General features: G+C 38.0%; 2 protein-coding genes across 3 annotated transcripts in view; both read left to right on the forward strand.

Moving 5' to 3' along the window:
- The window catches only part of ythdf2 (YTH N6-methyladenosine RNA binding protein F2), an 18,182-nt gene extending 13,473 nt beyond the window's left edge, over window positions 1–4,709 (forward strand). Inside the window, exon 6 of the mRNA XM_056234097.1 lies at window positions 3,158–4,709. Within this exon, the coding sequence (XP_056090072.1) occupies window positions 3,158–3,181 (24 nt within the window). The 3' untranslated portion in view covers window positions 3,182–4,709. The remainder of the gene's footprint in view (window positions 1–3,157) is intronic.
- A 16,223-nt stretch (window positions 4,710–20,932) lies between these two features.
- Window positions 20,933–50,137, forward strand: msrab (methionine sulfoxide reductase Ab). 2 transcript variants are annotated; one of them, XM_056234100.1, is made up of 7 exons: window positions 21,158–21,173; window positions 25,571–25,736; window positions 28,282–28,350; window positions 30,102–30,221; window positions 32,809–32,913; window positions 43,371–43,477; window positions 49,805–50,133. In XM_056234100.1, exons 3-7 carry the CDS (start codon window positions 28,332–28,334, stop codon window positions 49,976–49,978), a joined length of 525 nt encoding a protein of 174 aa, XP_056090075.1. In that variant the 5' UTR covers window positions 21,158–21,173; window positions 25,571–25,736; window positions 28,282–28,331; the 3' UTR covers window positions 49,979–50,133. The 2 variants fall into 2 exon arrangements, with proteins under 2 accessions (XP_056090074.1, XP_056090075.1); XM_056234099.1 differs by lacking the exon at window positions 25,571–25,736 and having other exon boundaries at window positions 20,933–21,173; window positions 49,805–50,137.
- The last annotated feature ends 11,382 nt before the right edge of the window (window positions 50,138–61,519 follow it).

A 61,519-nucleotide genomic window follows, 5' to 3' on the forward strand; every position in this document is an offset into this window, starting at 1 on the left:
AGTTCTATGAATATGCAAGTTAGCCCTGTCCCCACTCACACAGCTCAGAGGTCAAATCCTTCACAATCACACGTTGACGTGATTGGTTACAAAGGTAGTGTGTGATGTCAGAAATGGCAGCGATTTCGAACCGCTTTTTTTTTTTTTTTTTACTTTGATTCACTGTAGCTTTAAAGGTGCAGTGTGTGATTTTTAGTGGTATCTAGCAGTTCTGTTGCGAGTTGCACTAAGGGCGCAGCCCACTGCTCACCCCTCCCTTTCGAAGAAGCTACGGTGGCAAAACGGGAAAAACATATCGTCGTCTGAGACAGCAGAGAATAGCCAGAGTAAGCCAAGAGTGTGTAACATTGTCACTGTTCCTGTACCACAGTCCATTTATAAACCACATCATGGATAAAGTTTACAAAGCCATAGTCAGGTGAGGATCAAGGGTCTTAATATATAATATAATAATAGTAATCAGCTGATTCTCACAAACGTAACCAGCACATTTCTCCCCACATAGCAAACCCATAATACAGCGAGGGAGAAGAACCACATGAAACTATGCAACTATATATTTTTTCTAACAGGGTAGTAAGAGTTTAGCTGGCTAATATGAGCTGTTACTGTGGCTGAGCTGGTTAAAGCGTAAAGCATTGTTTAAACCTTTTTACAGTCTATGGTGTAAACTCGACGCGTCCGCATGAGCGCAAAGCTCAACAGAGCTTGTAACGGCGCGCGCAGCCGCGCGCCTCCGCATCCCCTAGACACCATTTACTACACGCAATAGGCTTTTTTTTCTCTGATTTTGGAAAACTCGATCGACTTAAAATGCTTCCAAGATCGACTTGTCAACCGCGATCGACGGGTTGGTGATTCCTGTTACTGTTTTACGGTCAATGACAAGAGTACTAATCAGCTGTCTCACGAACGTAACCAGCACATTTATCCCCACATAGCAAAACCATAACACAGCGAGGGAGAAGAACTAAGTTACATGAAACAATCCAACTACATATTTACACCACTGACAAGGGAAAAGTCACTACTCACGGTGTCTATGGCTAGCTTCTTCTAGCTTTCTGCGGCTTCTCTTTCAAGGTAGTGACGAAACGCAGTCTGTAGCGCTGTTTGTTCGCTGTCGGCTATACGGTAGAAACATGAAGTCACAATATGTCGACCTTCATAGAAGGGGGTGCCCGCGGTTATATAGATATAAATGTCTCATTCTAAGGTAATAAAACCATTACGGTTTATTAAGTAAGTTCTTTATACACCACTGAAAACATAGTAATGGATGTCATATTGCATTTCTGTTAATAGATACTCAAAATTATTACACATTGCACCTTTAAAGAGAAAATACTAAGCAATGGTGTTGACTTATGAATTTGCACATGGTTTTTCTTAAAGCATATTAAAAACACCACATAGACATATTAACAACATTAAAAGAAAGCTTCATTTTCACCACAGGGGGACTTTCACTTTATTACAAAATTCAAAAAATATTCACCATTTTGGCACTCTTTAAAGGCTAACTCTAACAAAAAGAGCCTATGTTCAATTTTGGCAAATATACCCGAGTCAAACTTTCATGTAAAAGCATAATTTGAATGGAAACGCTACTTTTAAGATTGACCGTGTTTTCGTTTTGGGTCAAATTGCCTTTTGAATGGGAGTGCATTGGGCACTTCTATGATAGCATCAAAATCACTTTTTTTTTAAAAAACTAAGGCTCGACAACATAAAACTGTGCTCGAAGTATCACCAGGGGCTCTACACATAAACTTGAGCATTGACTACATTGTTTGTGTACACAAAGTTTACTAAAAAGAAAGGTTTTGAACAACTCACTGTAGCTAGCGTTCTTCCCGGCCGTCGACATTTTGTCAGTCAAAAATAGTCGATCTGTATCACTGAATCATTTCATTATTATTATGAGGATCCTTTTTCAAATACAAGGTCAATATTGTTTTTTACTAACGACAAAACAACAAATTATCCGTGAATAGCTTTAGAAGCTTTCCATTTTTACTTTCCTTCCTGTTACGTTGCATTCGGAGATCGACTATTTTTGACTGACAAAATGCCAGCGGCCGGAAACACTAACTGATAAAGTGAGTCGTACAAAACCTTTCTTTTTAGTAAACTTCGTATACACAATGCTCAAGTTCATGTGTAGAGCCCCTGGTGATACTTATAGCGATTTTGATGCTGTCATAGAAGTGCCCAATGCACTCCCATTCAAAAGGCAATTTGACCTAAACCGAAAATACGGTCAATCTGAAAAAAGTGCCGTTTCCATTCTAATTATGCTTTTGCACGAAAGATTGACTCGGGTAGATTTGCCAAAATTTAACCTAGACTCTTTTTGTTAGAGTTACCCTTTAATGTGCCGTGACAAACCGCTGTAGTGCTTCAGTTCAAGCAAAAAGTGCACATGAACGGATCATCTCTTCCATTTTACTACTAGTTACAGCATGAAATAAACATCAGAAGGTATGTTGAAAGATACAGTACAATTTACCCATATCCGTATCATGTCTCGTGTAATTGCTCAATCAGTGTTTCAACCGTGGAAAGGCGTCAATAAAGCTGCTTGTAAACAATGTCAGGTAATTTTATTTACCTCAGAAAAGCCATCCAATGTCTATAAACTCGATAGTCAGCTAGAAAAATGAACTCTAGAGGAGCTTTTTATTAAATATATGCACTATATTGCATATTGTATTTTTACCTAACCTGTATTATAAATCTTCAGTATTAAATGTTTGAATAAATCGTCATCTTTTTATAAATGTTTATTTAAAAAAAAAAGAAGAGTAGAATTATTAACTTTATCATTCGAAAAACTTCCTTGTGTGTAATTTAAATGCAAGTACCCTACATATTACTTTTAACATTTAATATTTTAGTAATATTCCAACTGGGGTTCCTTGTTTAGTTGAGTTTTTATTTTTTATTTTTTTCCTGGAGGAAATTTGCAATGTACTGTACCTGATAGGCCCCAATTAATCTATATCGAATTGAATAGCAAGCTTGTGAATCAAAGTTGTATCGTGACATGTGTCAATGCCCAGCCCTATAAGAGTTTAAAATGTAATCTTTATAGAATTTGCTGTCAGTGACCTCAGCATCCATTGTTCACAGTTGTGTTTATTCTCTCTTCCAGGATCGTCAAGGACGTGTGAAGTAACAGACACCGCTTTGGGCAAAAGACTGACAGGCCCTATTTTCTCTCCCCAATCTTACCAGATATTTTCAGAAATTATTTTGGGGAAGATTTAACCAAGGATTCAAAAAGAGGAAAAAAAGAAACTCAATGAAGACTCTGATTTCTGTTGACCTAAAAGACTTACTTTGAACTTGTAGTAAAAGAAAATGACACGATTATTCATAGGACTACAACTTAATTCTATAGGATTCTAATAGTGAACCCAGTACTTCCCACTTTTTTTTTTGTCCCATTTTTGTTCTGCTGCCTCTTTTCTCCCAAAAAATTTTTTCATTGTTTTTACAGTCCAAGCACATGGCTTTGCTTCTCTTACAATCTTGAGGGTTTTCTTTTTCTTTTTTAAACAAACGGAGTTCTAGTGTTCTATTATGTCATTTCTCTGTTAACTCCTTCTCGTTATCGGAGCTGAAACCATCCAGTCAGGACGTGCAATGATCGTCGCCTTCTCAGTGGATGTTCCATTGTTGGTTAATTGGCCACTAGTCCAGTACAAGTCTCATTACCTTCTGAGAAAAAAAAAAAAAAAGTTTACTAAGATTATAAAATGGAAAAGTGTAATTAAAAAAGAAAATCTAATGAATGTTCAGGAATGTCCTGTTTTTTGTTTGTTTTTTTTGTAATAGAGGGTGTTTGGTTGGCAGGGGACGGTAAATGGACTAGCCAATTTGTTGAGTTAAGGCTTTTGCTCATTGGATCAGTTTTATAGTGTACAAAAGGGGGCCGTGTTTGAGAGTTGTCAGCTTATTTTCCATTTACTCCTTTTCTTCTGCAAGTTAAAGAAAAATTTGTTGCTATGGGCTGCTCTCCTCCCGTCTTTTTTTTTTTTGTTCTCGTCTTTCTCTTCAGTTTCTTAAGTCTGCATTGAGGTGGGCCTTGCACCCTCTCTTTCTCATAATCAGTTCATTAAAAATAAATGTGGTATACTCGGCAGAACTTGTGTGTTGCATTTTCCCCTTGTTTGACTAAGTACATCATCATGCACTAACCTATGTCCCAAACAGCCTGGTCCGCCCTCCACCCAGCACCCACACTCCTCTCCTACACTTGCTGCCTGCGCACTTCACCCCTTCTACTTTGTTCATGTCAGTGCATTAAACAACTGCGGAACTGCTGGCATTTAGCAGTGTCAGAATAAAGATGCTGCACAAAACTTCAAGTCTGTTTGCTTTCTGAAGAATTGAATTGATAGTATGATCAGAATTTGGTGTAATGCTACCTTGTGATGGCACACTGTATCCATGGCCATCTGCCTAATTGTCATTTGTCAAACACATTGTGTTTCTTTTCAGGAAGCAATGGCGGACCTTGAGTGTTTGCCACCTTAATGAATCAATAGTTGGGTTAAGTATTGTGAACATACTTTTTAACTTCATTTAAATGAATTCACCAATAACCTCTTAACTTGGTGGTTAAGTCAGGTCGCAAAGAAGAAAATGCTTGATTTGCAATTAAAAAGCTTTGGAGATGAGATTTCTCACAAGAGCAGAAAGGGTTTTTTTCTGTGGGTTGACCAGCTTTTCTCTTGATGTAATGAGAAATAGGCTACGATTTTTTTTATTTGTACTAATTGTCATTATATAACGAGAGTGATTGTATGGTTTTATCTGCGGTATTGCTTTACCTGTTTAATAGATAGACGCACATTCTTAATTGGCCTTTCGATGGCGCTGTTTACACGTCCAACCTGAACGTGGATGTTGTGCCTCGAGTGTGTAAACAAAGCTTGTATGTTTTAAATAATCGCTAAATTCTTGAATAATCATTTTCTGAAAATAGAGTACTCTTATTTAAGTTGCATGTCTGTAACGGGATGCACTGGGTATCCTTTTATAGCGCTAAAGCTGATGGGATTTGTGGTTGTAGCATCTCGTTACATCTGTATCCTAAAATCACAGTAGGCAGACGGGTAAATCCTAAAATGGCGGCACCATGTATAATTGAACGCTTGTCCAACAGAGGGCGGTACAACTTCATTTTTCATGTGCATCCCTAAACTGGTCTGAACGACCCTTTGAATAATAAGAAGTCGCACTTATGACATTAATTGTTAATTTGATGTTTCAAATAATGTCTTTATTTTATTCCCTTAGTCTGTGACTAGATCTAGGCCTACTTCTTTCAACAAAACATAACCTATATCACTTAACTCTTTAAAAGCATACTTCATAAAAAAAAAAAAATCTTATTGTTTTACCCTCATGTTCCAAACCTGTTTGACACTTCTTTTTTTTTTTTCTTGTGTGGAATATAAAAATTTGAGAAATATATCAGCTTTTTGTCTAATGATGAATGTCAGAGGTAAACAAAACTGTTTGGTTACCAACATTCTTCAAAACATTTTTTTTTTATGTGTGTTCAACAGAAGAAAGAAAACCGGTTTGATATTATATGAGGGTAAGAATGATGACAGAATTTTCATTTTCGGGGGAACTGTCCCTTTAAAAATCCCCAGAGTTTCTGAACAAATTCACATTATCAGAACAGATACATTTAATATTACAGATGCATGTAAAGAAAGACGCAGCATGTTTGTTTCTGTATTAGCATTTATTTCTGTCTAATCTGACCTTACAATCATAAGTCAAAGAATATCACATTGGCCTAAACACACTCACAATCAGCCCATATTTTGAAGGCTTTGTGGTTTGTATTGAATTTCAGTGTGCAACATCACCAAACCTTTCACTTTGTTTTATGAGGTTAAATTACCAGAGACATTTCACACTCAGTATGAGACAATTTAACTGTCCCAACGGTTTTGAGCTTGGGTAATTTGTCAAAGGCTGCAGCGCAGTGTCGGTGTGGTCACAGCCATCAATCAATTAAACCTTTAATTCGTGACAGCGCAGTAGAGCTCTGCCTTTTTAAGTGCAAAAACCAAATGTTTAGAAGAAGCCTTATGTGGGTCTGAATCAGTTTGGATATAATGTGTATGTTTGAGTCTTTAGTGCATTAAAAATATTAGCCTGCCTATTTGGGTACTGTGTGTGGGGGGGGGGTTTGGCTTTACTTGTGAGGGCCAAGTGTCCTCACTTAAATAGGCCTATTAGCCTTTCTATTTTGGTATACTTTTGTGTGTGTGTGTGTGTGTGTGTGTGTGTGTGTGTGTGTGTGTGTGTGTGTGTGTGTACAGGTTTGGCTATACTTGTGAGGGCCAAATGTCCTCACCTATATAGTGAAATATTATGACAACCATCTAGTGAGGACATTTTACTGGTCGTCACTTTAAAAATGTTTATAAATTGGCCAAAATGTATTTTTATTCATATGTTTTGCATGATTCTGTGATGGGTAGTTTTAAAGAGGTAGGAGTTGGGTTAGGCAATAAAAATATAATTAACATAATATATAATCAGAGGAAGTCTATGCAATGTCCTCACTAATATAGTGAAACAAATGTGTGTGACTGTGCACGGATGATATTGGGGGTGTTTTATGTATGAGGGGGAATAAGATGCAGCACATGGCTCAACCTCCCGTCTGTCTATATCATGCCGCCTGAGGGGCCCTTCTCTGACCTCGGCCTCTCTCTCCCCAGGGACCCCAAAACCTCTTGGGATCCCCAGACAACATAAAGGTGGGGAGGGGGTGGCACGTGTCTCTGAGACCGTTGATGCGGTGTGTTTCTGCTTAAGACAGATGCAGTCTAGTCTGTCCCTGTGTCTAACGTTCTCTGAAAATAAAGTCTGCTTAGCTTCTAAGCAAATCAAATAGTGGTCATCCCTGCTGATGTTTACATTATGATCTAGGTTACATTTTGTGTAATAAAAACTGTGGTGGGGGGGGGGGGGGGGGGGGGTGCCTTTGGTTCGAAGAAAATCACAACCTCGAAAATAATTTATTGGGAAAATTCTTAAACTTGTGGACAAAAAAACCTAATGTATATGTTTATCTTGCATAGTTTTGGATCAATCGCTATAACAGAGCAGGCCACAGGAAAGTCTGCAGAGATTTTCAGGCTTTTCGATCAAATCCGTGTAGCCGCTGATAACAGGCTGCACCTGAATAACAAAGAGATGCAGGCCTGAAGACAATCAGTCTCGGTTTTAAGAGCAATAGATGTTGTGAATTTCCGATTTGGGTTCTTCTTGTATCCCAGACAGTATTATCGCTTTTTATCCTGCTCCCGTAGCCGTCCGGATTGTGTGCGGGGTGCGGGGTGAGGGGCGGGGAGAAGCGCGCGCTGCGTTTATCAGTGTGCTGACAGTCGAGCAGCCGCATGCGTTCAGCGCATTATCAAGAGCGCGCGCGTGTATTTTTGCCATTAGTAACGCCTGGCCATGTCTGCAAAAGATGCAATTTACATAATAAAATCATTTCTGTACTACACTGACGGACCGATTTATTTCAAACGAATATGTATATGGAGGCCGAACGAAAATATGAAAGGGGCCATTTAAATGTCCTTTCAATTGCATAAAATATATTTAACACAAGTTCAAAATAAAACAGATAAATAACACGATTTTAATTTTAAAAAGAAAAACAATCTGAATTTAGGATAATTATTATCCTATGCAAAGCCGTGCACATTTAAAGTTGTCTGTTTGTCTAGATTTAAATAAGCTAATAAATGATCTCATAAACATCGGTCATGTTCATATGTTTTTAAATGACAAAGAAATTATCCAAATTAATTAATTCAATATATTCATGATTTGTAATTTGCTCTTAATTTTTTCGAAATTACGTTAAAATAGCCTAATCTGACGTAGGCCATATTTGTCATCTAGGCCTATCTGTTTTTCCCCTGTAGAGGATTTTGAAAGAATAGGACTAAAAAAACGAATAATAAAAATATATAGGCCTATATTATTTAATAAATACATTTTTTTTATATCTTTGATTGTATCTTTGTGCAGAGACCGAATATTGGACATAGCCTACTGATGTAGCATTTTATCGAAACGTTTTAATTCAAATGCTTCTTATATCAGAATTTGGCTAAATTATTCTTTGATCCAAAATAAAATTATTTTATTTATTTTACTTAGCCTATTCGATGTGGTCGTTAAGGTTTGTGGAATTCAAGAGTGACAGCTAACCTCAACATGATTAAAGTGCAAGTTAACGTTCCAACTCTCAACCTACGTTCATAACTGCAATATTAAAATATTTATATGATTTTAAATAAGAACATTTTTTTATAGGCCACTGATTTGCAAAAGCGTCTTTGGTAGTGATCGGGCAATTGTTCTTTATTTTAAGTCGTCAAGAGGTGAATGTGAAGTGTGGAAAAAAAAAATAGTGCGTCTTAAAGGTTTGTAAGTAGTAGCTTACGAGCTAAAACAAAATACTCTGTGTAAATGTATAAAGGCGTAAAATACAACACCAGCAACGTCACGTGCGGTCTGAATGACTGTCAGAGTGATTAATATTTGCTTTTATTGTCTTCACAGTTGTGTGTTCTTTCGACAGAATTCTAGCCTGAGGGGCAGAGCGTCATCCCAGACCCTGTTTGCCTTTCTTTTGTGAGTAAAATTAATCATTAGTCATAAATAAATACGTAAACTTTGACCCCTCTAAACATCTGCGCCACGTGCCAAGTGATTTATTAGCTTGAAGGGACATTATTTGAATGGCAGAAGCTTGACGGTGGGCCTCATATGTTGGTGTTTGTGCTGTACTCCTGTTTAATATCTGCTGTAGCAGGTTGCAACAAACCCTAATAATATCTTACTAAGGCTTTTCTTAACTTAAAGGGTTTGTTGCAACGGGCCTGATCTTACTCTAAATTCACTGCGTCACAGATTTGGACAATGCTGTCAGAAATGACAGAATCGTGAAATATGCTAGTATTTAAAAAAACAAATTGCACAAAATATATGGTTAAATTTAAAAAGCCCTTAATCCCATGCTCACTACACTGCATTTGCATATTGCACTCCAGTGCTTGTAATGATTGCTTGTGTTGTGAAATGTAGGTCATAACGCAACCTTTGCAGTTTTTGCCTTCGAGCCTTTTTCAGAGCATTGTCACTAAATATAATTTAATGGTTTGGGAAAGATACAGCCATGCTTTTCGTAAATGATTATATGCGTATTAGGCCCTGTGTTCATGTGTGGGGTTTATTTTTTCAATGTGATGAATATCCGTTGGTCTACTTAAGTGTTTGCGATGTATAAGGGGAGCTGCCTTCATGATATTGCTGTGATTCAGGTAGGGGATGGCAGTGGGATGATGCAGTGTATTATTTTATTGTGTACATATGATGTCTAATATGAAACCACAGTTGTAGTGACTGTACACAACATGACTCGGTCACGTTGATCGGTCGCTCAGATGAGTGCTGCTGTTGGCTTCTCTCTTGGCATTCACCGCGTGCCTTAATTGTATTGAAATTAAATCAAGGTCCACTGTGAACACAAAGAGCAAAAACCCAAGTTTCCGAACGTCGTCCACTTTGTCTTTTCGTACAAACTCTCTCTGTTCCTCTTCATCCCTGCAGTCTGGTCTGTACTCACGGCTAACGGTTCGGTCGTGCACTTCAGCTTCCCTGGCGGTTCTCTCGTTGTCTGTATTTGGTCCCTATGCGGTCTGCACATCCTGTTCTTGTCCTTCAGGACAATACCACGTTTCTGTACTCATCTAAAATCTATTTCTTCTCACCTGTCCTCCTCCTCCTGCATCTGATGTGGGCTTTGCTGGTGTTAGTGCAGTCGAAACCAGAAGTCCTAATCTCGCACAATCACACACACACACACACTCACTCACACTCACAGACACTTACAAACGCACCATCGCACATCTTTCCGAAGATTCTCCCTGTTTGTGCAGTTTTAAATCGCATAATTCCCGTCTTCGATCGGCCTAGATGTGTGGTGAGAACAAAACATACATGACAATGCAACACAATGTTTCTCATGGTCATATTTTACACACATATGCACAAAAACATTCCAGTCAAATACATTCAGACCTCTTCTAGCTATGCTCTATACCGAATGCATGACCTGAGAAATTACAAGAGAGAGAGAGAGAGAGAGTGGAAGAGATAGAGGGGAGATAAAGAGGATCTACCTTTTGTTGTACCCATTCTGCATGAAGCCCTGGCACCTGCTTTCTGTTTCATTCCAGCAGACCTTTTTCCACTCTCGGCCAAACAAAGAGGACCAGCAAATCTGTGCGTGAGGGATGTGCGAAGATGCAAAGCTATGCACTGCTCTTCCTCTCGTCCATTCAGCACGTCCACCGCCATGATGAGACGGCTGCCAGCATCGCAATGTAAAGCTAGCGCTTCCCTATGACAGTCTGTTCTCTCCCTCTCTCCCCCCACCTCTCTCTCTCTCTCTGTCTTTTTATTTCTCTCACTCTCTCTCAGCATACGCGCACCTATACGGCAAGCAAAAACAAGTACGGTTAAAATCACATCACATACATGAGTTGAAGCTGACGATGACAGTTGAAATAAATGCATACATATGCATACAGAAGATGTAAATGTATTTAGGAAAATAACAATATTCCAAAACACATCAGTTACAGCCACAAGCATCAAATCACATACAAGAATTACCCAGAAGCACCGTCAATTGCTGCAAAACTACTGACATTAAGCAGCAAATTATCTTTAGATTGGTTCTTTCTCCTCGCATTCTCGCTCTAGCGGAGAAAACAGAAGCGTATATCCTGGTTTTTCCCGTTCTCATAGTTCCGTCAGTTCTCGCTATTCTCCATCCAAGGGTGAACAGGGGGTCCTGCCGAAGCTCTCTCCTTTTTCTGGGGGCTGGAGAGCAGGGTATCAAGGGGAGATGTTCTGGGGGGTGGGGTGGAGGGGGTTAGGGAAGAGGTAGGCAGGTAGGAAGGTTTTCACGCATGCAGGAAGGGAAAATCAGGTGCTGGGATGCCGCAGTTGTTTAAAAACCAAAAAGAAAAAAAAAGAAAAAGAGGAGTGTTCTCCCCCGTGCCATCAGCCTGAGAAAATCCAGCAGTGCGCGCCACTAAAAAAAACACGTATTTTTTATAAAAAGAAAAGAAAAGTTGAAAATGCGCATATACATATATAAGCACATCAAATATATGTATACAAATCCAGAGGAAGAGGGAAGGAGCAGGTATGCAAGGGATGAGCGGTTCACACACATGGACACACACACACTGCGCTGCGCACACGCTCTGGCTCCAATTTATGCTCTCCGTTTGACACCACCCCCACCTCCCTGGGCACATACATACGCGCACATACACACACACACACACACACGTGCGTGTTACGTCCCAGCTGATCGTGGTAGAGAGATTAGATTGTGGGGACAGCTGGCAGGGATTACACACGCAGGGGGTTGACTGAGCAAGGGAGGGGAGACCCTCTCTGACCAAGATATATACACACACACACACATACATCAACACACAATAAATTGCACATGAATGCAGGACAAAGTGTGCAGCATCATGTTTACCTAGAAATATACTGATATCACATAAATGGCTGCTATATTTGGAAATAGGTGAGCAGCACACACACACATAAACTGAATGCAAGGTGCACAAATAGCACGCATCTAGACGTTGAGGGTTAATGTATGGTAATACATACTGACTGCTAGGGGGTGGCGGGGTGACACAGTTGACCTTTGACCCTGGACCACTCCATCTTTTCAGGGTGATCAGCTGATTGCAAAAGGGGGGCCAAGGGGAGGCAACCCAATATGCTCCTCTGACACGCACACACACACACGCAGACGATACATCATGCATGATATAACACACGAGCAACTGCTTCGCTAATGCGCAGTATCACTGCGAAACAGCAGGACGAGAGCTTCAAATGCAAAATAAATTTTTCTTAGTTCGTCCAAATCACACATGGTGTTAAATCTGGAAGCGTTTCAAAGCGTGAAACCCCAGTGTACGAGTTGTACAGAGGAGATCAATACTGTTTAGTCTTGGATTTTGAGCAGCGTTTGAACTATATCTGACATTTAAATCAATTCTATGCTTCAGCATTTTCTGATCTAGAAAGCTGCAAAAACATTCTGTTCTTTGATAAATCATCATCTTAGAATTGTATGCAAAATATGCACGGCTATTTAACAGATAGTAATGTTCTTAATTCCCTATTTTTCTCTATTATCCTCTGATTTATTGTAATTAAAATATTTCATTTAAATATATACATATAAACCTATATATTTTTTATAATAATAAATATTTAAAGATCACCAAACAATGATAGACAGAATGTCTTTTTTTTAAAGGAGCTAAAACATAAAAGGGAATATTGTGGGCGCGTTAACATCCACAACGTCTTTAAAACTGTGTGTTTGCGTGTAGCACATGTCCTCGCTCTATTTCTGTCTTTGTCAATGCATGTATATTCCTGCAATGAGATCATTATTGTATATTTTTTGCATTTTATGTGTGTACGCCCCAGGCAAATCAAACAGAAATGAAGTGTATATGGAAGAGATTAGGACCAGTGTGTGTGTGTGTGTGTGTGTCAGCACTAGCCTAGCCTGCATTCCTCCTAGCAATAGCGTCCTCTGAGTGCACTTTAATCTGTAATCTGACAGATTAGCAAATAGGAGCGTTTGAGCTGGATTATCGCCTCATTACAAATGACGAGCATCCCAGGACCTGCTCCTTCTGTGTGTGTGTCGGCATATTCTGCATTTTTTGTGTTTTCTGTCTGTGTGTGAATGCTTTTGTGCGGTGAGAGCTTAATTTAAATACACTCCCATGATAGTGTGGGTGTCTCTTTAAAAGTGACTCCACATTTATTGCATCATGTTCAAATCTGAATGTTAAATGGTTAAAACAGAACAGAATTGTTTTTTTGTTTTTTTTGTAATATTAATATTTTTTCTGTCCTTCAAAAATGTCTAATTTTCAGCCTTCATTAAAGGATTTTTTTTTTTTACTTTAATCCCAGAGTTCATATCTTGTATGTCAGCATCAGATTAAAGTTTCCATCAAAAAATAAATAAACAAAAGCAAAGCAACCAGATGTTCTGTTGAAGCGGCCGGTCTTTGCGCTGCATCATTTTAAAGAGGTCACATAACAGATGGGGCGCTAAAACGTCCTCACCGATGAGCTGAAACGGGACATTTACAAGATTACAAAGACTAAAGCTAAATGAGTTTAAAACCTAAACCTGCAGTATTTAAGGGTGAAAGATCATTATTTTAAACTAATGCAAGCTACAGCATGCAAGTGGGGAAAAGGAGAGCAGTGCACGTTGAGTTGTGTGTATTGTGTTTCTTCGTTTTTGTGTGTCCCTGCTTTAAAGGTATGGTTATAATGCTGAGTTGGCCATTATATGTGTCTCAGGAGTGTGTGTGCCTATGGGCTATGCACAGATGTGTATGTGAGCGAGCACTGATGCATGCGTGTCTGTACAGAATGCTTGGTAGGACATTTGGTAAATCCGCCAGCTATTGTGTTCGCCTCTGCACTAAAATGCATGCACACACATAAAAAGAAAGCATGAAATGCACAGATGAATACAACAAAAAGTACAATTTGTTGTTAAATCAACACAATAAAGGGATAGCTCACCTGAAAATGAAAATCCTGTCGCCGTTTATTCACCCTAATGTTGTTCCAAACACTTTAGTTCTTCTGTTGATCACAAAAGAAGGTTTGTTGCAACTGTCTTGCAAAAGGGATTTTTCTAAATATCTGCAACAAAATGTACAATTTGTTGTTAAATCGACGCCTAAACAACACATTATAGGGATAGTTCACTTAAAAATAAAAATCCGGCTGCCATTTATTCACCCTCATGTTGTTCCAAACCTGTATGACTTTCGTTCTTCTGCAGTCCATAAAAGAGATATTTCTAAGAATGTTGCAACTGTTTTTCAAAATATCTTCTTATGTGTTCCACAGAAGAAAAAACGTTTTAGAACGACATGATGGTCCCGGAATTTTCATTTAATAGGTGAACTGTGCCTTTAACCCAATAGCTACGTATAGATCACAGTCAAGTGATGCTCAGTTATTTCTATAAAATATTATCCCACGGATGCAAAAGGGACATGCAGTTTTAATTTGTCATATAGTACATGAATGTAGCACTCAAGGTAAACCGTTGGCATACAGTACAGTATGTGATACTAGTTATGGCAGTGCGCAGTGCGGTCTCCAGTGTACAGCTGAAAGCGTGAGCTCTTGGTCATGAGCACTTCATTGTGGATGGATCGATGCCCTGCTCTCCCCCTGGGTCACTGGTGTCCTCCAGTGCCCTTAATATTAGTGGCAATTTCATTAGCTCTGACCATATCACTCTGATAGAGAGGGCGGCTGATTAAGTAGAAGTGCATAATTGTTTTTGTCCCATTGAAATGACATCCAATGGTGCTCTATTTAGCATTTCTTTCATACCTCAGATCATTATTAGTTCTCTTTGTAGTCAAAGCTCTGGAATACTGCATTTGGAATGGGATCTAGCGTCTTCGGTTGCTTCTTGAAATAATGATGCTCCTAGACCCTACAACATGACTTAAAAAAGAAAAGAAAGCAAGGATGGGAACTTCTCTTTCTGTCTCTTTCTCCCTCCCTCTTTTCTCAATACGCCCCAATAGTCAGCCCAGCAACAGCACACAGAAGCTCCCAAAAGCAACCCCCCTCTCACCGCCTCTGCATCCAAGTGACCCAGTTTCCACCCCCTCTCTAAAACAAATCACTCCATGACCCACTTCTTCATTTCGCACCACTTTAGCGTGCGCATGTGCTTGGCAAAATTATGCATCTGTCTTTGCTCTGAGGTTCAGAGGCATTTCATCTGTGCGTTTGGTTACAGAAAAATACGGCTGGCAGTATAAAATCCCCTACATTAATAATAAACGCACTGAAGACTGGAGATTTTTCTGCCTTCTCTATGTAGCATCAGTATGTTTGATTGTGTTAAAGACAGTCCTTCAAGGTCAGCATTGCCTCCTGTCCTGACCATCTCTAAACAGGATTTTTGCAATCACAATTATTTTAATCTGCAGCTTTTTGTGGTTCCTCGTTGGATAAGTGCGTGATTTGTAATTAAAGTACGCCATCAACGGCTGAATTCTTTTCTGATTAATGTATGTGATAATGCTCGTACTGCTGATAATAAGAACATGTCAGTGAGACTGTCAGAGGCAGCATCAGGAAGGAAAATCAATTTTGCGGCCTATTTAAGCAGAGAGACCAATGGTAATTTTTAATAATCAGCTACGCTCAGACGATAGGCCACACATACAAACAGGCTCAGTTTATAAGGATTAATAGGTAAACATTTGTAATATTTAATCGTAGTGTTTTTCTGTAATGACAGCTGCATACTGTCAGACTGTGGGGTAGAATTGATTCAGGTTTATTTTTAATGAGCAGCGGGCCACAGTCATCCATACAATCTCTGACTCAAAGGTGCATCATTTAGAAAAAACATGTGGAAAATGTGCATTATTAATTAATGCATCTGCGTAAGTGTGTGCGTGCCCTGCAGTAAATGAAAGGCAGTGGGTCAGATTGACCCTGACTGACTGGTGACAGGATCCACATAACAACAATTAATTGTCCTTAGTTAATTGTCCTCCACCCCTCTCTCTTTCTTTTTCTTCTGATTTCTTTGGCACTTCAGATATATATTTGCTGTACATCTGGCAACTAATGAGGGCCATGCAGGCATGTTTACTGCCTTAAAAATCAGTTTTTAAACATTTTCATGTTATTAGCTAAGCTGTTATAGCTACTATGTTAGAAGTTTTGATAAATAATATTTTATACCCAAATTATAAATGATCAAAATAAATGATGTTTATCCTATCCCATCACATCACAGACTTTGCACTGGAATCGGCCTTTCATGAGCTGATGGGTAAATCTCCCATGACACAATCACATTATGCACAGATGAGTCGAAAATACTGCATCTATTGTTTTGGCTTGGTTTATAATCTCTTTCTGAGCTCAATGCATTCATTCAGGAAGTTGCATGTGGATTCTGGGATTGAAGAAGGGTGGATTTGTTGTTGTTGGTATTTTCTGCATTTACATTATACAGTTTGTGTTTAATATTTGTATTATATTCAAAACATGTATGAATATAAAATACACACATTTTATAATATATTATATAATAGAATGTATTATAAAATGTCAAAAAAAATCATCACGGTTTCCACAAAAATATTAAGCAACACAACATTTTTCAACATTGATAACATTTGATTTCACCAAATCAGCATATCAGAATGATTTCTGAAGGATCATGTGACAGTAAAGGCTGTTGAAAATTCAGCTTTGCGATCACAGGAATAAATTACATTTGAAAATATATTAGAATAGAAGACAATAGTTATAGTTATAATATTTCACAAATATAATTGTTTTTACTGTATTTTTGATCAAATAAATGCAGCCTTTGTGATAAGATTAGTTTTGTACAATACACATACATGTATTCAATGGGAGAGTAGATCATAAAAAAACATGCCTGTGTGAATTTGGCTATATTTTTATAAATATTATTGCGTTTCATAGCACCCCCATAGTGCTTCCCCTTTTTTCCTAGTGAATTTAGCTTGAAGTAAAATGCCTAAAGAGACACTAAAAGCCTACAGCCACAGATTTCTGCACAAGAGCGGGGTGGAAAAGAATGACTGGAAGGGGGAGGGGGAGGGGGAGGGAGGCCAGTGGCACGTGTCCAGATTAAACATAATCCCAGCACAGGATGCCAAACAAGGCTTCAGGTGAGAGAGGAGCTCCAACGGGATGAGAGAAGGGTGGGAGGAAAGACAGGTGGCCAGGAAGACAAGACAAGAGAAAGAGAGGGGGAGCTGTGTGCGTGGATTTAACCTACAATATAATAATGCCCACTAGAATTGTTGTTACTTGGGAGTTAGAATCTGTATGTGTAATATTTACCTTCTTGGTAGTGCGTAATATGGGAAAGAATGGGCATGAAAAAATCAAATGAATAAACGAGGGGAAACAGAAGCTGTGTTCGAAGGTCCCTGCAGTGTTCACCATACACACACTGAGCTGCGGACATTTGTGGAACTTCACTTTATCAAGACAGACACTTGATTAGGGCTTTCGAGTGTGATTATTATATATTTATATAATAATTGTATATGATATATTTGTGTGAAGAAAATTTATATTATAATATTAGTATTAATTATAATATAGTGGTTGGGTCGGTAAGATTTTTAAAATATTTTAAAAGAAGTTTCTTATGCTCACCATGGCTGCATTTATTTGATCAAAAACACAGTAAAAACAGGAATATTGTAATTTATTAATATACAATATAATTTTAATATATTCATATAAATGTAATTTATTCCTGTGATGTCAAAGCTGAGTTTTCAGCAGCCATTACTCCAGTCTTAAGTGTTGCATGATCCTTTAGGAATCAATCTAATAGGCTGATTTGGTGCTCAAGAAACATTTAATAATATTATAACAGTTGTATTGCTTGAAACTTTTTGTGGAAACCATGGTTATTTTTTTCAGGATTCTTTGATAAATAGAAAGTTTAAAAGAACATTTCTTGTAAAAAAAAACAAAAATGTTTTTAAAGGTCTTTAATGCATTAAAAATATATTCTAGATTTAATATCATTAGTGATATTCCAGACCCCTAAATTTAATGATGACAATATTAAAATAAAAGTAAAATGATCTGGTTATTTTGTATGTTTTTTAAACTGCTCTTGATTATGGCTTTGTTATGGCTGCATCTCATGGACTTCATACCCACAAACACCTGCGTTAAAATTAAACTGAATGCTGGGCCATTTTTTATCACGTCTATTTGAGCTAAATGTTGTGTAGAACTGAAGCACAATGACTAAGGTAAGTTTCCCTGTCCACTTCCAGAGCCGTGATAAATTAGTGCACACTTGCGTGGTTTCCAATGCTGTTCTGAATATTCACACCACGCAAATTGAAACATCTCTTAATATGGTCGAAAAATCAAGCTTAGCGTTAGTGGCAGGTCACGTCAGTCAAGCTGGCATCAGCTGACTCTCAGCTGATCCACGTATAGGAATGCGACGCCTATCACAGCATTCAGTAAGTTCCATTCAGTATTAAAGCAGATTTATCACGTTGCTCAGGAGCTAATTACCCTCCACCATCCCCTGCTCCTCCTCTCGTCCAATCAGGACTTGGCCTCTGATATTCGATATTCCTCTTCTAATCAGACTCATTTTTCGAATTTTGTTGTACATTAAATTATGTAAATTACGCTGCTCTCCCTGCTCCTGTCCATAGGCTGCATGGATGGGCATGGAGTTATTGCCCAGAGCAGAACCATACCGCCAATTGGGTTTATTGTTGAGGATATCCCCTTGAGATGAAACATCACGTTTTCGAGGGGGCCCAATCCAAACTGTATGCTAACTGTCAATCATCCTTGACAATAGTGGTCCTGACAGAACCCTCTGTCTACTACATGGGACACTTTTGAGCGATGCAAGCGTATCTAGAAACAGAGAGAGAAAGAGATGCAGAGTCTGTGCATGCAGGATTATGGGGAAGCTGTAATCTGACCATCCCATGTGGGGTAAGAGTGTCTTACTCAAGGCTGCTCCGGGGTAAAAACAGCAAGGGTGGTGGGGGAGGGGAGGATGATATCTGATAACCAGTTAACGAGTTCACCAGCTAATCCTGAAGTGGGATTGGGTGGATGCGGGCGGCCCTGGATTGGACACAGTGGTTGCAGTGTGACCTTCACGGACACACTGACGATACGTTTTAAGTGAGTGAGGGGGCAAAGAAAAAAAGGATTTCTTTAGTGGTGACGCAGAAGCGTGATTTATTATTTTAATTAAGCATCTCAGTCGAGTGAGACCAGCAAAGCCACAATTATGCTAAAACACCCAACAGTAAACTGCCTCTTTTCTTTTTCATGTTAATCAGAAATAGATGTGTGTGTATGCCGTAAGCAGTCAAAGCTTAACAAAACTCTCAAACTGTGACGTAAATGCCTTCACAAAACAACTCAATGTTTAACACTAACCCATCAAACCTGCTGCCAAAAACACTATAGGCCAACCCCTTTAGAAATGGCCTAATCCTGTAAATCCATGTATCACTTGCGCTCACCTTTTCTCTCTTTGAATGTATATTTGAACTTTTCTATTACTTAACCTGTAATTCATCATTAACAAAATCCATATATTCAGCCCTCCTGCATCATATCAGACTCCTTGGATCTGAACCTCCAAGTGGTATGAGAAGCATCTGCAAAGAGCATAAATGCAAACGAACAGTGGTAAATGGCCCTCTAACGGTAAGAAGGAGAAGGCAAATAACTGCAAATTTACCCCCTCACTCCTTCTGAGAGACCTCTTTTTTCTTTTTTGCTCAATCCACGAGCCATCTACCTAACAACAGTTTTGTTGCCATTCAGAAACACCAGTTCAGCATTCCGCCACTCAGAATTTACAGACCTCAGGATAAGAATCACAACTATCAAAACCACAGAGAGAGAGAGAGAGATTTCTTGAAAAATAAAGTTGTAAAGTTTATTACAATCTATTTTGACAATATGTTGCACCAAAACTCCTCTACAGATAATGGAAACACAATTTATTGAATATATTAATATTTGAAAAACATAAACATAAAAAAAAAGATCTACATTACATAACAAAAGAGAGTGATAAGACTTCACTCAATCTGTATGGAAATCTGACCAGGAATCGTTTTCATTTCATGACTCTAGCTATTTAACTGTTTCACGGCTTCCATAAACCAGTGATTTCCTCCTCCGGTTTTATTTTAGCACTGCTGCTCTTGCCTGCCCGCATTTAGTAATTATATCTAATTTGCAAGGCGATTTCAAAACCTCTCTTTCTAACCTTAACACCTCTACAGGTGACACCAATACTGTTTTGCTTAGATAAGAGGCTTTAAGTGAGCATAAGCAAAAAATGCCCACGTTTGTCTTTGATTCATCCCTCCAGTTTGAGCATATATGATGAAGCCTAATGTTTATTTACTTTCAAAAACCTGAATAATTCCACATCTTTTACAAATGTTCTTGATGTAATGTTTACACTATGCATGTATGTAGGCCTATCTAATGTATCTATCAGTTAAAATATGGTTGAAACAACCCTGTCTGGAGTATTCAAACTCACAGAAAAGAAAGGCTACACTTGCAGACATTACAGCTACAAATCTTGAGCTTATGGGATTCTGTGGATCACTGGTGGTCTGTTAACCTTGTTCAATATTTTAAAGCAGGGAATATATTTGGATTGAAGGTTTAAGCACAGCATACATTCAGTGAATTAAAAGGTTAGACGATGACCTAAATTGACAATTTCGTGTTATACTGCTTTTTTATGGCACTGTCTTGAATTAAACGAGGAATTGAATGTTTAAGAAAGGCATAGCATCCTTTCTTTGACAGGCTAGGCAGTGCCTTTATTTTGACACTTGTACCTGAATAAAGCAACCACTGCAATGGATGGGATAATGCAAGTATTTACATGCACAGAAATAGCAATAATCATGATGAATGGATTCCAGATGCTAATTTTAATGTATGCAGCCGCGCTCCTCTACGACTACGACAGTAGCCTACACAGATGCTCAGTTTTGCTATGCTGGCAGTCAGACGTGTGACGCTCATTTGCATGCCGAACTGCTATCTTAATGTGGATATTTATTTTAATTCAATTTCTTACCCGCACATACCGCACGGGAGGCTTTTGTGGCAAAGTCACATTAACCTCTGGCTAGTTAATATTCATCTAGCGAAGTCACCCATCATTTGATGAATATTCATGAGGTGGGCGAGGCTGTCCCCTCACTCCTCCTTCAGCTCCATGGCGGCCGCGCGGACATGTTTATTTCTGCAAGCAGGAGCGCACACGGTCGTCATCCTCATCGTCATCGTCCTGCAGCTCGATTTCCGCGTGACAGTCGCTCAGCTCAATATGGCAAACAAGAGCGTTTTAACCGCCAAAGAGCGCTCACTGAAGGGCAGGGAGGAGAAAATGGTCGTGGCAGGTAAATTCTGTCTTTCGTGAAATTCGGCTGCCACGCTGCGGGTCATGTCACATGTGAAGGGACACTGATGTAAAAGCAGGTGGATGTGACACTCGAGCGTTTCTCATAGAATAATCTCTCCTGTGGCTGTGGCACATTACATCCGGGACATCAGGCCAGTTGTATAGACGACAACTTCCGCATTCAAACAAAAACCATAGTAACCGAAATTCCGAATAATGCCACAATTAAAGTTACGTCACAATAAATTAATATAAAATGTCCTTCATACAGTGTAGTGAAGAATTATTCCATGTTCTGTCATTTTGTGTAATATATTTTTTTCTGATGGAAGAGATAGCAAGTTACCACGTTTTTATTGTAATAGGGTAGCTAATGTCTTTTCATTTCCTTTTGGGTTTTGAAACTTGCATCTTTATTTTTTAATGTTTTATATTTTTTATATACCCTAATAGAATTAATCAACTAAAATGTAGGCTACTTCTTCACTTCTACACTTTTTTTTAATAATCGAGAGATAATGTGTCCTTCTATCTTATTTGATTCTACATTTTTTAGATAACTGTTATTTCATAAATTGTCTATATCTTTAAAGCTCCATACCATTAATGGGTAGACAAAACACCAAATTAACAGTAACATATGGTATTTAAAGTTATTAGAATAACATTTAAACAGATCTCACTTCATTTTACATGACTTTCATCACATTAATGCCATTGTCTTAAAATATATTGTTGGGAAGTAAACCAAGTAAAATCTGCGTACCACCTAAATCTATGTATCTATGTATTTATTTACAAGTATTTAGATTAACATAGAAAGATGGACAGTAACTCAAAACTACTTCACTGTTAGTATTAATATTGCAAATAACTAAAAAAATTTATTATTTAAATGGATAAAATTTTTTAGTTTAGTCCAAAAGTGTGCAATATAAAAAAGTCTTTATTCCTTTTAACCCATTAGAATTATAATCTATTGACATTTAATATTAGTAATGTCAATTTGTATTGAGGACATAAAAAGTAGTAAATTGTAGAAATGAACCAGAAACAATAGTTGACCTGTAGTAAATAAAATCAAAACTATGGTTACCATAGGGAAGATTAATAAGGCAAAAAAAACTAAATGTTTTTCTTTTGTCAGCAAAAGCATAGTGACTAAAAACTGAAAATGTCTCTTTTGGATATTTGATTGATTCTCAGTGACGTCAAACTCTCATTAGGCTGGGATGATTTGATGAGAAGCAGCATTAAAATGGTTCAGAACTAAACATTTAGTGTGCTAGTGAAGCCCACATTCACTTATTTTACATATCTGATACTCTGCTACGGTTAGATGAAAGGGGTCATACAAAATTAATCAGTTCTTGGCTTACTTGGCAGGACTGAGTTCTTGTCTTCTTAGAGTAAAACTCGGCACAGTTGACTACTAGGCACTCTCTGCCCTTATTCCAAAAATGGTTGTGGAGTTCCTCACTGTAAATAATCAACGAAACTATGTAATCACCAACAAACAATAAATCTGGTGACTGTGCCTTCAGATATAACCATGACAGTTTTGCTGGCCTGGTGCATCCTGGGAGTTCTGGTGCCCTAGCAGTGTCCAGGGGCCCATCTGTGCATTATGCGCATGAAAGCTCCGCCCCCGTCACGCGTTCCCGGCCCTTCTGTCGAAGCAGCTCGCTGTCACGGCATGGCGGAAGCTTCCGGGCCTCTGCATCCATGGGGGGTGGAACAGGGTTTTGGGGAGGATGATCAAACCTTACCTGCTGTTGCCATGCTGGCACAGCCTGAGAAAATGTACTGATGTCATCGCCACAGTCACGCCTCTCTATTTAAATGTCTTTATTAGCAGTGTGTTTAAATGTGACGTCAAAATATGCATTTCATTTGATGTCATCGAATGAAATCTCGGAATTTTTTTATTTATATATTGTAGTATGTAATCACTTTACTAGCATGACTTGTGATTCAAATAGGCCTTATTATTCTTTTATTGTGTGTAAATCCTTTGAAATAATGCGCATTCTACATCAGTGCCATTAAAGAGCAATTTCATGTGACCTTGGCAACAAAACTATTTCTGTAAAGAGTGTCTGGATGACTGCTATTGGTTTTCCATCACCCCCACATACTGTACATAGACGTATTAAGCACATGCTTTTTATCCAAAAGAACATAGAATACACAAATAGGAGGCTCGGTCCGTCGTGAACAGGTTGTACTTAAGAGCTTTGCTCAAGGGCACAGTGGTGAAAGGAGTAAAACTGAAATCAAAGTAGCTCTCCCGATCCTCAGCTTTCCCTTCCTGAGATTGAAACCGTAACCTTTCAGTTAGTGGCCGAGATTCCAAACCCTTAGTTTACAATACACTGACCTTTCAGTATAAATCATGAGCTTTCTGTCATTTAAAAAAAAAAAACATCTATAATATAGACTATTATTGGGGTCTTCATGCTGAGTAAAGCTATCAGTGCATCTGTGAACACTTTTATACAGGCATTACAATACTTCGATTTAGCATCATCAAGTCATTCAGAAAGTTGACGTTTGTTTGCTTAGGTTCTGAAAATATTGTCTTTTCTACAACTGTATTATGTTAGCTTATGTTTTGTCTCGGGCATCAGAATGCTGGAGGTGTTCCACAGATTAAGTGCACTATCTTGCAAACTGTAGTGATGAGGGGGGGGGCCATTCTTCACCATAGCAACCGGAAATGGTTGCTTGGATACAGGTTTGAATAGAAAGTATGGTATGAATGCATCAGCAGTCGCCTCCAGGGGACATACAGGCACTTGAACTTGTCGGTGACTCCAGTGTCTCAGCTGATTGAAGTTGACCCAGCATGAGGTGGTGTTGTTGCGTTCCAACAGAAATGGTCTTGAATATGCCATGTTTAACAAGAACGTGAAGACCAGTTGGTTAAGACACTTTTAGACTGATATTCCTTCGATTTTTTTCTTCAAATTCAGAGTCATAAACTCAGCAGGTAGGCCTCCACACACAATATAGACCTTTTCTCCACAATATATTTGTTTATATAGTCATACTTGAAGCAGGAGACATGTTTTACCATCAAGAAAATATGCTTGGACATGGAATCAGGCGAATCAATATTTCACCTAACTAGTTGCGTTTATAATAGGATTTAAGTGGGGTTTTTGCTTGAAAACCTAGATTCTATTGATTCTTTTGTGACTTTGAGTTGTCTGAATTTTGCAACCAAAATCTAATAATGTTTGCGTCATGTCTTGTATGTTAGTAACATTTGAGCGACTGAAAAGACTGAGGTGCCTCAAAGTAAACATGGAGTCCTAGATCAAACACCATATGCATCCAACCAATCACAATTCATCCATATGCCAATGTTACAGAGGACAAGTATTCCTTTCGAAAGCGTCGGCGGCACCGTTGACAACAGAAACGTGCTGTAATAGTCCAGATTAACATTAGGTCCTTGGGTCACGAGAAAGTTGTTGTGTGGAGGGATTGTGAAGGGTCATTCCAATGCCACGATGATGGATGGGCAGACTCTGCAGGAAAAACATGTAATACCCTGAGAAATAGTGTTGCGATTCTGCGCGATTTCTGATATTTGACAAGGCAATTGCTATTTCTTCTGTTTGCCGGAACACAATTCACCCCAAATTAGGTCCGTTCTAATAAAAGTTTTGGAGAAGAAAGGTCCTTTTTCCAATCTTGCCGCTCCAATAAAAAAGTCCTCTTCTGTTTTTTTTTGTCAGGCTCACCCGCCTTCCTTTGCCTCACTTTCTTTTTTCCTCTTTTTCCCTTTTGTTTTCGCTGTCCTTTTTTCGGCAGAGCGGTTGGTAAGGTGGTGTGGTGTTGGCGAAGGCGTCTTTTGGCACAGTCACGGGGCACTGTTAAAGGAGGCAGACTGGCACCTCCTGGAGCCATGCCAGAGCTCCTCGGGAGAAATACCCACTGCTGTGGTTGGTGTGTGAGTGTGTGAGAGAGAGATAGATAGAACAGGGAGAGAGAAAGAGAAAGGCATTATGGGAAGGTGAAGGGAGGAGGTTGGAGAATGGTAGAGAGAGAAAACACTAGGTTTGCGGTGCCAGAGCTTTTGTGGATGTTGGTTATGTTGGCGTGTTCTTGGCTAGGTTCACTTCATTCCAGTTTGTTTGTTACGTTATTTTTTTTCTTCACTGGATTGAGTGGCTGTGTGTTCATCTGCTGCCAAAAGGAACGAAGGAATGAAAGACAAAAAAACGTGTAGCTCCTTATTTCCGCTGCTCTAATCTGTTGCGCATCCCTCGCTTTTATTCCTCTGCCCATTCCTGTCTTCATCACTCACTCTGAAATTCATTTATCTTCCAATTCTCACCTTTTTTTATTTGGAAAATGTGTGTTTTTTTCCTCTTTTCTTTTCAGATCCTCCCTCGCAGAAATTAGAAATGGCATAATTGTACGCTTGGCTGGCAGGTCAGTGCCAGGTGGTCTGTTCGAACATAGTGAGATTTGGCAAATGTGACTGTAGAGGTGTGTAATGCACAAGTCCTCACTTCGACAAGAAGAAAAGAAAGCTTTGCTTGTCAAGGTGACAAAACAAGCAGCTCTTTTTATCTTGATTTGGTAGCATGGCCTTTGCCTGCCTGTCTTTGTCTCTCAGTTGTTTGCTTGTCATCTCATTTCCTTGTATGTTAAACAGCCTTCTTTGTTGTTAAATATGCTCATTGTGCAAAACAGGTTAAAGTTTTGCAAAAGAAACCAAATACACTTTGTGCTTTAATTGTGGGTCTTTATATGGGTTTATTTTATTTGTTATTATATTTTTAGTGGCAATGGTTTAATTAGCATGATCCCCCCCCCCCCCAAACCAGTTTGCCTCCCTGCAGCCAATTTTATTGGTTAAAAGGGATAGTTCACCCAAAATCAAGATTTCTGTCATCATTTACTCACCTTCAAATTGTTCTAAACCTGTATTAGTTTATTTCTTCTGTTGAACACAAAAGAAGATATTTTGAAGAATGCTGGTTGACTGCCATAGTATTTTTTTCCCATGCTATGGAAGTCAATGGCATCAACTGTGAGTAAATGATGACAGAATTTTCATTTTTGTGTGAACTATCCATGTAAGATTAGGGTGTAGGATGGGTATGGTTAGGGGTTAGTTGTTAGCATAGTGTTGGCAATCAGCACTGTGATTGACATGACCAGTGACATATTTAAAATCAGCTGTGGAGTAGAGTTTGCGTTAAACTGGTTTGGGAAAAAGATCACAATGTTTAATTAGCATGCTGTGCTTAAGCTGTTATCTGCACGGGAAAACCCTCTAAGGGAGTGTTTTGCTTCTTTTAAGTCCATTTAAAGCACTGGTGTAACAGACAGCAATATGTCTTTGGCCATTGCATCACGTCTTACAGTATTTTTGGGGGGATTTTCTTACATGGATTACGTATAGTTCGAATACTAGTCCCATGTTATGTGGATTATGTCAGATCAGGAAAGGAAGCGAATAAAACGGAAAAGGAACCTGCGATTTTAAATGCAATCCATGTGTTTTAGCACAAGGCAGCAAAGTTTGAATTGCTCGGTGGGCTATCTTACACAACACGTCCCACAATGATTACGTATTAGTTCAGTAGGCTAAGAGTAGTCTTTTGTTCAAAAGGGAACTAGCTCAAAACGTTTTAGACCCCGTTTACACTTGTCATCCACTTGTAATCGGATCAACGAAAATGCATTATACCAGGCGTAAACAGGGCCTGTGTCAAAATTAAAAACTTTTTTTAAAAATGAAAAAGTCTGTTACATTCCATTGCACTACATCTAGCTGTTTTTGAATCCAAAAGCCTATAAATAAAGTGCCTGATTGGGGTCAGAAAACCTAAAACCTTTAATTGTTCAGGGCTTCCGATTAGTTGACTAATCTTTCAGACAACCCCCCTACTAGTAGATTTTGAGAATATATAGGTTTGTACCTCTATAGATGTGAAACGTTATTGTTATTGTCCTTGCAAAATGTCATTGCTAGCTGGTTGCTTACTGCCCTAAATCAAAGGTACCCACCCCTAAGTCTCTATTATGTTCTGGTTTCTAGAAATGGCTTGGGTTCCTTCTTCAATGCACATCTACAAGGGTTTGTTTCACACATTTATTTCTGTCAGGAAAAAATCTGAAGTCTTAGAAAAGTAATAGCACACCTCTCCTTACCAAGCCACAAAAGTTGTGGCATCATTCATGTCCGCAGCCAAAGTTTAATACTTAGAGTTAGGGATTTAGAGCAATGCTACGCTAGGCTAACTTTCATACCGAGCTTTTGCCATCAGTAATGGACAGATTTTCAGTATTCAGGTCATTATCATATAAAGTCTAAACTTTAGGAAGATTAAAGGGGGAATGGGGTGCATGTTGCCCTAAATGCACTATTGTGTGTGTTTGTTTGTGGGGCCATGACACATCTCTTCATCCATATGCTAATATTAGTGCGCTGTGTGTAAACCACTATCCTTTGCTGCCTGGAGATTTAGGTGGTAAATCACTTCAGTCTTCTTAGCTCTAATCCTCCCCACATCTGTGCCCCTTTTTTCTTCCTCTTTACTGCTCTAATTCCAGTATGGCACAGTTGGCCTTATCCATCCAACTCAGGAAACATTTTGTTTGTCCACCCTCTTTTTTTTCTCCCTGTGGCCTAATCCACTGCAGGTCCTTCTGTAGGGCTTTCAGAGAGCTGGTGTTGCCTCCTTCCGATGCGTTCACGTCACTCATGGTTTGTGACCTTCTCTGGATGGTTTAGAGGTGTGTGTGTGTGTGTGTGTGTGTGTGTGTGTGTGTGTGTGTGTGTGTGTGTGTGTGTGTGTGTGTGTGTGTGTGTGTGTGTGTGTGTGTGTGTGTGTGTGTGTGTGTGTGTGTGTTGGGTGGGGGAGGTACAGCAGTGTAATCGGCTAAGTGTCTCCCACTGCAGAAACAGCAGCACTGATTCAGCTTAGCCTGAGCAGACCAGGCAAATCTGCAATAATCCTCACCACAGAAACCAGTCTGACAGTCCCACCATCTGGAACAGCGCCACCTTGTGCACACGTACACCCCATTGATAACGGAACATTTATATTGCTGTGTTTCTCTCGCCTATGTTTCTGCAGTAAAGCACACCGCCATTGGGAACCCCACAGTGGAACCATTTCCTGACAGCATGGAGATGATCATGTTTGGTGAGTTTGGAGAAGATCATATTCCAGTCATCCTTGGGTGCAGTTAATACATTGCTTCTTAAAGTACCACTTGTGTCAGAGTGGTGGCTCATGGGAAACCTGGGTTTGAGTCCAGGCTGGGTCATGTTCCTATCTAATTTCTCCCCCTCTCTCCTCTTGATTTCCCGAGCCAATAAAAATGTGGCTAAGAGCCAGTTTAAATGAACAGAATCAATTGATACAGAACAGTAGTTCTGTTCCAAGACCTAGTAAGCTGCCTACAAACAGCATCTAAGACAGCATTCTAACTGAAAAGGAACCGTATACACTACTGTTCAAAAGGAAATTCCTAAGTTATTACAATTTAAAACAACTGTTTTCTATTTTAATATAAAATGTAAATTAAATTTAATAAAATGTCATTTATTCTAGTGATGGCTAAGCTAACTAAGTCTTCAGTGTCATATGATCCTTCAGAAATCATTGTAATAGGCTGATTTGGTTCTGTTGCTGTTTAATATTTTTGTGGAAGAAGGTGATGCATGTTTTCAGGATTATTTGATAAATAGAAAGTTTAAAAGAACAGCATTTATTTGAAATGGAAATGTTTTGTAATATTTTAAGTGTCTTTGCTGTCACATCTGATCAATTTAATGCATTCTTGCTAAATAAAAGTATTATTTTATTCTTTCAAAATCTTAACTTTTGAACTGTAGTGTAAGTGCTGTACATGGGCCATAACTTTCTCAACGGTCACACACATGAAAAATTGCTTTTCACACAAAGCATCTAAAGCTTGCAGTTGATTCAAGTTGAGATTGATGTTAGCATGGGACTATGCTAAAAGGTTATACTATAATAAGCACAAAAATAAAATTAGTTAAAAAATTATATGAAAATAATATTTTAAAAAAGAATAAAATGCCATTTTGAGGTTTTATCTATCATTTTTTTTGGAGGTATCAACATTGACTACGTTTACAAGCTGTCAATATTTGGGTTATGGTCGGGTTAAGGTCACTATTCAGGTTTCTGAAACAATCGGAATAACCCGTTTACATGCGTGAGCAGAGAGAGTTACTCCTGTATACATGGAATTTGTTATCAATTGGCAATATCCCGATGTAAACGGCGACGCACGGTTAGCGTCTGGACGTACGGACAACCTTAAGACGCAATATGCGTCATTTCCGATTCTTCTTCCTGTATCCAAAGACAACAACAACAGCAGCAGCAACATTCATGGTTTTCACCACACTAATAAAGAAATTGGTTTCCTCCTCGCTCCAAAAGTATGGTGCTGTGCTGCGTCTCGCCATGTTTACCTCTACTTCTTGTTTACTTCCGGTATACTGCACGCGGGTTTCTGGCGCATACAAGAAGTTCCTCTACTCAAAAGACCAAGATTCCTTGCGAATAGAACATGCGCAGAACACAAATCAATGTTCCTTTTGATGGGGATATGCCGATACACGTTTACATGACCAAATATTCGGATTAGAAAAGGGGTAACCCAGGGATCATATTCCGGTTTTTAAAAACCGGAATATGAGCATATTCGGGTATTTGCCGGTGTTTACATGGCAGTGCGCGACCGGGTTATTGCTAATATTCCGGTTTTGAACGGGTTATTGGCTGAATTTGACTTTTGTTTGATGTCAAACAGCTGTAGTTAGAAAGGCTTTGTAGTGGAACCAAAAAGACAATTTTGTCTCTTTTTAAGTCAATCCTATAATTATTTGCCTTTTAATGTCTGTCCCATTTCTGTTCAGGTATGGGATGTTTTTGGGGAGCAGAGAGGCGCTTCTGGAGGATTCCTGGTGTGTTTTCTACACAAGTGGGCTACGCTGGGGGCTTCACACCTAACCCCACCTATCATGAGGTGTGTTCAGGTGAGTCTAACTGTTTGTTCACCTCCCATTTCAAAGAGGTTTCCCAACCGTAAGGCCAGCAGCAGCTTCACTGTACCAAAATTAATGCTTTGCTGCAGCCTTCGCCAAAACATTCCCTTCATCTGCAGTGAACTACCCAGAGTGCACTGCTCTCTCCTAGATCCGCAGCCCTTCCCCCTTCCTCTGTATGACCTACTTGTAGCCAGACAGTTCAGAAGAGATGAAATGGAGGGAGGGATGCAGCTGTGATGTTGCAGTTTCTCAACTGGTCCCAATGAGAAGGTTCTGACTCCAGCTCTGCAGAGGGTTGGCTTCACACACACATTCTCTTTGAGTGTGTAGTTTGGAGAAGACCTGCGAATGTCAGAACTGTGTTGGGTGTTAATATGTAGACAGGCTTTGTTATTTGTAAGAGTAGCAAACACATATGCAGAAACAGTTTTGCACAGTAAGTGCATGGTGTTTGAGTACCAGTCAAAAGTTTGGATTCATTTGACAGAATGGTTCTCATGATCTTAAAAACCTTTTAAAGGTTTATGCTTAAAAGCTTGAAAATATGGTTTTATTATTTTATGAAATTATAAAATTATCATTGTGCCTTTTTTGTGTGCCTAAAATTGTTCTTGAATTTGTTTACAAAACCATTTTAAAAGTTTAAGACTTTTTGAGATCTGCTTTAGTACAGTTTAACAGCATCCCAGGATTCACCTTATGAAGTTCATCGGTATCATAACCACAAGAAATACAATCAAATACACTTACTGTACCGTACCAAGTCAATAAATATTTAAAATGTTTTGAAAGAAGTCTCTTTTGTTCACCAAGACTGCATTTATAGTAATATTATCAAAAATAGTAATATTGAAATATGGAAGCCATGATAATTCTTTTCAGGATTCTACTTTATTTGAAATATAAATATGTGTATACATTTCTTTACTGTCACTTATGCTCAGTTTAAAGGGATAGTTCACCCAAAAATTAAATTATCCCATGATTTACTTACCCTCAAGCCATCCTAGGTGTATATGACATTCTTCTTTTAGACGAATACAATCGGAGTTATATTAAAAAATGTCCATCAAAGTGCATCCATCCATGATAAAAGTGCTCCATGCGGCCCTGGGGAGTTAATAAAGGCCTTCTGAACCGAAGCATGACGTAATGACGAACGCGGAAGCGCAGAGGATAGAGCAAAACAAAACACCAGTCACGAATTAAAAGTCTAAAACGAGAATTTTTAAAGAGAAATGCCGGAGGAGCTTGAGTTTGTTGCCCAGCCCTGTTTGTTTGAACCGCAAGAGGCGTCAAAGCTTACGCTACTCCTACATCATACATCGTTTCATACAAAGTGTTACTCTTTTAGCATAAGTCGAATTGCGTAGGCCGTCTGCCGGAAGCTAGTTATTTGAGCCGATAAAGTTTTAAATTTGGATATTTTTTTTACACGAACACATCACTTCGCTTTAGAAGGCCTTTATTTACCCGGAGCTGTGTGGAGCACTTTTATCATGGATGGATGCACTTTTATGGACTTCAAAACATAAACGGCCATTCACTGCCATATATAACGTTTTTATAACTCGGATTGTATTCGTCTGAAAGAAGAATGTCACATACATTTAGGATGGCTTGAGGATGTGTAAATCATGGGCTAATTTTCATTTTTGGGTGAACTATCCCTTTAATGAATCATTGCTAAATATATTTTTTTAAATGTCTTAATGTCTTTGTGAGATGAATGGTATTGTTTTTTTTGTGTATATTTGTTCAGTGGTTGTGTAATGTAGCTAAATATAATTTTCGATATTTTTTAGCTTTTTAATGATTTTCGATATGTCATTATTAATATACTTTTTTTTATCATGTGAATTAAATGAGCACACGGAAGAATATTTAATCATTTCATTTAAAGGTGACATATTATGCCGCTTTTCACAAGAGGTAATATAAATCTATGGTGTCCCCAGAATGTGTCTGAAATTTCAGCTCAAAATATTTATTTATTTATTTATTCCCCCCAGATTATTTATTATAGCTTTTCAAATTTGCCCCTTTTTGGGTCTGAGCAAATCAAATAGTGTCCTGTGCTTGTCTGTGCAGCCAACGAACAGTTTGCATGCTTTGCTCGAACTTTTGCCATTGCATTAGAACTGGTTACACTGTTGTCGCTTGCGAATTATGCGAAAAACCAAATGGCGGCGCCGTGGGTGGAAACTTGCAGATTAAGGGGCGGTAATATTATAATAAGATCCCCTTCCTACGTCCATCCCCACTACGACATATTTTGACATGCTTGCCGAGAAAGGCTTACCAAAAGGCTTACCAAAACAAAGTTGTCACTTTTCACGTTTTATGGGTTGGTGGATGCACCAGGGACCCGATTATAGCACTTAAACATGGAAAAAGTCAAGATTTTCATGATATGTCCCCTTTAAAATGTTCTGTAAAAAAAACAGACAATAAAAGAGTCAGTAAAATACTTAACATCCTTTTCTATAGCCAGAATTTAATATAGACTGCAAAATCACTCAACAATTGCGCAGTTCTATTTGTGTGTTACTTCTTTTTCCTGCCATTTCTTTAGGTCTAACGGGGCACACAGAAGTAGTGCGAGTGGTCTTCTCTCCTGAAGATATCAGCTTAGAGAAACTTCTCAAAGTCTTTTGGGAGAGCCATGACCCCACTCAAGGTAAACAAACACACCTATTCCCTCACATCTACAAACATTCACTCACACAGATGTCCATAGAAAGACCCCTGGGTGTGAGATGCAGTGGTCCAAAAGCAAACGGCCTCATGAGGTTAAAACATGGCTGCATCTGTCTGTTCACACTGCCCTGTGCATGTGTGTGTGTGTGTGTGTGCTGGATGGTCAGGATGATCTTGCGGGAATTGGAACAGCCTCAGACTGGCTATGTTAATGTGTCTGAGACCAATTCAGCCATGAGAGGAAAAGAGACATCGTGCATGTGTGCATTAGTGCAAGCGTCACCTATTCCTCCAATCCACTGGAAACAGACCCAATCCTGAACACACAGCTGATATTTGCCGCCTGTGTTGTCCTTCAGGTCTTCGTTTGAGCCTTGCTGTCTGTTTGAAATCCAGCGCAAAAGATGAGATCCCAAAACCCCAATATATAAATACACAAAAATGAATTCACTCCATTAAGTTAATTGGTTGAGTAGAGATTTGGTGTGTATCTGATCCCAAACAGACACATAAATAGATTTAAAGTTCATCTATCTATCTATCTATCTATCTATCTATCTATCTATCTATCTATCTATCTATCTATCTGTCTATCTGTCTATCTGTCTATCTGTCTATCTGTCTATCTGTCTGTCTGTCTGTCTGTCTGTCTGTCTGTCTGTCTGTCGTAACAGTGTGGCTGCAGCATGAAGCTGTTGTTTGGCGCTCTGTGTTCAGTCACCCTGAAACAGAAAGAGAAGAGAGGAAGAGACACTCTTCTGAAACATTCATAAAGCCTGACCCTGAGGACCTGAAGCACACACACATAACTCTTTGGCTCTCCTTCATCGCTGGACTGTGGGACTACAGTCTCTGCTTGAATAGTTTATATGACGTCTGTGGTTCGTTCAGTTAGAACCTGTAATAACTTTTCTTGTTTGTATTTTTTCTTCATGGAAGGTACACAAATTCCATTTGAAGATCAGTAATGCATGCCTATATATCTGCCATTTGAAGACACGCCCCTAAAAGTCAGGGTGTGGTTTTAAGGACCATGGAGTGGTTTTCTACTAAGAATGTTTCCTATGTCAAATCATCAGCTTGAGCCGACATGATTACCCTGTGTGTTCGGTTCTGTGCCAGCTCTCTAATTCACATCATGTTCTGAAGGTGTTTGAACTTTAAAAAGTCACTTGGAACACCGTCACCCTGTCAGCCAGAACGCCCCAGAAAGTAGAGCGCAGCAAATTACTCCTAGAAGTCAGGGTTAGTTGTCAGAAATGGCCTTCAAATGTAATTAAACATCTACCTTGCTCTGTTTTCCTTTACCTATGAGAATACAAGGGATGTGCAGATACATATTTTCAAAATCGATTAGTCTGTGGGTTGTCCAAGCAATTAAATGACTAGCTGGTCTTAAAGGGATAGTCCACCAAAAATGTAAATCTTTCATCATTTACTCACCCTCATATTGTTTCAAACCTGTATAGCTTTCTTGTGCAGAACACAAAATAATATATTTATAAGAACATTGAATACGAATATTTATAACATCCAAACAACATTGGATCCTACTGACTTTGTCCACACTTTCATTGTGTGGAAGAAAAAAAAATCATACAGATATGGATCCGATTTGGATGACAGACTTTTCATTTTTGAATGAACTATCCCTTTATGGATGTCTTGTATAATTAGACTGGCTTAGGAAGATGTCTACCCAACCCGATCTGATGTGTTTCTTAGGGGGTGTTTGCATAAGATCCATTCTTGCGTTAGAAAACAGGTAGACAGAGTGCAACAGAATAAAACGCTGAGAAGAGGTCTCAAGGTGCATTTCTTTTTAAAGCTGAACTGTTTTTAACTTGACACTTTGTCTTAAGGTGTTGTATACATAGAGATACATAGCATTTTAGAAAATAGTGTAGACCGAAAAAGAGAACTTGCTGCCTTTTATTCCAATTCCAAATTACAATTAAAACAATTAAATTCTATCATTCCAAAAGGGTTTATACTTGTACACCAAGGAATATACATGACTTTTATAGTCATTTGTGATTACAGGTTTTATAAAATATTTTCTCATGAATAGCAATTTCTACCCAATAAAAACTTTACAGCTTGACATGACTACAAAATGTATATTCATTATTCATTTCATTTCATTTTCATAGGCTAGACTAGTCAACCATCGTGACCCATCGGTAATGAACACACATATTCACAGTCATGTGAGAACATGTCTTCTGCTTGTATGAAACTTACTCACCTGGATTGACATTTAAATGTGCACTTTGTAAATATGATAATCTTCTAAAGCAGAACTTGTCGCTGTGTCCCATTTGGCATTTTTAGGCCGTGTTTCATGACCCTGCAGGAGTTTGGGTAGGGAAGCAGGGTGAAGAGCATGGCCCATGTGCGTGACAGAAGCATCAGATAGTGTTTTTTGGCGCAGGCCGCTGCACTGCAATTGGCTGTTGAGAATCGGGAACGTCTCTGTAGGCTGTTCATCCATGCATGCTTAACGCACACTCCATTTGTCCGTACCCGAACGCTCACATCATATCAACTATGAATCTGTGCTCGTGTGTGTGTGTGTGTGTTCGTCATTACTTTGAATCACAGATAGACATCTACGTATAGTGTGAAACTGCAAATGTGTGAGGTTTCATAGGATACATACATGCACGATTGTTCCCGTTGTGCACGAAGACCTGTGTATTCAGCTGCTGTCTCACAGTTCAAAGGGTTCTGCTTTCAGCAGCATGATTTGGAATCATCCAATCACGGCTGGGATAGCAACATCTACAGCCAATCAAACTCTCCCAGCACGCTCCTCTTCGTACCCCCATCTTATACCCAGCAACACTTGCTCTGGCAGAGTCTTTAGGTCATGGTATTGAAAATGTGTGGTGGCTTCCTTAAACCCTACGCTCATTTTCTAAAAATATAGGCTGTATTTCATGCCGTCATGCTACATCTCTGGCTGTGCTGACAAAGATAGTACAGGAAGCTGAGGGTGGGGTGAGGCGAGTCGGGAAAATTGGGTTCCTGGATGGATTTGACGAACAGGAAATGACTGAAGCCAGTGCAACAATTCTATCGCCTGTGGCAAACTATAGAACGGAGAAGTGCAGTGCGAACACACACATGAGAGAAACGCACAAATACACGCTTGATCGCCTCAGCAGTTTGTTACTTCCTTGTTTAAGAAAGACCCCCCCCCCCTCCCCCCCCATTCCCAGCGGACCCCAGGGCTCTCAGTATGTCTACAGGATAACAGCATCTTATCTTCACTCTTCTCCTCTCCTCTCCTCCCCCATCCCCAGCTCCTTCTCTCCTCCATCTTTCGCTCCCCCTCTCCATCATCCCATCAGCATTTCCGCAGTGACTCCTCATTCTTACCCTCCGCTTTTATCTCTTAGTCACTTTCTTCGTTCCGCCATCCCTCGTTCCGCTAACAGTGAAAGGCAAGAGGGCGGGTTTCTCTCCTTTGTCCTCGTTTTTCTGTCTTACCACTTTCATCTTTTATCGTGTCATGTTTTTTTTCTTGATTTGCAGTATTTATGTAGCTGCTGCGTCAGAGAGATGCGTTAATGCAGGCTTCAAGGGGTAGAGACAAGATGGCTGACGCAGGCGCTCAAATGTAAAGGCTGAGCTACAATCTTCCAGGCCTGTAAACGTTAAATCTTGTTTTCCACCTGCCTTCAGTGTGTAACCTGTGACTGACACGTTTGCTATGTATATTGAACCTTGAAGAGCAAAACATCAATACACAAGCTAATTATGTGCCGAAACTGTTTGGATCTCCATAATCCCTCAGCAACACTCTTGATTTGTCGTTGAAAACGAAGGTTATTGGGTTCACGAACACCATTTTGTGCACAAGCCACCAAATGGGACAAAAAGAAAAGACCCCCCCCCCTCTTTTTGGGGTTCAGTCTGCAACGGGCACGTGCCTCTCGGGGGGTGACCTCGACCCCTGCCTCTCCCCGACGAGGGGGGCTCATTACAGTTTGTCAATCAGCTATAGGGGGAGGGGCTGACAGAGGTCATTTATGGAGAGTAGACGAGAAACGGTTGAAGAGATGCTGCTTCTGTTTGATGGGGAAAAAAAGGCTAGAATTTGCTGGAAGAAAACATTGTTTTCTTTAAATAAAGAAACTGAGCCTATTTTTCAGGCATATTGGACCGATTTCGATGTTTTGTTGTTGTTGCTTTTTTGAAAGTGCTTGCAGTAAAAATCTGTTTGTTACAAATAAATGCCTTTTACAAATAAAAACTTTCTATTCATCAAAAAGCACCAAATCAGCATATTGTGATATTTGAAGGATCATGTGACTGACGACTGGAGTATTTACTGCTGAACATTAAGCTTTGTCATTACAGGATTTTTTTTTTTTTTAAATGTATATTTCATGATTTTGCTGGAGGGGGGTTTTGTTATTTTATTTTTTTGTTAGTTTTTTTGTTTAATAAAATAAAGGCAGCCTTAGTGAACATAAGAGACTTTTCACAAATACATTAAATACATTTTTCTGAAATGCGGGTCACCTTGTAGGGGCTGACATATTGAGACTACTCACTTTATATCTGTAACCCACCTGCTTTTGGCCACTTTTACTCATGAAATTATGAATTTCTATTATATTATCACTGCAAGTATTTAATAGTTCCGCACAGCTAGTCTAAAGATGTTGGCCAGCACAACATAACATAAACAAAAATGTCTAAATGCACCTTTAAAACCGTAGCATTGCTATTTTATTTTATTTTACAGGCTATTTGCCTTTAAAATTATGGCGAAAGGAAAGTGTAGGGAGGGAGAAAAGGATTGAGATCAGAATATGACAGCCTACATTCAAACCTGCATCTATGTGAGGACAATGGCTCTCAGTGTCATGAGCATGTGCACTACCCACTGTGCCATGGCCTTCACACTTCAGTTTGGTTTTAAATTTTTCACTGTTAGGCCTTGAATACCAACAGCAACAATGTATATGTTTGCCACAGAGTATTTTACAGTTATGGAGCTAGTGTTTAATTTACATATTATTCTTTTCTGGAAGAAAAATGAGAGCGAGAGAGCATTATTTGTGGTGTATAATTATCAACAACAAAAAAAATTAATCAGTCAAATACTAGCGGCTACATGTTAAAACACACATGTATTAACAAACCATATTACATTTACTACACATTTTAAACATTTTTATTCGCAAAGAGAATTTGTGTGCGAGAACAAGGTTGTGTGTGTATGTGTGTTACATAAGATGTGTAAAAATAGACCCGGCTCTGCACCATTCCTCTTAGTTGGCTGCTCTCGCACGCACACTGCTTCACCGTACCCAAAGGGCACACACAACAGTGCTCTAAACAACCCCTCACACACATACACACTCACATATAAGCCTGCATCATACACACTCAAATGCACAAACATACACTCGCCAAAACCCTGCTAAAGCATCACACGTGCACCTTTACAAACACATATGGACATTCTCCATCAGCTTAGTAAACAAACACACAATAGCCAAACTGTTTGTGTGTCTTATTGTTGGCTTACATTTGAGCCTTACATTGGTTAGAATAAGTTGTTTTATCCGCAGACACTGAGAGGCACTTCGGTCGTCGAAACGCAAAAAGCGTAAAGCAATAAACCCATCCGACTGAGATTTGGAGCCATGACACATGATTGACATTTTGTATGACAGTGAAAATGTAGCTTTTGAAAGACGTGGAGAGATCTCTGGAGTCAGTCCACGGGCTTCATAATCCAGCCACACTGCTGATGTTCACCATTTTAATTTAAAGAGATAGTTCACCTCAAAATAAAAAAATCTGTGATTTCTAACTCATCTTCTTGTTGTTTCAAACGCAACAAGATTCACCATAAAAGTGAACCATGTAATTTGTGTTCTTCTGATTACGGATAAATGGCCAATTTCAAAATTCTGTACTGGTTTGAAAAGTTAAATCAGTCGTTTTAAAATGCTACAAGTGAATTTAGACATCACAGCAGTATAATGCACAGTATGAAAAGTTTTTTTCTGTTTTGAGATTTGCTGAAGAATATATTTAACTGCATTATTAAATTATACTGTTTTATAAAGTACTATAATTAATAATCATCAACCAGTACTGAAATTAAAAAATCTTGTAAAAATAAAATCATTAAAAAAATAGAGGCTGATAATTGATTTGGTATTTAAGGATTATATTTTTGAATTCTTAAATAAAGTTATTGGCCGTAAACTAAAATTAACTGTCATTTTATGGAAAAGATCTATGTGAAGATTCTTTTTAAAATTATAGTTTATGATAAGAGTTCATGGGAATGATGGAATTTTTGGGGGGAACAATTCCTGTAAAATTCTGTCAGCATTTTCTTACCCTCATGTTGTTCCAAACCTGTATGACTTTTTTCTTTGGAACACAAAATAATATATTTTCAAGATATAAATACGGTTGTAATCCAAATTATTCAACCCCCATTGCAAATTAGGTTTATTGGCGAAACTTACAGACTTTCAGCTATTTGCAATGAACTAATCAAACAAAAGTAATTGAAATAGCTCAACACAACAAATGTGTGAAGGGGTTTCCTTAAATTCATCTGAAAATGCAACTTTTAATGACTTCTGCAGTTTCAAAATTATTCAACCCCCTGAATAGAATCCCTCACAACAGCACAAATCTGCAAAACAGGTGTTGTCTCAGGCCCACCTGATGCAACCAATCAAGGGCTTCATTAGTTGCATCAGGTGTTCTTGAGCTAAAACACATTAAATATCTGAACTGGCTGGGTTTGTTGAGTGTCACAATTGACTGCATGTTAGAAATATGGCAAAAGAATGGTTAAAAAAAATTAAGAGAAGATGATATCGCCCCTCACAAACAAGGAACCGGATACAAAAAGATAGCGAATGCACGAATTGAAAAGCATATGCTAAAATAATCACTCTGTCGACAGTTAAGCATGGTTGTGCTCGGGATGCTGTGGGGCTGCTTTGCTTCTTCTGTCACTGGAAACCTGCAGCGTGTGGAAGGCAAGATGGATTAATTTAAGTGTCAGGAAAAACGTCATGCCGTCAGTGAGGAAGCTGAAGCTTGGGCATCATTGGACCTTCCAACGGGACAATGATCCCAAGAATATAGGCTTGGTTGCAGAAGAAGTCCTGGAAGACAGTGGCCATCAAAGTCACCTGACTTGAACCCCATAGAAAATATCCGGTGGGATTTGAAGGCGGTTGCAACATGCAAAACCAAGAATTTTATTGAACTGGAGGCCATTTCTCATGAGGAATGGGCTAAGATTCCTCAGAAACGCTACCAAAAGCTGGTGTCTGGTTACACCTCTCGTTTACATCAGGTCATAACTGCAAAATGGTGTTCTACTAAGTACTAAAGATGCTTGCCATGAAGGGGTTGAATAGTTTTGAGACTGCAGAAGTCATTAAAAGTTGCTTTTCCAGTTGAATTTGGGGAAACCACTTGAAACATTTGTTGTGTTGAGCTATTTCAATAACTTTTGTTTGATTTGTTCATTGCAAACAGCTGAAAGTCTGTAAATTTTGCCAATAAACCTGATTTGCAATGGGGGTTGAATAATTGTAGGCCTATATGGTTCCGAAACGCGATAAACGCCTTTTTTATTTATTTAAATTAGTTACTGCAAAAATCAGTATTGTATCTGGTTGGTATTGAAAAGTCAATGTTTAATTTTAAGTAAAATGCGATATCCGCCGTGTTATTCTGTCATGTTTTCTCCCTTTCTTTCCAAACCGCGACAAACGCCAGTCTCCCTTCTCTGCAGAATGCGATATATCCGCTCTCAACCAATCACAACGCACCATGTAAACAGTAACGGCAGCGCCTTAAATACACCCTGCTTCCTAGTTTTTCTTATCTATTTTGTACTTTTAGATCAACAAACAAACAAAAAATTAATAATTTTGACGGCATTGATGAACCTGTGGTTGTTTCTGCGGTGGGTAAGAAACGTAAGGCATCGAAATTGAATAATTTACGTGAGGAGATTAAGAAGATGAGGCACTCGGGAGGAGGAAAAATGTTTTCAATCTTCTTTACAGTTCTTAATAAAAATATTATACTAATAAACTTACGTTGTTGTGTATATTCAACAGTTTCAATATGAAAAAATGTTCAATATGAAAAATCAACTTTTATATTGATTCAATGGATTAATTGCATTTTGATTTAAAAAAATAAAAAAAAGGATTTATTGCATTTTGGGGAAAAAAATAATCCGTTTTTATAATAAATCTTTAAAAAATCAAAACCTGGATTTCATTTTTGTTTTGTTATTATGACCTACAAATGCTATGTGAAAGTTTGAAACAGAATATAGTGGTTTTTATCTTTCCACTTTCTTGGTAAAGAAAACACATTTTTACTCAAATTAATCTAAATGGATTTATTGCGTTTTGGAACCAAACTCTCATAGTTAACCAAAAAGGTTTGGTAACCATTGACATCTATTATGGAACAACATGAAGGTGAATAAACAATGACACATCTGTGTTTCTTACTTGTAACTTGAGAACTACTGTCCTCAAGCCCTTTTCATCTTTTCCTTTTCATCCACCCTTCCAAATCTTTTATTTTTTTCTCCCCTCCTTCCTCGTCATCCCACCAGGAGAAGCCACATAAGTGCTGATATTTGAAATGTCTGGATTGGTCAAAGCATCCTTAGAGGATTGGTCTCTGTCAGGATGATGCTGTGTTTGCGTGTGTGTGTGTGTGTGTGTGTGTGTGTGTGTGCGCGCGCGCTTTCACGTGCATGTACAGCTTATTCACTCACAAGTACACATAGTAAATCTTTCCTTTCTTCCCTCCTTCTAAAGCAAAGGGTGAAGCTTCTTGACCTCTGCATTAACAGAAATAGTTTTCCTGCGGGAGAGCCGTGTTATGGGGAGAGAGAGACTGCGTGTGACATTTATGGAGTCAGCTTCTGCCCAGCTCTCCGCTCTCACCCTGTTTGTGCGCTGACAACACATTTGCAGCGTTCTCTACTCACCGTTCATGTGCGGTGTGTGTGTGTTGAGAGGAGAGATTCTGTATATTATTCAGCTTGAACATGGAGGATCATCAATAATAACTAAGCGCTGTGATGGAGGCTGTAAAAAGAAGTGCTCCACTGTCTCGGGTGGAGTACATTGAGTGCTCGCTGTTTCCTTTTTGTTTTTAACTCTTTTTTTTTTTTACTCATGTGAGAAGAGAGAAATTTTTAAAAAGGGTTTTGATATACAGTGGCCCTAAAAAGTATGTGGGCACTTAAACTTCACTTAAAAATGTCTGAATGCCATTTCATTAAATAACAAAATTTCTGGTTTCCACTAAAATACTAAGCAACAGAGCTGTTTTCAACATTGATAATAATAATGTTTTTTGAGCACCAAATCAGCTTATTAGAATAATTTCTGAGGGATCATGTGACTCTGAAGACAGTAGTAATGATACTGATGTTTCAGCTTTGATCACAGGAATAAATTACATAAAATATACCATCATAGAACACAGCTATTGTAAATTGTAATAATATTTCACAATATTATTACTTGTATTGTATTTTTGAAAATGCTAAATGCAGCCTTTGTGAGGATAAGAGACTTCTTTCAAAAACATTAAAAAATCGTACCAACCCCAGACTTTTGAACGGTATGGAATACTATTCAAAATGCAGACTGAAGGTATGTGGTCTCTGGTTGTCAAACGTTAGTGGATTATTTCCATAGTTAATTCTGTGTACACCTATGTTAACTTGTGGGGAACTGACTGTAGATCTACTAGATGTTTAAAAGACATTGCAAAAATGTCTCAGAAAAATCAGATTGTAAATGTTTGATTTGATATTGTGGTCTGTGCAGTGGCATTCAGACATTTGTAAGTGCTAATTAAGTGTGCAAATACTTCTTTCTAGAAACATTTTCTATAATTTGGCTGTATGATGTGTTTGGCGGCAGTGATGACACACAGGCCTCAGGGTCACGAGGAAGGTCAGTGACTGTCCCTTTGGCTTTGTAGGACCAGCCAATCAGAACGCAGTGTTTTGGCCTTTGAAGAGAGAGAGAGCTACAGAAGGCACCACACGGTAGAGAGCGCACAGCAAGATGGCCGACATCCAGTTCTACGGAAAGATGGATGAGAGACAGTAAATTCACTGTGTAGGTTAAATGACAGGAATGTACTGAAACACAAATAGCTTTCCATATATTAACAAGGGGCAAATGATTCCAAGACTGCTATATTTTTACATTTTTTAACTTTTTTCTTTCTTTCAGTAACATCACAGTAGAATCGAATGTTGCTTGCTAATGTTAGAAACATCATTAAAAATATTGACATATCCAGTGTGTCTGACATGACTGCAAATTCTTGAGGTGTGAGATTTTAAATGGGTCTAAAGCATGTATATGTGTGTGTATTTTTTAGGAATGGCACAGGGGAATGACCATGGCACACAGTACCGTTCTGCCATCTACACCTACAGCCCAGAACAGCAAGAGCTGGCCATGATGAGCAAGCATATGTACCAGGAGGTGCAGTATCTCGAAACACACACAAACTTTACATTGAATTCTGTTGATTTTATAATGAGTTAATGATATTTAATAACCCCTAACACTAGCCCCTTCAAACCCTTCATTAGGATTCTGTTATTTATTACTATTTACTATGATTATTAAGATATTACTTAGCTAAAATAAGGACATATCATAGACTTTTATTGTTTTTATATAAAGTTAAATATAATTGCTGTACAAAAAGCCCTAGAAGATAACTTTTTGCATTTTTATAAAAAAAAATATTTAATAATTATTTTTACATTTGAGAATGTCCCCAAAGGGAGATTTTTTTATTAGATTTTGCTAACTTTAGGGGACAGTTTTGTACATACAGTGCTCATTCATGTAATTTTTCTAAATGATGTATTAGAGGGGGCATTCGTGAGCAATTAAGTACATTATCGTTCAAAACATTGGTGGCCAGTAAGATTTATTTTTCTATTTTTGAATGTACTTAATTTTTGTATCAAGCAAGGATGGATTAAATTGTTCAGGAGTGACAGTAAAGACATTTGTTACAAAGGATCTATATTTCAAATAAATGCAATGCAGTTCTTTTGAACTTTGTTTTCATCAAAGAATCCTGAAAAAAAATGTGTCATGATTTCCACAAAAATATTAAGCAGCACACCTGTTTTCAACATTGATAATAAGAAATGTATCTTGAGCAGCAAATCAGCATATTTAAATGATTTCTGAAGGATCATGTGACACTGAAGACTGGAGTAATGATGCTGAAATTCAGCTTTGCCATCACAGGAATTAATTACATTTGAATTACATGTGCATTACATTTTAAAATACATTAAAATAGAAAAAGTTAGTTTAAATTATAATAATATTTCACAAATGTTTTTTTTTATTGTAGTTTTACTGTATTTTTTATCAAATAAATGGTGAGAAACCAAAACTCAGCCTTGGTGAGAAATGTAAAAAAATAAAAATAAATACCAACCCTAAACAGTAATTTACATATAACCACAGATTTAGCCAATGATTTGCTTTTTCTTCCCCACCACATCTCCAGAAGCGCTTCTGTCCTCTCTTTTCGATTCTTTGCCTCTCTCAAACTGTCCACTGTCAAACACTGACCGCCCACACCTGTCAGAAAGATGCGTTTGTGGATGCTCATGAACGCTGCTCATCTGATTGTCTGGACTGTTAGCCTGTCGAACTAGCGTGATGATGCTTTGTTTTGTGAGATGCAGGAGCTTGGGGAAACATCACCGTGGTACGCTTTGCTCCTCGTGTCATCTGTCTTGCTTCTAGGGCTCAGATGTGATTTGGGTGAGAGGGGAATGAGGCGGTGGCAGAAAGGTTGGGTGACCCCTCTTGGCCTTGGCCTTGTGCGCATCAGGGGTGAAAGGTCAGGCTTGCGGGAGGCAGCTGTGGTTAAAGGGACGCAATCAGATCAGGGGACCGAAACGGACATGCTGTTGATGGCCCTAGTGACCCCACAAGCTTAAATGAACACACACACAGATGTAGTGAGGACTAGGGGGTGCACCCCACAAACTGCATGTAAGCAGGGGTTAAAATGGACCAACTAAATTGTATGTGTATTAAAGTGTTCTTGCTAAATAAAGAAAGGAGAATACATGGATGAATTGGACAGACATGCAGTTATATATATATCCATTGTTTTGTTTCATGCTCACCAAGGCTGCATTTATTTGATCAAAAATACAGGAAATAAAAGTAATATTTTAGTAATAGTTTATTCCTGTGATGGCAAAGCTGAATTTTCAGCAGTCATTACTTGAAGTCAGTGTTATGTAATGTGCTAAATATGCTGATTAGGTGATCAAGAAACATTTCTTATTATTATTAATGGAGAAAACAGTTGTGCTGCTTAATATTTTTTTGTTGAAACGGTGATACTTTTTTCAGGATTCTTTGATTAGAAAGTTCAAATGAACGGCATTTATTTGAAACAGAAATATTGTTTTATTTCCCTTTTGATAAATTTAATGCGTCCTTGATGAATAAAAACAAAAACAAAAATGTTGCCTAAATAATGATCGATATGATGTTTTATTAACAAGGTTTGGGAGGAGCAGGTGCAGATAATTAACCCAATTAGCACAAGTGGAGTTCAATCTGTAATCAACTCAGAATAGGATAAATAACAGCAGAACCCACCGTTGTTCCTTGACAGTTTATCAGCATCCCACCTCCACCCCATCTCCTCACTTTAGTTCCATCTACTCTTACCAACGGGGGGAGTACTCTGGGTTCGGGCAGAAATTCCGAGCTCGGAGCCCTCCAAGTACGCATAACCTTAACCATAATAATTATATGTAGATGTGAACTCATGAAATATGATTATATACGAGAACTGGTGTTGATAGTAAAGAACTATTGTGTAAATAGTATTACAAATAAATGATTGTAGAAATTCAATATGGCACGTGAAGTTGTACAGTAGGTGATATGACCTGAAACCTGAAGGCCTTTTGTATGGAACGAATGGCTCTGGATTGCATGAAATCTATTTTAAATATGTTTATTAAAAGTGCGACACATCTCCTAGACTTTATAGCTTTTCCCAGCAGTCGATGCTTGTGCTTCTCTCCTGATCCTTTTTGTCTCTGAGGGCATAGCAAATCTGAAGTGGTTTCGAAGAGCAGCTTGGTTACATAAGCAGCAGTGATGAGATTAGACATGTTAGCCCAGAGTCTTGTTAAAATATTGAGGAATGTGCGTGTGTGTTCGTGTTCGTCATACTACGGAAAAGCACAACTGATTGTGTCGCAGTGGATAGTGAACATTTTAAAGAGGGACAGTGAAATGAAAGACAGACGTGATGAGTGTGAAGAGATTGATGAGGCCTTTTTGAGGACTCTTCCATCAGGTCAAACTCAGGTGATGAATCAGACACCGACATCACATGCAGACAGGAAATGAATTATTAGCACCCGTTGAGAGTTGCACTCCATCAGAGTCTCTCAAAACTCTGCCATCAGTGAGGGCAGTCAGGGAGAAGGAAAAGCAGGAGTGGGAGAGGAAGAAACGCTCTTTTAAATGCCGTGGATGAGGAGAGGACGGGAGGGGTGCTGTAATAAAATGTAGGAATTTGCAGAACATCAAAGAGTTTTTATTCAGTAGTGATAGAGAGCGAGACGCAGGAAGAGAGAGTGGAGGTACAATTCTGCTGCAGTGAAGCACTTTCTCAGAGGAGTTATTTTGGGGATTTGAATGGAAGTTTATGAATTTTCTTTGTTTATCTGCTTGTGTTATGGTGCAGACATCAACATTTTATTCATTTATTTATTTATAATGGATATGTTATGTTCTTTTCATGGCCCATATCAAATAATGTGGAGAGATGAGGGTTTTTTTAAAGAAAAAGGCTATGCACAAATGGGATAAAAAAATCATTTTAAAGTCAAAATTTACATTATGTATTAGAATATTTATATTTTTCGTCTTTTGTGCAATGCTATCGTTATTCCCACTTCAAAATGTTATCATAATACTTATTATCAAAATACAATTTAGTAAAATGTAAGATTTTTATGTAAAAAGCATTTTTTATGAAATGAATAGACCGTATTGATGTAGCACCCATATGCGTCTTTTTTTACTTCGTTATTATTTTCTTTAGTCATGTTTTTGTTTGTTCCCTTTATAACCCATGTAAAAACAAAATAAAAAGTTTTATGCAAAATTCTTTTTAGCTGACATTAACCGATTAAATTCACAATCTAATCAATTTCCCTTTTTTTTTTTCGGGTGGAATATCCTGTTTCATTGTGAAATACGTCAGTTTATGGAAACCAAATGTGTTTTGAATGGTGTTTGGTTCTGACTTTAATAATAATTGAAAACGATTTAATTATCATTTCGACCATGTTAGCAGATTTTGATAATAAAAAGAACCATGTAATAATCATAAATGTAGTAGTAATTGGCTTAAATAGACAAGTTTCTCTTCCAAAACGCTAATCGCTAGTGATGCCTAGCTCAGGTTCCCAAAAGCGCTCTATCTAAAAACAAAATCTCTCTCTCTCTCTGTTCCATGTCATGTAATCTTAAACATATAGATGCTCATGCTCTCACACTTTGATCTGTCTCCTCTCACAGGTCACATGACCCTCCGCTGTCTTATTCCCTCTCACAAAATGCAGGAACAGCCAAGTATGACAAAATGGATTCCTGACTATATCTCATGCACACAGACTCAAACACACACACACACACACACTCATGCTTACATGCAAACTAAACATGGGTGGAGATGTGCATAAATGCACAGAACAGCCTTGGCCTTTACACTGTTTTTTTTTTTTTTTTTACATTATTCTATCTCCTTTTGAATGTTTAGCCTAAAGTGAATCACACATACAGATGTGTATATATACACCTACACATGCTTTTCTATTTGTGCAGCAGAACTACAGCTTCTGATATATATCTCAGCTTTTAGCAGAGACTCTATAGTCTAAAGCAGAAACGATAAACAAGATAGCTAAGCTAAAACACTGTCACAGTTTCCATATTCAGATATTTTGCAGCATAGCTTTTTAGTTCATAGAAAGAGCTGCATTAATATTCATTATTTATGTTAAAAGTAGGACAAGCAGTTGCAGTTAAACGTACACAGGGACTGTGTGTGTTAGCATGCGCATGTGCAGATTTGTGAGTGTGTGTGTGTAAATAGTCTTATAAGGTGAGTTTATGGCCCACAGAGAAACCCAAATTAAATTCAATCTGATGGGAATATTAAGGGAATTCTGGTTGTGAAAAAGCTATACTGAAGACAGTATATACACCAGAAAATAGTTGGACTAATAATAACATGAGTGTGTTTAAGGATGCAGAAACCCTCTTGTGTTAGTGGCATTAGTTGAGTCATCAGTCACATGAAGCATATCCTCGCTTTCTCTCTCTCTCTCTCTCTCTCTCTCTCTCTCTCTCTCTCTCTCTCTCTCTCTCTCTCTCTCTCTCTCTCTCTCTCTCTCTCTCTCTCTCTCTCTCTCTCTCTCTCTCTCTCTCTCTCTCTCTCTCTCTCTCTCTCTCTCTCTTTTTGCTTGACTGTCCAGAGAAATGTTCTCCTCCACCGGAGAGACACAGACCACCGAGCTTTGACAGCGCCAAGTTTCTGTCACCTTTTCCACACACACACACACATACAATTTCCCCAAATTTACACTTCCTCTGCTTTTAATGTACACTATTTGAAATAATGTGCTCAATTTAAAGGGTCATAAACAGGGCTCAACAATAAAAAATAAAAAAAATCTGTTGGCCCATCCAGGCCAGGTACATTAGATTTGTACTTGACCTGCCAATGTAGGCCTAGCCCCAAAAAATAAGAATAAAAAATATATATTTTTACATGTGCCAGAGGAATTAATTCATAATTTAAGAAAAGGAAACCGATGTGCTCTTTAGATTAGAACCACAGAAAAATGCCTAAATCACCTGAATTAATTCATTTATTTAATATATTTTTATTTTTTACGGAACATTTTCTTTACCAAAAATAACAGCATTTTATTTATGAGTAATTGTAATGATAATAATAATTATTATTATAAATTACATTATAAATAAATCATAATTTTCTCACACACTCTTTATACACACCTGGGTAAATCTTTTCTTCATCTTCCTGTTCACTGTTGCAACCATGTAATAATCCAGTAAGATCATTCTCACCTTTTTGCCTTTTTTAAAAATATTAATTTCACAGACAAGATTTTGAAATTCAAAGCATATGGGGAATGTTGGCTTTATGCTGTTGTACAGGTATCTTTGTTTTGTTTATGTCCCGGCTGTTGTTAGGATGTCAGGATGTCTCTGGGATGTTATGGTGCACATACAGCATTTGTTAGACATTAAATCAGAAGCGGAGTAAATGCAGCAGACTTATGTCGCCACCTAGTGACTGAGATCTGAAACTACATACAATTCAAAAAGGACAGTTGTGATGGCTCAAAAACCAGCACAATAATTCTTTCCTCTTTTCTTTCTGTTCTAGAGACATGTGAGCTTTAGAAATACTGTGATTGATGTTTAAATGTGTTTTGTTCTCTATGTTTGTACTAGTACTACCTAAAGCAATTTTCTGCTGTTGGAGTTTACAGAAGTGACCCCTAGAGGGAGACAGAACTTCAACCATGTCCCTTTTAAAGAGTTTTGGACACCATGGCTTTAACATCTCACACACAAGAAAGTGTTGTTTCAGTTCAAATCGAATTGCTTCTCCCTTCTCCCTAGACAGCAATCACGTTTATCCTCTTGATATCAAGAATGTGTCATCATTTACTATCTCTTTCTCTGCTCTTCTGCTAGGCGCTGGCGAGGAAAGGCCTGGGCGAGATCACCACAGAGATCCGAGAGCACACCGATTTCTACTATGCTGAAGACTATCACCAGCAATATCTGCACAAGGTGCCTAAAGGATACTGTGGGTTAAAGGGCACAGGTGTCACCTGTTCTTTTGAAGGAGAAAAAGATGAACTCTGACTCAGGGCACAGACATAATTGTCTGCTATTTTAAAGGGATACCAAAAATTTACATTTTGTCATAATTTATTCACCCTCTTGTAGTTCCTTTTTTCTTGAAGAAAGTCATATTTAATATTCTTCTGAATAGCTGGTTTATCGTAATCTAAAACCATAACAAAACATTTTCATCACTTGAAATAAAAAAAACTTTAAAGGGTTAGTTCCCCCCAAAATAAAAATTCTGTCAGTAATTACTCACCCTCATGTTGTTCCAACCCCGTAAGACTTTCGTTCATCTTCGGAACACAAATTAAGATATTTTTGATTAAATCTGAGAGCTAGATCACTCCTCCATAGGCTTCTTAAAGGGGTCATATAATGCCATTTTTGTACAAGCTAATATGATTCTTTAGGGTCTAAATTAAAAGTTTGTAATATACTTAAATTAAAAATTCTCATTAGTATTGTAAGAAAACAGTTATTTTACCTGGTCAAAAACAGCTCTGTTTTCAGCACGCCGTTTCAGTGCATATGACTTTAAATGATCATGAGCTTTGCTCACCCCGCCTCTCTGTTCTATGCGTACACCATTTGTAACACAATAACCATAACGCGTTGTTCATTATAAACGTGGGATTATGAATTATATTGAGAACGTCGTACATAGAAAACATGCCGTAATGTACCCTGAGTGTAAACCTTAGACTCATTCATCGTGAAGCGTGCAAGCGATTTGCAAAGATATAAATATTAATATAAAGGTTAATAAAACGTTACACTCACTTCAGTTGTTCTAGAGGTTCAGCAGGAACACGAATATCTGGTACCGATCCTTTATTCATGAGCAGCTTCTTAGCAAAACCAGCTTTATACTGATCCTCGTTTATAAGCAGTCTGGTGTGTGAAATGATTCGCGCAAACATGAGAGCATTGACGTTGCTCGTGGGGAATATTCCCTTCGAAAACAAAACTCAGCCACTGCGTCTTAAGCGGTTCGGATTTAGAAACATTAAAATGACTGCTGTGTTCGTTATTACACCCAAGAACAGAACACCACAATCGCTTAGACGCCATTCTGCTCATAGACAGTGCTCCAGCATATCAACAATGACCGCGCCGGTCCGACTCCGCGCAGACTATGATTGACAGCTGGCTCACGAGCGAGGGCGGGTCTGTGTTGAAACCCGGCTGTCAATCAACAATCGCGGGAGGGGCGTCCGACCGTGTGACGTCACACGGTCGAACGGCTCGATTTGAGGCAGGGGAAAACATATAAGGAGATTAAAACAAAAACACTGGATGGATTTTTATCATTACATGATGGTTGTGTCCAGCACTGCCAACACACATTTCAGTACAATCAACTTGAAAAAGTGCATGTACCATTATATGACCCCTTTAAGGGATCGAAACTGACCGGCCCAAAAGTTATGAAAGACATCGTTAAAATTGTCCGAGTGACTACAGTGGCTCAACCTTAAGTTTATCAAGCGACGAGAATACTTTTTGTGCGCAAAAAAACAAACAAAAATAACGACTTTATTCAACTATTCATTTCCTTCTCTGTGGGCAATGAGATTTCACGTAGTGAAACTACGCAAAGCTTCTAGGTTGCACGTCGTCCGAGGTAGTCCGAGCTGGTGTGAGTGAGTGGAGGCTCGGACTAATGTGCAAATTCATGAGTCCAGGTAAAATGAAGCAACTGTGTAGTTACATTTAAGCTATTTTAAGGCATGAAGAAAGTGTTTTCACAGGAAAAAGCATTTAAATATGCCATTTTGATTATCAAAGATGAGTTTTAAGGGATGGGTCATTCTACAGAAACGTCCACTTTTGGTATGGCAAGATGTCTTAAAATGTATTTCTTTTTCTAACATTTAAACTTACACCACATTATTAGATTACCCTTTGACTTTATGAATATGCATAAATTACAGCTTAATGATTTTTTATATTTTTTTGCATTTATTTAAAGATCGCATGTACCTTTTTTTGTCACTGGTGTTACCTTACTTCTTTGGCAATATTAAATGTTTTTATGAAATATTATTTCAATTTTTTTTTCAGCACATGTAGTCAGAGTTACCAAAAAATAATAATAATGCAACAAATAAGGTGATTGTTTTATTTATTTTAATCAGGTTTGTTAAAAGTGTGCTTGAATGAGGTTAGTTCATTTGCGCAACCTTGTATTTGCTATAACAATGAAAATATTTGAAAACCAGTTAAAATCTAGTAATGATGCAATCCTTTAAATCTTACCTTTTGAGTGTTGCAGAATTAAATGGATGTAAAATTATTATCATGTCACATATGGCATTGTATTTAATGTGACAGAAAAAAAGACGGTAACACCAGTGACACAATGAATCACCAATGACATGCATAAGACCAAATATCATTATTCTTCAACTATAATTAAGTAGATGAGACTAAATTGTTACATTTGGCATATAATCTAAATGAATAGCTTTGAGTAAAGTTTATCTATAAATAGGAGTCACTGGTGTTACTGGTGTTACCCATAAGAAGGGTGACGCCAGTGACAGTAACACCAGTGACAATTTTCATGAAAAATTCATTTTACAAAATGGCTGCTGCAAGGTATCAAACCACATGTTGTCAATCATGGTATACTAACTAAATTAAGTAGTTTAATCCATTTGTATTCTATTTTTTTTTACAATTACCTAACAATAAATTAGGTCATACCAGTGACTTCAACTAAAAGCTTCATATGAAATCATGAGATAAATGAGAATATTTCTGATAACTGAAAAGAGACAGAGGATTTATTATGGGCTTTTCTTCATAGAAATTCAGGAAATTGGAAGAAGGAAGTCAAGTGATGTCATCAGTGTGATTTTTATTTCAAAATAAGAGATTTTGGTTTAACGGTAACACCAGTGACACAACTCCAGGGGACCACTACTTTCATTATAAATTTTATCATATTTATTCTGCATTTAGTTGTTTTTTTTGTGTCATTTACATAATATATTAGATAGTTATGTATACATTATTGTATTTTAAATGGTGTAAAAACCTGTTATTGACCTCAAAATAATGCATTTTCCCTCTGTACATGACTGTGGGGACGAGCACTTCTGTGGTGTTTGGAATTCTATATAATTAATAAAAAATAAAATATTGCCACTTGATGGCTCAAGAAGGTGTAATTGTTCAAATAACATATTGTTTTATTTTAAAATGTAAAGAAATTGTAATTCTAAAGTGTTTTTTTAAGTGTAATATTTCTGTAAAGGCTATAGGGACAGAAAAATGGACATTTCCGTAGAATGACCCGGATACGATTATTGACTGCAGGGGGACTTGAACAATATAATAAGAACGAAAGCCAAAAATAACAAAACTACTAAATTAACCTGAAAACAAAAAATATTAAAACTATGATAGCATATAAATGAAACTAAAATAACACTGAAACACAGAAAATGATGGTCACTCTTTTTCATGCAGTTAAAATAGGCTATAGCTTTTAAGCTTTAAAAGGGAGGACACCATTTCTCACCCAAAACTATTGTATGGGATGACTTCAGAAGAGTATCGTGCACTAATCGTATGGACTATTTCACTGTGCTTTTGTGTTCTTTTTGTAAAGCTTGAAAGATTGGTGTGAATTACTCTTTTAACATGGGAGTGCTGTTTTGCAAGTGTATGTGTGATCCATGTATAAAATGATATAGAATTTTCCTGTCAAAATGTCAATAGTCTAAGTTGGAGCTTCAAAGCTAGCAGCAACCTTCTGCCAGTGATATTTCCTGAAGCTAAATCTGTCATACTGTCTGCTCTAGAGCATCTGCTCTGTGGCTGCCATGTGCTCTGGCCAATTGCTGATCTCTATGGACATTAGTTCTGCAGCATTCCAATACATCACCCCCTGATTTAAAATACAAATGACAAATTCTGCCTCATGGTAACATGCATTACAACGCTTGCTTTGTGAAATCCAGTTTTCATAACCATTCGGAAAGGTGTACATAAGACTGTTTACTTTAATCTGCTTTCGAACAATTGTAAAAATAGAATTTAGCTTGTAGCTTATCCCAGTGACACAGACCATAGGCAGAGAGACAACCTAGATCAATGGCCAGTCATCATTATTATTATTATTCAGGGAAAATTCAACTATTTTTCTTTTTCTTTATTGAGCCGTCAAGTTGCACATGTCTTTTTTTTACCACTAGGAGGCAGCACATGTAAATATAAAAAGCATATCTCTGAATAGGTTAAGGCAAATTGTAGAATGTGTCATTTCTGTGCCATTGGCATCACCAAACAAAAGCAGAAATTACTAGAAAAGAAAGATTTGTCATTGCTTTACAAAGGCTTGTGAAGGTCATTTAGGCCTAGACCCAGTTTAAATACGTGGGTCGTTTGAAGAGAGACTTGAAAGCTGGAAAAAAATGTGGTTGGTTGGCAGTTGGTTTCTAGATGGTTGGTACGTTTTTCTGGGTTGTTGTGGGGGCATTTAGGTGTTGTAGCCTTAAAGGTTTAGGGAGAGTTAGAGCAGAAACGACCAGAGCCAGAAGACATTTTTCAAAATGTATTTTTCTGTGTTCCATAACAGAAATAATGTCATACAGGTTTGGTATGAGATGAGGGTGGGAGAATGATGACAGAATTTTCATTCTGGTGTGAACTATTCTAACCTGCTTTAAGTGGGTTATTGTAAATATTCTGGTTTCACACCTCAGCTGTGTAAAGTGCTACTCATGAGTCAGCTGCTCATTTTAGAAAATGAAAAAGAGCTTGACAATAAGCTGAATCTGCTGACTGGCCTGACCAGAGCCGCATAATTACAATGATTATATATGTTGATCTGTCAGACTTAAGCAGTGGTAACTGCCCTTGTTTACCTCTTCATTAAGTTGAATATGAAGTACTGATGGACTGACTTTGAGTGAAGTTTAAGTGATATTTCTGACATGGTTTAAAACTGTGTCAAGGGGTTGTAGAACCGTCAGAATGGAGGATTCTGGGAGCCTCGTGTGGTGTGTTGTCGTCTGCTCCTCAGCTGATGATGTCACTGTTATCTATCATCTCTGGGATGAGACACACACATGATTCACACAGCACCTGTATGAGCAGACAGATTTCTGGGAAATGATACATTCATCTTCACACTCCCACGTGTGTGCTATATGCACCTACCTGTTTTCACCGCCAGACATGCATAGGGGTTACATACACACATTTCTGCTATGTATGGTTCAACACAAACATTGGCCAAGGTCAGATTACCAAGATTTGTTAAACAACTGCTTTCTTTTTTTCCTGCGTAAATTGATCTTCATACAGAGGTCACAAAAAGTCATTTGTACACTTAAGTCACAATTAATGTCTAAATTACATTATATATTATTATATTGCTTTATTATTTGAATATTTCATTTTTATTCTTTACATATCATACATATATGTATTTTAACTCTTTTTTTTTTAAGTTATGGTGAGGTACTTCCAATGGAAGTGAATGGGGCCAACCATACATTTTTAAATATGCACTGTTTCAAAAGTATATCCACGAGAAGTAATTAGTGCTTTAACATGATTTTAGTGTGAAAAAAAATGCTTACTAAGCATTTCTGTAAAGTTGTGTCCAATGGTGTTGTAAAATTGGCATGATAACGTAATCAAAATAACGTAAAGTTCAAAACTCCAATAAATTCTAATGCTCCAAAACCTGACCCTTTTCGCTTAAATTTTTAAAGAAATCTAAGGATTGTGTGTGTGTGTGTGTGTGTGTGTGTGTATTTTTTAAGAAATCAAAGGATTTTGTGTGTGTGTGTGTGGGTGGACCGCTGTATATCGCATGTCTTTAGTTGAATTACTATGTCCAGTACAGCCGCAAATCTACCAACATACACACACAGGTGTGGTGGCATGTTCATTGAACCAGACACACATACACGCATGTACACACACCCTGACACACTGACAAATCTAGAAAAAGCTTTTTTGTTGACCGCAGTCTGATTTCCTCTGCTCTATTTTCTCTTTTCTTTTCTTTTTTCTCTTTGTGTCTATCTCTTCCTGACACCTGTGTGTAGGTGTGGACCGTGCTGCAGGTGCTCTCTCTCTCTTTTGCTTTCTCTGTCTCTCTCTCTCTCTCTCTCTCTCTCTCTCTCTCTCTTACTCCCCTTTCCCCCCTTCATGAGGTTATTTTGGTATGATGGTGATATTTTTTGCATTTATGCACATGTTTCTCTCTGGCTTGTATGTGCCGCATCGCTATAAAAATCAGCTTGACTCTGGGTATGTCCCCTTGTGGTTACTGCTGCCTGCCTATCTGATTGATCAGCGGGTGAAAAAGTGTGTTGATGGAAAAACGGCCTCACTTGTATCTCAATGAAATGAACTATATGTGGGACAGCAGTTTAGCTCTCTTTAGCTCTTTATGTGGCTGTTAGTGTACAGACAGGCTCCAAAATTAAGAAAATTAACTAAAAACATTTGTTACATTATCTGTTGTCTGTTATGTGCGTGTTGTGATATTATGTGATAATATGTGTTAGGTTATGTTATGATGTGTAATTTTTTTGTGTAATGTTCTGTTTTGTGTTATTGTATATGTTACGTTGTATGTTACGTTATGTTACGTTGTATGTTACGTTATATGTTACGTTATATGTTACGTTGTATGTTACGTTATATTATATGTTACGTTATATTATATGTTGCGTTATATGTTATGTTACGTTGTATGTTACGTTGTATGTTACGTTGTATGTTACGTTATATGTTACGTTATATGCTATACGTTATATGCTATACGTTATATGCTATAAACTGGGCCATTTTGTGAGGCATATCCATGTCATAAAGTGGCCTAATTAATCAGAATTCACCCTATAATTATTATTTTTATTGATTTCAAAATTATGTTGATGTGTTTTATTTATAATAAATATTTATAATATAATTTATTAAAGTTTATCAAAGTTCGCTTTGAATGAATAAAATAAAAGAGTAAAGTCAACAATGTGCGGTAGAGTGTTCTTATTATTGTCATATATATATATATATATATATATATATATATATATATATATATGATAAATACACAAGGACTAGAAATATATCTTAAAAATATATTTAGTAATTTTTTTCAAGTCAATGGCAGGTGAGGCCAAAAGTTAATTTTGGACCTTGCCTACAAAAGATCAGCTACTCTTTCTCTTCTCTGTGTCTGTATTATTCCTCCCTCTGTCTCTGATCATATTGGTGACTTTGTGCAACAGTATGAAGGCAGTGAGTGTGACAGAGCCAAACTGTCCAGGTGCAAGTGTCTGACTCCTCCCTCTCACTTACACACACACTTCAGCACAGGATGAAGACACTCGGCAGTTATTTCTGTGTTTCCTGTCTTGGGTCTCTCTCACACACACACAGGTGCAGTGGAGAGTCACTCAGTGATGAGGCCACCAGCCAGTCACATGCACGTGTGTTTTGCGACCGGACACGATGACACACTTTGATATTTCCCTCCCAACCCCAGAGAGAGAGTGTGTGTGTGTGTGTGTGTGTGTGTGTGAGAGAGAGAGGGAGGGGGGTGGGTGGTGCTGTTACTACAGGGGCAGAGGTCAGAAATCCCTATAAGGGAAGATGTGTAGAACAGAAGAAAAAAATAAAGGCAGAGAGAATGTGAGAGAGGGAGAGACACCGGTGCTCCACACCGCCCACATCTCGCAGATGTGCTGCCCGGAGAACAGTGAAGCTTACTGGGCAGCACAGAGACAGCAGTGTGCCCTCAACACACACACATACGCGCTCTCGCGACCAGGCGTGATTGCTCCATTAGAAGGTTTCTCAGCTGTGGCCGTTTCTCACACACTCACATACAGCTGCGAACACACAATTATAGCCTACTTTGACCCTCACGCACAGACGCTCGCTCGCTTACGCACAGACGCACCTTTGAGTCTATAGTTCACATCCCCATTAGACCCCTGGGTATTTTGAGAAAGGCCACAGGCACATATAAAGCTTTTTGTAGTCATTTGGGTCAATGCAACGCTTCGTCCACTGCTATCAACCCATCAACTGATGAGTAAACAGGAAGAAGAAATGTGAGAGTGATAGATAACAGGGTTTTCTGGTTCACGTCGACAAACTTAATCTCATTAGAACATCAGCAAACTCTTCAGATCGTAGATAAAACTCAGTCCTGGACTTTTCAGCTGACTTCTGAAAGGAGCAGAGTTTGAACCTTTATCTTCTTTCTTGAGTTGCAATAACGCTCTTTTTGCACAAGAGAATTTTTTAACTGCTTAGACCCATGGTTCTCAACCAGAGGGCCTCAATATAACTTTAAAATAAAGAAAAACAACAAGTAAATGAGCTAAAATAACTAAAAATAAAGATTTTTTTTTAAGTCACCTCATCCTCATGTTTTTTCTTTTCTTTAAAGTTGCAAGTTCTAGAGTTCTAGACTTGGAAAAGTCATGTAAACTAATAAAATCTTAATAATGTATCTTGTCATGTAAATAAATAAACTCCGTAAATATACATTTTTCTAGTTATGGCAAGTTTTAAAATATTTTATCAGGTATAAATTGTGAGTAAACATTTTTTTTTTTTATACTTGAAAATCATGAACCACTGGAAAAGTATTGGGGGCCTTTGAATATTTTTGTGGACAATGGGGGGCCTTGGAGTCAAAAAGGTTGAGAACCACTGAACGTTTTATTGCTCAAAAATGAATTCAACGTGTTTATTCAGTGATAGTGTAATATCCTTTGGCGGAAACCCCATCCACTGTTCTGGTGACTGATTCATGTATAGCCTACATGTTCAAACTGTCAGATCCTTCCAGAGAAAGATGTTCAATCAAAAGTTAAAACACTCATTCACTTTCACTTGAGTATGAACTTTGTCTTAGATGTTTCTTCTAAAATGAAAATGTCCCTTTAATAGAAGTGTAGGCCTATTGTATTTCTTTCATGAGTGGCTCCCTTTCAATTCATGAGTGTGAATAGGCTTTAAGCTGAACGTCACATGAACAAACAGGAAAACAGATCTCATTGCATCTGCTTGTCAGAGAAAATGTTAACATTAACGGCAGTACAAACTCACGACAATATACTTTTTAGGATTCAATCTGCAAATACAATTGACGTTGTTTATGCTCATCTGTGCTCGCTCCTTTGAAGGTGTTTTTTTCTTTCTTTTTTTTACAAAATACAGAAGTTTGTTGCGCATAACCCCATTTGAATTCAATTGGCCACACCTGACAGGAAGTTGAACTGGACAGGAAGAGGAAGTTAATTTATCAATATGGTGAAAGCCCTATAGGCCTAAACCTTCAAACTTCAAGGCTTTTGTCAAGGTTTGTCTTGTCAGACTTTTCTTAGTTAGAAATTACACTTATATTAATTTCAATTCATTGTAATTCTACTTTCTTACATTAAAATAAAAGCCATTCTTGTTCTGAATAGCACCACCCTAGAAGTAACAGCTGTTGTTCAATGCATCTATTAACCTTATTTTGAACATATTTTAACTTTTGATCCTAATTTGAATTGAGTTTCTTATTGATCTCTCCTAATTTCCAGAAGAGACAAATGTGAGGTTGATGTCTTCTACTCAGGAGAAAAAGCAAGAAATGTAAGTAATTTGCTCTGCCTAATGTCATTGTTACTAGGAAAAACACTTGCGATATAAAAAAGATCTCATTTGTGATTTGTCTTTCCTGTGGGTGGGGCTTATATGAGACCCTGTGAATGTTCAGGTATGTGCCGATCTGTATAGGTGTCGTTTTGTGTTGTGTTCGAGCTGAAAAGCAGATTGTTTTTCAGCAGATCTCAAACCTGGGCATCCTGTTGTTGTGCGATCCGCTCTAGCCCTGTAAAAGGTATCAAGATGTTAATATCAGCACAAAGAAGTGATGTTGTTTTTACTGCGGTTAAACAGGGCTCTTTCACTGCACACACACTCACTGCAGCAGGCCGCAGAGCGCAGTATGCAATACTGCGTGGGCGAACATCACTGTAGCTTTCAACTGCGTGGGACAGACAAATGTGTTTGTATCTGTACGTGTACATGTATGTGTGTGTGTGTGGGTTTCTGTGCGAAGGACAGGTTGAGAACGGGTGCAGAAAGTGTATTTCTCCAAAACAGCATCTTACTTTGCCCCGCAGTGACTCATTTCCATTTGCTTTTGCTCTGCACCTTGCCACCTCTATGCACACACACACACAGTTAATGAGCATGTATAGTTTTTTTTTCACGTAAACCTAACTATAATTACTTTAGATTAACCCATCCCTAAATGCTAATCTTTATCCATGAATCATTGTTTTTCCAAATATTAGTCCCCAAATGATTATTTTCATTAAACCCACAATCATGCAACATTACTGATTTTTAATCTCTATTTCTAGTTCTCACACACTCTATAATAATAGCAATTTCATTTCTGACACAGACAATCAGTCATTGCTAACACTTTACCATAAGGTTCAGTTTGTTAACATTATGCCTTTATCATAAACTAACAACGGACATATTTTTTACAGTACTTATAATGTAGTTTACAAATAGATTTTAGTTTGTTAATCCATGTTCATTCATAGTACATTAATAATGTCAATTTATACAACTTGAAATGTTAAAACTATAAAAATTAAGATTAAACATTAGAGGCTTATTGTAAAGTGCCTCATCTTCATTCTGTATGTACTCAATTAAAAACACACACACACACACACACACACATTAGCAATTACATGCAAAGAATCGCAAGCATGGTTTCATCTGTAATACACTTGATTGGTCACTGAAGAACTAGGGAATTTATTTATTTATAACATATTTATAGTAAAATATGATAAACAACAAGCTACCAGTTCTACACTCTTTTAGGTCAGAAGGCATGCTGAAAGCATTATCAGATTAGCCAAAATATTTAAAAACGAACATTTGCTGGGGATGCGTAGAAATTTGTGAATGATGAGTATTTGGAAATGAATGAGCCTGCTGATGAGGGACCTTCCTTACTGTGTCATCCGATGCTTGCAGGGAAAACCCATCTATGATCTTTACCCTTACACAACCGTTGCAATTTCTATTACAACAAGGTACATATATAAGGTTTGAATGAAGGATATATATATATATATCTCTGAACTGAAAATTATAATGTTAATTATATACATCACGTAAAATGATGTCAAGATGATGTCATCGTCCAGCTCAGTTGAATTCTCATCCAATGGTGTCAGTGCAGTAAAATCAATAATATTGCTGAATTTTAAGTGTCCCCAACTAAGCAAGCCAGAGGTGACAGTGGCAAGGAGCCCAAACTCAATCAGGTGACACAAATGGAGAAAGAAAAAAATACTTGGGAGAAATCAGATGAACGAACATGGTGTTTATTTACATGGTTTAATTCCAGGCTGCATCACAAGTCAGATTGTGTATTTATCTTTCAGAACATTTGACCCAGTTCCTCCTGCTTGAAGATCGGATACATCACACCAGAATTTGAAGGTAGGAGGAGTTGAAGCTGGCCAAAAGGTCTGTGCAGAGGACTTG

This window comes from Rhinichthys klamathensis, unplaced genomic scaffold (genome assembly GCF_029890125.1).
Source record: "Rhinichthys klamathensis goyatoka isolate OS25496 unplaced genomic scaffold, OSU_Roscu_1.1 h1tg000387l_1, whole genome shotgun sequence".
Taxonomy (NCBI): domain Eukaryota; kingdom Metazoa; phylum Chordata; class Actinopteri; order Cypriniformes; family Leuciscidae; genus Rhinichthys; species Rhinichthys klamathensis.

Bases quoted from the DNA above. Each gene is read 5' to 3' on its own strand.
- msrab (XM_056234099.1), top strand. From the start codon at position 20,948: ATGAGGTGGGCGAGGCTGTCCCCTCACTCCTCCTTCAGCTCCATGGCG. The intron at 32,914-43,370 runs GTAAACAAACAC...TGTATTTTTTAG, and splicing joins GAGCCATGACCCCACTCAAG to GAATGGCACAGGGGAATGAC. The intron at 43,478-49,804 runs GTGCAGTATCTC...CTCTTCTGCTAG, and splicing joins GCAAGCATATGTACCAGGAG to GCGCTGGCGAGGAAAGGCCT.